The 72,089-nt window shown below is 44.9% G+C and overlaps 1 protein-coding gene across 2 annotated transcripts; it reads right to left on the bottom strand.

Annotated features, from left to right (window-relative positions):
• Window positions 1–22,046: 22,046 nt before the first annotated feature.
• LOC115082158 (inhibitor of nuclear factor kappa-B kinase-interacting protein-like) lies at window positions 22,047–63,030 on the bottom strand. Of its 2 annotated transcripts, none has more exons than XM_029586416.1 (2): window positions 62,851–63,030; window positions 22,047–23,144 (listed from the first exon to the last, which is right to left on the bottom strand). In XM_029586416.1, exons 1-2 carry the CDS (start codon window positions 62,989–62,991, stop codon window positions 22,395–22,397), a joined length of 891 nt encoding a protein of 296 aa, XP_029442276.1. In that variant the 5' UTR covers window positions 62,992–63,030; the 3' UTR covers window positions 22,047–22,394. The 2 variants fall into 2 exon arrangements, with proteins under 2 accessions (XP_029442276.1, XP_029442277.1); XM_029586417.1 differs by lacking the exon at window positions 22,047–23,144 and adding an exon at window positions 56,957–58,161.
• Window positions 63,031–72,089: the final 9,059 nt, after the last annotated feature.

Raw genomic sequence — 72,089 nt, 5'->3', positions numbered from 1 at the left:
TGTCCATTACTTTGGGGGTGAAAAGCGGTGGAGAAGTTCAACTGAACCCCGAACTGTTTGCAAAGGGCTCGCCAATAGCGAGCTGTAAACTGAGGTCCACGGTCAGAGACTATACTTTGTGGAAGACCATGGACTCGAAAGATGTGTTGTACGAACAGCTTTGCTAACTCAGGTGCAGAAGGCAGTTTGTTCAGTGGTACGAGATGTACCATTTTAGAAAAACGGTCCACAATAACCCAAATTACAGTCTTACCCTCTGAAGGAGGGAGATCTACCACAAAGTCTGTGGCAATGTGTGTCCATGGTTCTGTGGCAATGGGTAACGGTTGTAGCAGGCCCCAAGGTCGACCAGAAAGTGGCTTTTGCCTGGCACATACTGGGCAAGATGCCACGTATTCCTGAACGTCCTGACGTACCCGAGGCCACCAGTAGAATCGATTCAAAAGAGTGAGAGTTCTTACTCGGCCGGCATGACCTCCTGTAAGGGAGTCGTGAGCCCACTCCAGAACCTTCCTTCGGTCTCGTCGAGGTACTACTACTCGTCCTTGCTGAGATACACTAGTGCAGTCAAGAGAAATCCTGGCTGGGTCAATGATATACTGTGGAGAGTCACTCCTTTCCTCAAGGATGGTGTTACGGGACAGAGCATCGGCTCGGATGTTCTTAGCGGCGGGTCGGTACTTGAGGATAAAATCGAACCGACTAAAGAACAATGACCATCTCGCCTGCCTGGGATTGAGGCGTTGGGCTTGGGAAAGAAACTCCAGGTTCTTATGGTCAGTGTACACCGTGATTTGGTGCTGAGCTCCTTCTAGCCACTGCCTCCATGCCTCAAACGCCAACTTGATGGCGAGAAGTTCTTTATCGCCGATACCGTAATTATTTTCGGCAGGAGTGAATCTCTTCGAGAAATACGAGCATGGGAGTAGAGTTCCTGCACTAGAGTGCTGAGAAAGTACTGCACCTACCGCCACACTGGACGCATCTACCTCCACTATGAAGGGACGTGACGGATCGGGGTATCGTAGGCAAGTATCCAACAGAAACGCGTCCTTTAAATCTTGAAACGCTTTACAAGCCTCCGCAGACCAGTGGCGAACATCCGCTCCTTTCCTTGTTAAGGCTGTCAAAGGTGCCACCAGCCGGGAGTATCCTGGAATAAAGTGTCTGTAAAAGTTGGCGAAGCCCAGAAAGCGTTGCAACGCCTTTAATCCTGTAGGCTGAGGCCACTTCTTGATGGCCGAAACCTTCTCTGGGTCCATGCGAAATCCTGTGGCAGACACGATATACCCTAAGAAAGGCAAAGAGTCCTGCTCAAAGAGACATTTTTCCAGTTTGGCGTAAAGGTGCTGGTCTCGGAGAATCTGAAGAACTTGCCGGACCTGTCGGCGATGAGAATCCAAATCTTGCGAAAATATGAGAACATCATCCAGATAGACAATGACACAAGTGTTTAGCAGTTCCCTAAGAATCTCATTCATGAGATGCTGGAATACGGCAGGAGCATTGCACAAGCCGAATGGCATAACCAGATATTCGTAGTGCCCGTCCCGGGTGTTGAAAGCAGTCTTCCACTCATCCCCGGGACGGATGCGCACTAGATTGTAGGCTCCTCTTAGGTCCAGTTTGGTAAAAACTCGAGCCCCCTGGAGTCTGTCCAAAAGTTCTGGGATCAAGGGTAACGGGTAGCGGTTCTTTTTAGTAATCCTATTTAAACCACGGTAGTCGATGCAAGGACGTAAAGATCCGTCCTTTTTGGCTACAAAAAAGAATCCCGCCCCTGCAGAAGACTTAGACTGACGTATAAACCCCTTAGCGAGGTTCTCCTTAATATAATCGGACATGGCTTTAGTCTCTGGTTGGGATAAAGGATACACCCTACCCCGGGGTGGTGTAGTACCGGGAAGAAGCTCGATGGCACAGTCGAAGGGACGGTGTTGTGGCAGCAACTCCGCCTTTTCCTTAGAAAATACATCGGAAAACTCACTGTACACCGCCGGAAGAATTGGCCCCGCATGTGCCAGAGTAATGGGAGAACTCCCAGTAGTAGTAATGCAGGACTGGAAGCACTGTGGACTCCATTGAGCAATCTGTAAATTGTCCCAGTGAATTATAGGAGAGTGTTGCTGTAACCACGGTAGGCCAAGAACTATAGGATGTACCGACTTTTCCAAGACCAGGAAAGAGATCACCTCGCTGTGGAACAGGCCGGTCTGGAGAGAAATCGGAGCTGTAACCAAGGAGATACTCCCGGCCAATGGGGTCCCTTGAATGGAGGTGACTCGCAAGGAGGGCTCCCGAGGTTGAGTAGCTATTTGCAGGCGCTCAACCAGAGACAGAGCAATGAAGTTCCCTCCAGCCCCTGAGTCGATCAGAGCCCAAGTTTCAAAAGACTCCTCGGGAAATTTTAAAGTTACCGGTACCGTACATTGAGGAGCAGCGTTCAAACAGCCCAGGGGACACTCCTCCCTTACTCCTAGGCGTGAGCGTTTCCCGGCCGTTCTTTGCAATTAGACAGGAAATGTCCTTTCCCGCAGCAATACAAACACAGACCTTGTGTCCTGCGGCGGCGCTTCTCCTCCTCAGTCAGGGTAGTTCTTCCCAGCTGCATTGGCTCATCAGAAGATGGTGTTGCGGTAGCCCCCGTAGACCGGGGAACAGAGGCAAGAGGACTCGACGAGACCGGCGCTAGTGGCGACATGCGCCGTAGTGGGCGTACCTCTCTAGCCCGCTGTTGCAACCGCTGATCAATGCGTCCAGCAAGCTCTATGAGAGCATTGAGATCTTCAGGGAGCTCTCTGGCGGCAAGAATGTCCTTAATCCGGCCTGCTAGACCTTCAAGAAAAATTCCCCGAAGGGCATCATCTCGCCACCCCACCTCAAGCGCCAGGGTGCGGAACTCCAGAGCGTACTCCGCCAGTGTGCGTGGTCCTTGGCGAATTTGCAAGAGCTCCGAAGTCGCTGAAGTTTGGCGAGCAGGCTCATCGAACGCGGCCCTGAACTCAGCCACAAAGAGGTCCAGACTCGAGAGAGCGGCATCATTCTTCTCCCACATAGGAGATGCCCAATTCAGTGCCTTGTCATCCAGCAGGGAGAAAATGTACGCCACCTTGACTGCATCAGTAGGAAACTGATTGGGAAGTAAGGCGAACCACACATAGCACTGATTGAGAAATCCACGGCAAGCTTTGGCATCCCCAGCATAACGAGAAGGAGCAGGCAGCTGGGTCTGAGTCTGGAATGTGACTACTGGAGCCGGAACCGGAGGCGGAGCCTGTCCAGGAGGTTCATTGTCCATTCGAGTAGCCATGCGCTCAACCGTGGCTACTAACGAATCCAACACCTGTTGCTGCTGCACCAGGCGTTGTGCCAACCCAGGAATGGCCTGAAGCCCAGCGAGATCTGCCGGATCCATGGCCTTGCAAACTGTTATGATTGACCAATCCGGAAGTGGATCCTTGGGCCGACCGCCGGAGGGAGACGGACGGGAGGCAGACTAGATGAAACGATGAATCTTCACCTGGAAACCCGTGACCCCTCCAGAGGAGCTGTAGAGGCCCGGGTCGCTAGGGCTTAGGAGTCTTCGCCCTGGAAGCCCAAGATCCCCCCAGGAGGAGCCTGTAGGGACCCGGACCGCTGGGTCTTAGGTGATAACAGAAGAATCCAAGGAAGCGATACGAACCGGGGTACAAGCAGGCAGAGAGCGGAGTCAGGCAGGCAGAGATCAGGAACCAGGCAGGCAAACGATACCGGAGTCAGACAGGCAGAAGTCAGGAACCAGGCAGGCAGATAAACGATACCAGAGTCAGGCAGGCAGAAGTCAGGAACCAGGCAGGCAGATAAACGATACCAGAGTCAGGCAGGCAGAAGTCAGGAACCAGGCAGGCAGATAAACGATGGCAACTAGCACTCCGAAGAGAAACCTCGTTGCAAGGCGAATTGCAACTTCAAAAGTCCCGGCTTAAATCCCCTGCTCAATCAGCTGACGTCAAAAGAGGCGTGTCTGCACATCTGGGTGCAGACGCCTCAAAACACGGCTCCTCGCGCGCGCGCGTACCAGGGCTGGGGGGAGGAGTTCCTGACGGCATCTCCACGAGGAGACGCCGCTGCCATGCGGCCCTGGAGGCCAGAAACCCGGCGGTTCGCGGCGCCACGGAGGAAGGTAAGAGCCCGGTCACTAGGCTAGTGACCGGGATCGTAACAGTAGCCGTCATTCCCACAAGCCACCCTCTCTTCATTCACATCCTCTAGACTTTATGGATCCACAGTGTTTATCCCACGACCCTTTGAAGTCCTTCACAGTTCTGGTCTTCACCACCACCCTCTCCATGATGAAATACTTCCTGACATTGGTTCTGAGTCTTCCTCCCTGGAGCTTCAAATCGTGACCCCTGGTTCTGCTGATTTTTTTACAATGGAAAAGGTTTGTTGTTGTTTTTGGATCATTAAAACCTTTCAAGTATCTGAAAGTCTGTATCATATCACCCCTACTCCTCCTTTCCTCCAGGGTGTACATATTTAGATTTTTTAATCTCTCCTCATAAGTCATTCGATGAAGACCATCCACCTTTTTGGTTGCCCTTCTCTGTACAGCCTCCATCCTGTCTCTGTCCCTTCGGAGATACGGTCTCCAGAACTGAGCACAGTACTCCAGGTGAGGCCTCACCAAGGACCTGTTCAAGGGGATCATCACTTCCCTTTTCTTACTCGATATTCCTTTCTCTATGCAGCCCAGCATTCTTCTGGCTTTAGCTATCGCCTTGTCACATTGTTTCGCCGACTTCAGATCTTTAGACACTATCACCCCAAGGTCTCTCTCCTGCTCCGTGCACATCAGCCCTTCAACCCCCATCAAATACAGTTCTTTCGGATTTCTACACCTCATATGCATGACTCTGCACTTCTTGGCATTGAATCTCAGCTGCCATATCTTCGACCACTCTTCCAGTTTCCTTAAATCCCATCTCATTCTCTCCATTCTGTTGCAGATTTTAGTGTCATCCACAAAAAGACAAACCTTAACTTCTATCCCGTCCGCAATGTCACTCACAAAGATATTGAACAGGACCGGTCCCAAAACCGATCCTTGCAGCACTCCGCTTAACTCCACTCTCTTTTTAGAGTAAGTTCCATTTACCATCACACATTGTCTTCTGTCCGTCAACCAGTTTGCAATCCAGGCCACCACCTTGGCACTCACTCCCAAGCTTCTCATTTTATTCACCAGTCTCCTGTGCGGGACCGTATCAAAAGCTTTGCTGAAGTCCAAGTAGATTACATTGAGCGCTCTTCCTCGATCCAATTCCCTAGTCACCCAATCAAAAAAGTCAATCAGATTTGTCTGACAGGATCTTCCCCTGGTGAATCCAGGCTGCCTCTGGTCCAGCAATTCTCCCGACTGTAGATAGTTCACTATTCTCTCTTTCAGCAGCGACTCCATTACTTTTCCCACCATCGAGGTGAGGCTAACCAGCCTGTAGTTTCCAGCCTCCTCTCTGCTCCCACTCTTGTCAAGCGGGACCACCACCGCTCTTCTCCAATCACTTGGCACCACTCCGGTTTCCAAGTATCTATTAAACAAATCACACAGCGGAGCCCCCAGCTCATCTCTGAGCTCCCTCAGTATCCTGGGATGAACCTCATCAGGCCCCATGGCTTTGTCCACTTTCCAGGGATCTATTGAACAGGTCACACAGCGGAGCCCCCAGCACATCTCTGAGCTCCCTCAGTATCCTGGGATGAACCTCATCAGGCCCCATGGCTTTGTCCACTTTCAGTTTCCCCAGCTTTTCCCACACATTCTCACTGTAAATGGAGTTACATCTACTCCACTCCGCACCAGTTTCTTGTTAACTAGCGACGGTCCTTCTCCTGGGTCCTCTTTAGTGAGCACCGAACTGAAGTATTCGTTTAATATTTCTGCCATTTCTTTGTCTCTCTCTACACATTGATCCTTTTCACCTTTCAATTTCACTATACCACTTTGAACTTTTCTCCTTTCTTTGATGTATCTGAAAAATGTTTTGTCACCTTGCTTTACCACTAAATGCTCAGTAGAATCTATATGGGTAGAAATCCCATGCGTGTTGGGTAAGAGTATAGTGATAGGAGTATACTACCGTCCACCTGGACAAAATGGTCAGGCAGATGATGAAATGCTAAGAGAAATCAGGGAAGCAAACCAATTTGGCAGTGCAATAATAATGGGAGATTTCAATTACCACTCAAAAACAAGAAAGAGTCCAAAAGTTACCCAAAACAAGTGAGCAATCCAAACAAAACCAATAAGAACTACAAATGTATATCTTTTTTTTGTAACTGTTTTTTATTTGGATTTTCAGGTGAAACATGAAATAACATGGTAGGTGTACATTAAATCACTTATCAACAGTGAGTAGTTCCAATGTACACTCGAGAAATCTGCAGAGAGAAACTCAAATTACAAGATATAAGATATAAAATACAAAATACACCAATGTGGAGGTGGAGGAACCCACATCTTTAACTTTATAGACAGAAGTGCGTAGGTGGGATTCCTACATACCTTAAGCAAATATAACAGTTATAAACCCCGCATAGAAGGATGCGTATAAAACAGAGGAACAGTAAATTATACCCCGGAAGAGGAAAGAACAGACCCTCTTCCCTTCTACGTTGCAAACCTATGTTCAAAATCCAATTATTTTGAGTTTTGTAAGCCCCCATCCCCTCCCTCTCTCTAGGGTACTGGATTAGTCTCCTCAAGAATTTAAGAAGCAGAATGCATAGTGTCTCAGGGTTCGGGATCAGCAGTAAAGAGGTTTCTGGAAACAATGGTCCAAGTGCTGGAGAGTTAGTACAAAGAAAAAATGTGCGGTGAGCAATCTCCATCCGCACCTTGTATAGCAAAGCACAGCAAGGAAGGAGCGGGTCTTGGGCACCCAACCCAAAGAGCAGTGTCCTGAGTCAGACCGACTGGGGTTATGAGGGCCCAGGTTGGATATACGATAGGAAAGGAGCCCACACTTGGTCAATATCAACCTTCGTAGAGGGCTGGAGTTGATGTATATAAAGTTCATGTGTGCATAGACAAAGCATTTGTTTAAACCAATTGTTATGATATCGAGGTGTTTGGTGGATTATCAGGGGCAACAGTGATGGTATCTCCTACAGGGAGGAGCCTCGTAGGGAACTGTAGCACCGGGCTAGACTCAGATGCACAAACACAGAGAATATATCTTTTATTATACAGCTTGTCTGGTCCACCAGAGGTGACGGTAGAGAGTAGATAGATAGCAACAGTCTGTGATCTTCGGCGTGGGAGACCCGTCCCACAATGGTGGTGTAAGGCCCCAATGCAGATGTCCAGTAAGGCACTATAGGAGAGACAGAGTGGCAGATGTTATAACACACTCCCTTGTAGCTGAGTAGATAGAGTTCCAATGAGCAGTAGAGAGAGGACAGGTATTAACAGTCTGTAATCCTCGACAGAGGAGACCTGTTTTACAATGGTGGTGTAGGGCCCGATGCAGATGGACAGCGAGGAGTTGTAGATGGACAGGCTGGGAGAAGTAGTACTCACTCTCTGTAGCTGACAGGTAGTGTTCCAGCAGGTTGAAGAATTGGTAGCAGGCACCAGGATAGACACACAGGCCCTCAAGGAGCGAGTACCTGTATTTAGGATAGGCACCTGGAAATAAGCAAAGGGCCCCTGAGGAGCGGGTACCCAGGTTAGTAGAACCCCGGAGGGTGAAGGTGGCTTCTAGCAGAGTAGAAGCGGCAGAGCAGCTTCAGACCGGAACAAATCCAATCTGTTGCTAACTCTCATGCATACCACTCACACTCACGCTTGGATATAGGCTCTCACACATGCATACAAGCTCTCACTGTCACACACATACAAACACTTTCTGGGCCTTCTCATTCCATTGTGGCCTGAAGAAAAAAGAGACACAGTAGGGCCATGGTGGAGCCCATCCCACTGCGGCCTGAAAAAAGAGTCCTGGTGTGACTGCTTCAGGAGAGGGAGGCCCAGAGAGTGTGTGTGAGTTACATAGTGAGAGCCGTGTTTGTGATCCTGTATGCCTGTGTGTGAGAACCTGTAAGCATATGGCATATGTGTGAGAGACAGAGCCTGGTATGCATATATGAGAGAGCCAGTATGCATGTGTGGATTTGTGAGTGAGTCATATGTGTGTGGTGTGAGAGCCTGTATACATGTGTGAGTGTATGGGAAAACCTGTGTGTATGTGTGACATATGAGAGAGAGCCTGTGTGCATGTGTAAGCATGTGAGACTGTTTGCAAGTGTGAATATATGTAAGGGAGAGAGAGAGCCTGTGTAAGTGGGAATATGTATGTATGTATGTGTATGTGTGTATGAGAGAGACAGGATAAAGTTTGTGTAGCCACCCCTCCCGCAATCCATGACAATCTCAAGGTGACTGAAAATCAAATGATCTGAGGTATGAAGAGTGGAAAATTTTTCATTCTTATTAGATTTAACTGTTGGGTGTTATTTGATATGTCTGTTGTCTTGAAATATTTTATTGGTTTTCAAGAACTTTTTAAATTTTTTTATTTATAGAAACATAGAAACATAGAAATGACGGCAGAAGAAGACCAAATGGCCCATCCAGTCTGCCCAGCAAGCTTCCCTCATTTCTTTTCTCATACTTATCTGTTTCTCTTAGCTCTTGGTTCTAATTCCCTTCCACCCCCACCATTAATGTAGAGAGCGGTGATGGAGCTGCATCCAAGTGAAATATCTAGCTTGAGTAGTTAGAGGTAGTAGGGGTAGTAACCGCCGCAATAAGCAAGCTACACCCATGCTTATTTGTTTTTACCCAGATTATGTTATACAGCCCTTATTGGTTGTTTATCTTCTCCCCTGCCGTTGAAGCAGGGAGCTATGCTGGATATGCGTGAGGTATCAGTTTTTTTCTTCTCCCCTGCCGTTGAAGCAGAGAGCTATGCTGGATATGCATCGAAAGTGAAGTATCAGGCACATTTGGTTTGGGGTAGTAACCGCCGTAACAAGCCAGCTACTCCCCGCTTTGTGAGTGTGAATCCTTTTTTCTTCTCCCCTGCCGTTTAAGCAGAGAGCTCTGCTGGATGTGTGAAGTAACAGTTTTTCTTTTCCCCTGCTGTTGAAGCAGAGAACTATGCTGGATATGCATTGAAGTGAAGTATAAGAATGGAGTGATCAAGCTAGTTGAAAGGCATCAGGAATAGAGGAAGGTGGAGGTAGTAATTTGGATATTTGGTTTGGGGTAGTAACCGCCGTAACAAGCCAGCTACTCCCCTCTTTGTGAGTGTAAATCCATTTTTCCACATTTCCTCTTGCTGTTGAAGCTTGGAGTGATGTTGGAGTCACAGTAACCATGTGTATGTTTATTGAATAAGGGTATTGTCTCCAGGCAGTAGCCATCATTCTGGCGAGTCACCCACTCTTCATTGGCAGCCTCTTGACTTTATGGATCCACAGTGTTTATCCCACGCCCCTTTGAAGTCCTTCACAGTTCTGGTCTTCACCACTTCCTCCGGAAGGGCATTCCAGGCATCCACCACCCTCTCCGTGAAGAAATACTTCCTGACATTGGTTCTGAATCTTCCTCCCTGGAGCTTCAAATCGTGACCCCTGGTTCTGCTGATTTTTTTCTTATGGTAAAGGTTTGTCGTTGCCTTTGGATCATTAAAACCTTTCAAGTATCTGAAAGTCTGTATCATATCACCTCTGCTCCTCCTTTCCTCCAGGGTGTACATATTTAGATTCTTCAATCTCTCCTCGTACGTCATGCGATGAAGATCCTCCACCTTCCTGGTCGCCCTTCTCTGTACCGCTGTCCTGTTCGTCAGCTTTAAAACACTTATTCTATTAGTATTGTTTTACTATTATGATTAGTATTATATTTCTTGATTTTGTTTTATGAGGAAATTATTTATTTATAAGAATTTTTATCCTGCTTATAACACTCCAGGTAAGCTAAGCAGTAATACAATCCAATAAAAAAACAATATCATGGTGTTTCTGTTTTTCCATTGTTGCACTGCATACACAGTCTGTCTTTTTGTGGTTTCCAGTTCAATTTTTGTCTGTACATTTTTGTTTTACTTTATTCCGTATCTGGTGTGTAATGAAAAAAGTTTACCAAAGGACAACAGAGACAGCGTATTTCTCATAACCAAAAGCCTTTGGGGTAGATTTTCAAACCGCGCGATTTGGTGTACTTTTGCTGGCGCATCAGGCGCAAGCAAAAGTACGCGGGATTTTAGTAGATACGCGCGTAGCCGCGCGTATCCGCTAAAATCCTGGATCGGCGCGCGCAAGGCTATCGATTCCGTATAGCCGGCGCGCGCCGAGCCGTGCAGCCTACCCCCGTTCCCTCCGAGGCCGCTCCGAAATCGGAGCAGCCTCGGAGTGAATTTCCTTTTGCCCTCCCCTCACCTTCCCCTCCCTTCCCCTACCTAACCCACCCGCCCGGCCCTGTCTAAACCCCCCCTTACCTTTGTCGGGGGATTTACGCCTCCTGGAGGGAGACGTAAATCCCCGCGTGCCAGCGGGCCGCTTGTGCGCCGGGACGCGACCTGGGGGCGGGTACGGAGGGCGCGGCCACGCCCCCGGGCTCGCCCCCAAAATGCTGCCGACACGCCCCCAAAACGCCGCGCCGACCGGGCCCGCCCCCGACACGCCCCCGACACGCCCCCCGACACGCCCCCCCTCAGAAAACCCCGGGACTTACGCGAGTCCCGGGGCTCTGCGCGTGCCGGTGAGCCTATGTAACATAGGCTCACCAGCACGCAGGGCCCTGCTCGCCTAAATCCGCCCGGATTTAGGCGAGCAGGGCTCTGAAAATCTGCCCCTTTAGTTCTTATGCGCATAAAGAAGTCAGCTCCTAAGCCTGAGAGACTGACTTGATTAGATATTCAATTAGTTAGCCTTAAATACAGTTTTGCCCTAGTAATTAAAACAACACTCCTTTGATTTAAGGTCACAAGGTGAAAAAAAACATTTGCTTATATCTGACATTCCAAAGAGTCCTGGGAAACTAACTAACCTTGATTTTATAACTCTTCATTGTGTTGCCTAAAAATACAAAGAAATACATGTGTTTTTTCTGTTATCTAAGTGTGAGACAGTTTCAGAGACAGTTTCAAGACCGAGCAGTGCCTCCTGGAACCCTTCTGGTAAATTTCCACTAAACAGATGGCCCTAATACATTTTATTATCACAGTCCCTCCTTTAGGTCCAGGGGGCAATGCTTGCCTTAAATTCTTACTATATTTTCACTCATAGTGCATAACCTATTAAATTCCTCATCTGAGGATGTGTTCTGGGGCACTGCAAGTGTTGTTGAGACCATTATCTTAGGAATACTTTTTTCTTTTCATAACGTGACAATGCACTGAACGGATACACATAAAATAAGAAGGATTACTTTAATTGTTATAATAATCATCAACAATCTTTGGCCCCAAAGTCTTGCATCCTTCCTAAACCAAAGACCTCCCATGAGGGGTTTTCTGTGTCAGTATAATGAGAAAGGTGTGACGGTAAAGTATCCATGGCTTGCATGTGATTTCTAATACTACCATCATTATTAATACAGGAACAACAAGAAGAATTAATACATTGACAAACCCCTCCTTTGTCAGCAAGCACCATGTCTAGCGCCATACGATTATCTAAAACTACTTCTTTAAGAGACTTCATCTCTTGTTGCATGAGTCCCATAATCTTCATTGTCTCGTTCATTGTGACTTTCAGTGGCAGAAAGATTTTTTAAAGCACTTTCAAGTTCAAAAACTCTTAAACCAGGAAAAACAGTCCTCAAAATACAATGAAAGGATCACGGTCCATCTGGAAATCAAATAGTGACCTGTGCCTTCTCTTAGGGGCAAATCAGTTCTGACGATGTTTGTTGAAAGAAAACAATGATACAATGTATCCAAAAGAAAACTGAGCAGTAGTATTAAAGGAAATAGTCTTTACTGCTCCACACGGTGCAAAGAACCTCAGTCCTGAGGTATTATAAACTGATAGTCTGCTGTCATTCACTTTTACCTCAGAGGTGGTGAAGTAGATTTTTGATATGTTCCCTTCCAGTTACAACAGGAAGGCCCAGCACAGAGCAGCCTTGTGCCTCAATATAAGCCTTGGCAAGCAGAAACATGGGAGAAGGGGTGTACTCATCATGAATATAGTTCCCAGTACACCTGGGGTTGCGTCATAACCAGTAGAGCAGGTTCCCCAAATCCTTTTCTCAGCCTCCATAGGGCACAGCTGGCGAATCGCATGGACTGGCTGCTCTTGCTGCGGTCACAACGAGGTAGAGTCCTGTTAAAGCATGGGGGGGTATCTGGGGCATTTATGTTTATAGTCCCTGCAGTAAGAAGGATGTGCCCCGGGGAGAGCCACCACCTTGTTGTAGACCTTATACAGGTGAACAGTCATGTTTAGTTCATGGTCAAAACATTCATGCACAAAGTCCCATCGGGCAGACAGACGATATTTCACCACACAATAGTAACCCCTTTTGTAGGTGAAGGTCATCCTATCAGTGCAGTTTGCCCAGAAAAGTATTTATTTATTTATTTAGGCATTTTTATATACCAAAACATATTGTATACACTTCATGTCAGTCATGTCTGTTCCAGTAGCCTCGTGAGAGAGTTCTGTGTCCCGGAGCTTCCTGCTGTTGTAGTACTGTAAGCCTCTTTTTACAGTGAGAAAGGTGTACCCGGGTAGGGTGTCCTTCTAACTTTACTGCAGAATGTGAGGTTAAAAGTACCTGATAAAGTCCCCTCCACCTGGGGGTCAAGGAGTTCTTCTGTCGGAAAATCTTTAGAAAAACAAAATCACCTGGTTGCACACTCTCAGTGGATGCAGGGTACACTGGAGGAAAAGATGCTCTTACTTTCTGCCAGTGTGAAGTCAAAACTTTCTGCAGCATAAACAAATAATGGTTAAGATATACTTCTTGTGAAAATATGAGAGCAGTGGAGGGTTTTGGCATTAGACCAATAGCCTTTGGTCGTCCAGTGACTATTTCAAATGGGGTAAGCCCTGTCTTGGAATGGGGTGATGCCCGCAAATTCATTAGAGCTAAAGGGAGAGCTCGAAGCCAGGTTAAGTGTGCTGCAGCCATGATAATACCCAGCTTAGTTTTTAGCCTGCCATTGAAGTTCTTCTATAAGGGCAGAGGCTTGAGGTCTGTAAGGGGTGTGGAACCTGAGGGAGATGTCTAACGCCTTACTTAATGACTATGTCATTCACAAAGTGTGTCCCCTGATCACTATCACTTGATTCTGGGATTCCATATCTTGGAATAAATTCTTTCAATAAGATCTTAGCTTCAGAGATTGTGTCAGCCTTTATTACTGGAAAAGCATCTCCCCACCCTGAGAAGCTGCAAATCAGTGTTAGTGCGTACTTGTAATTTTGACGTAAAAGCAATTCGATAAAATCAACCTGGATTTGCCAAAAAAAAAAAAAGGACCCAGGGAGCGCTTTAGGTGTGCAGGAGTAATGACCAAACCCTTGGAGGCCTTGTACAAATTACATTGCATATACTGAGAATATATGGTAATAGCCAGAGCCCTGGCTGCTGAAACCAACCCCCACCAGTGGTGAAAGAACATAACCATTACGAGATGCCTGATGAAGAGAAAGTAAAATATGGGGCAATTTATGTCGGGGGCCACTACGTCGTCATTTGGGCCGAACCATATTTGATCTTGTTCCTGATTTTGGATAGTGGCCCCTCCTTTTGCCCACAACTTCCAATAATCCTTATCTTGCGCCTGCCACTGAATCAAATTTTTAATATTAAAGTCTTTGTTTTCTCTATGTGGTGTATGTGTTAGCAAAAGGCATCCTGTAACTCCTACTATACTGTTGGTCAGAGCTGCATGCTTGGCTGTTTTATCTTGCCAAGTTATTCTCGTTGGATACAGTTGAATCTTCCTTGCTATGCCCTGCGCATTTAACTACTGCCAGCTCAAGAGGCAACAAGATAGCTTCTAGCAAAACTTTTAACAAAGGACCCATTCTTAATCATTTCTCCATTTGTTGTGAAAAATCCTCTCATTTTCCATAATGCCCCATAAGTGAGACATAATCCCCTTCCTCTAAAACAAGCCCGAATGAGGGCTACCAATTCTGCTGTCTGTGCTGGTCGTGCATGAGTGAGAGATCCAGCTTCCAACACTTCCCACTGGGTACATGCAGCGTATCCAACCTCCAGGTAACCTGTATCACTATGGAGAGCAGAGCCATCTACAAAATAAACTGTGTCAGCATTAGAAAGAGGGATATCTTTTAAGTCTTCCCGGGGCTGTAATTCATACTCCATCAGTACTGCAAAATCATGGTCTGGAATCTCTAAATCAATTATTTCTGGTAACAAAGTAGCAGGGGTGAGAGCAGAACAGTGATGAAAGATAATATTCTCTGATTATAAAAGGAGTTCAAACTTTGTCATGCATTCCAATGTGATTACCTGAGTCTTTGCATTATTTAAAAATGTGAACAAAGCGTAATATTTTATTTATAATTGACACATAAGAACATAAGAAATTGCCATGCTGGGTCAGATCAAGGGTCCATCAAGCCCAGCATCCTGTTTCCAACAGAGGCCAAAACCAGGCCACAAGAACCTGGCAATTACCCAAACACTAAGAAGATCCCATGCTACTGATGCAATTAATAGCAGTGGCTATTCCCTAAGTAAAATTGATTAATAGCCATTAATGGACTTCTCCTTCAAGAACTTATCCAAACCTTTTTTGAACCCAGCTACACTAACTGCACTAACCACATCCTCTGGCAACAAATTCCAGAGCTTTATTGTGCGTTGAGTGAAAAAGAATTTTCTCCGATTAGTCTTAAATGTGCTACTTGCTAATTCATGGAATACCCCCTAGTCCTTCTATTATTTGAAAGTGAAAATAACCGAGTCACATCTACTCGTTCAAGACCTCTCATGATCTTAAAGACCTCTATCATATCCCCCCTCAGCCGTCTCTTCTCCAAGCTGAACAGCCCTAACCTCTTCAGCCTTTCCTCATAGGGGAGCTGTTCCATCCTCTTTATCATTTTGGTTGCCCTTCTCTGTACCTTCTCCATTGCAACTATATCTTTTTTGAGATGCGACGACCAGAATTGTACACAGTATTCAAGGTGTGGTCTCACCATGGAGCGATATAGAAGCATTATGACATTTTCTGTTCTATTAACCATTCCCTTCCTAATAATTCCTAACATTCTATTTGCTTTTTTGACTGCTGCAGCACACTGAGCTGACGATTTTAAAGTATTATCCACTATGATGCCTAGATCTTTTTCCTGGGTGGTAGCTCCTAATATGGAACCTAACATCGTGTAACTAGAGCAATGGTTATTTTTCCCTATATGCAACACCTTGCACTTGTCCACATTAAATTTCATCTGCCATTTGGATGCCCAATCTTCCAGTCTTGCAAGGTCCTCCTGCAATGTATCACAGTCTGCTTGTGATTTAACTACTCTGAATAATTTTGTATCATCTGCAAATTTGATAACCTCACTCGTTGTATTCCTTTCCAGATCATTTATACATATATTGAAAAGCACCGGTCCAAGTACAGATCCTTGAGGCACTCCACTGTTTACCCTTTTCCACTGAGAAAATTGACCATTTAATCCTACTCTCTGTTTCCTTCTTTTAACCAGTTTGTAATCCACGAAAGGACATCGCCTCCTATCCCATGACTTTTTAGTTTTCGTAGAAGCCTCTCATGAGGGACTTTGTCAAACACCTTCTGAAAATCCAAATACACTACATCTACCGGATTACCTTTATCCACATGTTTATTAACCCCTTCAAAAAAATGAAGCAGATTTGTTAGGCAAGACTTCCCTTGGGTAAATCCATGTTGACTATGTTCCATTAAATCATGTCTTTCTATATGCTTTACAATTTTGTTCTTGAGAATAGTTTCCACTATTTTTCCCGGCACTGAAGTCAGGCTCACTGGTCTATAGTTACCCGGATCGCCCCTGGAGCCTTTTTTAAATATTGGGGTGACATTGGCCACCCTCCAGTCTTCAGGTACAATGGATGATTTTAATGATAGGTTACAAATTTTAACTAATAGATCAGAAATTTCATTTTTGAGTTCCTTCAGAACCCTAGGATGCATACCATCTGGTCCAGGTGATTTGCTACTCTTTAGTTTGTCAATCTGGCCTACTACATCTTCCAGCTTCACAGTGATTTCATTCAGTTCGTCTGACTCATCACCCCTGAAAACCATCTCCGGAACTGGTATCTCCTAAACATCCTCATTAGTATACATGGAGGCAAAGAATTCATTTAGGGGCGGATTTTAAAAGACCTGCTCGCCGGCGTGCCTATTTTGCATAGGCTGTCGGCGCGCATAAAGCCCCAGGACGCGCGTAAGTCCTGGGGCTTTCGAAAAGGGGCGGGAGGGGGCGTGTCCGGGGGCGTTCCCGAAATAACATGGCATTTCGGGGGCGTGGCCGGGGGCGTGGCGCCGGCCCGGGGGCATGGTTGAGGCCTCCGGACAAGCCCCCGGGACTGGAGGATGGAGCGGGGCTGCCGGCAGGCGTAACTTTGCCGACAAAGGTAGGGGGGTTTAGATAGGGCCGGGGGGGTGGGTTAGGTAGGGGAAGGGAGGGGAAGGTGGGGGGAGGGCGAAGGAAAGTTTCCTCCGAGGCCGCTCCGATTTCGGAGCGGCCTCGGAGGGAACAGGCAGCGCGCGCTGGGCTTGGCGCACGCAGGTTGCACAAATGTGCACCCCCTTGCGTGCGCCGACCCCGGATTTTATAAGATATGCGCGGCTACGCGCATATCTTATAAAATCCAGCGTACTTTTGTTCACGCCTGGTGTGCGAAGAAAAGTACGCGATCGCGTATTTTTTAAAGATCTACCCCTATGTCTTTCTGCAATGGCCTTATCTTCAATGGCCTTATCTTCCCTAAGAGCCCCTTTAACCCCCTTTTAATAGTTTAAGACCTAATGAATGCAGGAAACACATCTCTACTTCAATATGGCCCAAGCAAAACTGGGTGAGTCAATACAAAAAGAACATTAACAAACTAAAGTGTCTTAAGTTTCTGGGATAACTGTCAGGTGAGGTAGAATGTATGGGACTATAAATGTTGTAAGTCATGGTTAATTTTGAATCCTTATTTTTGTGTGATTATCTCTAATTACAGACACTACATTACCACGCCATAGTTTATTCTTCTAATGCTAACTTAGTTGGGAGTTTATTAAATCTTCAGCTCCTTTACTCTTTTCTTTAGTATACAAATCACTATAATGACAAATATAGAGAAACATTTCTAACCATAGTTTATTTTCCAGCCCGGTCACAAAGAAAAAGGTGTCTGTAAGTTTGGAACCCACATGCTAGTACATGGGTTGTGCACTGTTGTGCATAGGCCAGTGAAACTCATGTAATATCAAATTTAAAACCTTTAAAGTATAACAGAGATTACCATTTGGGTATACCCAGCTTGCCTTCTTGCTAAAGGTACAGCCTGCAGCTTTCCAGTTTCCTATAAATTCATGCAGCTACTGCACTGTTTGTAATCTTGCTTTTCCTTTGTGCTCTAGTTTGTATACATTCCTTAGTTGCTAATTGACAAGCTTGTTTAGTAATCTCTTGTGCTGCAAAGTCTGCAAATGTAAGAGAGGCTCTCCAGTAGCTGAAACAAAGCCTTTACTATTCCATTTTCTTAAGTGTTTATTAATATATGAAAATATACATATATTTATCTAAGCACTTGGTCTGCAGAATTATACTGAACAGCAGCAGATCCTGGGTTTGATTTTGTACAGGACCCATCTGTAAACCAAAAATCTCCTTCTGCTAGGGGTTCATTAGATATAACAATCTTATCAGGTAGGGGCAGCCCAGTTATTCCATATGGGGAATTGGGTATGCTCCCTCTAGAAGGACCTGAAGAAATTAAATTTGGAATTAATTGTAATTGTCTAATGGGATACTATAGAAGTCAATAATATGGCCGAATATTTACCAAGTCTCGTAGTGGTAAAGGAGATGTGGGCATCCCCTAAAAGTATTCTAACTTCATGGGAAATATGTAAAACAATTAAAATCCCTGGTACATGTGCTTGTAATTTACAGATAGCTTCTGCACATGCCACAATCCCTAATTCACAATTTGAAAACCCAAACGTACCAGAGAAACACTTTATGGGGGTTATATTGTCATGCTGAGAAGCAGCCGCTGCCCATCCTTCAGACCCATAAATCAATCTCATAACTTAAATCAACAAGAACCAAACTAGGTGTTTTCAATACAAAATGCAATATATCTCCTATGTCTGCAGTAAAGTCTTGTAAGTTTATTGTTTACAAACTCAATAGCTTATTAACTTCTAACCAAATTCAATGTTAGCCAGCCAGAGAAAGCTGGCGAAACCAATCTTTCTGAAAGAATCTACTAAATTAAATCACTTACTGTAACCTTTCCCCACAACTTTAATTCCTCATCAGTCTGCTTATATCTTTCAAACAAAAGCAAGTCAAGTAAACCAGTTCTCCCCCACTGTGTCCTACTGTGCATATGAATTGCCTGGAGCTTTACCCTTCCACCTTCTCTGTACCTGCCAACCCAGTTAACTCTCCAGCTCCCAGTGCCTTTTCAAGTGCTGAAATTGCCATAACAATTGTAATGCATTACACTACAGCAGAAATCAGACATAAATAAAAAAAAAAAACAGATTGCAAGCTACACTTTCCCTTTTTTATGTTCCTCTAATAATCCCTCAGCCTCGCAAGCAGGGAAAGGGCTTTAAACCATAGGCTAACTGGCACTGTTGTTAAACCTCCTTGTATATCCAGTACACATTTATTAACAAGTTTGAGATATGGTGATCTCAACAACCCGACTCAATATATATAACCGTCACTAACCCAATGTTGTTAAATTAATAACAATTTTTGCATAAAATATTACAGAAATACTGTGATATTAAGTAATAAAAAGACATTCTCATGCAGCACTCACATTATTTACATACAATTCGGCACCGTTTGAAACTACATTACAAAACTACGCAACAATATTGCCTACATTAATTATCCTTTCATTACATTTTTTATAATGACAGAAGTTCTGTTCGTTGACAAATATCAACGTACTCCTGTTTTGGATACAAGAAGGATTCTACTTTGAGATAATACAAGTGACTGTATTACATTAATTCTAAAGGAAAATTTACTACAATTCTGAGTTAACCTATATAATGAAAGAAAATTTTTTTTTCTCAGGTTAGTCTTTTTAACTTTTTTTTATTATATCTTTTATTAATTTTATAGGATATATGGATTCCTTTAAGTAAAACACAATCAGGTATAGACACACATTTTACATTTTTATATTTTTTAACCTTAATTTTTATTGTACAATGATTTTTTTACTATTTCTATTGTTATTTTGAATAGATACTAGCTGAATAAAGACATTGAACCTTGTCTCTATATGTAGATAATATCTAAGGTAATGGTGAATACATCTTCTCTGTTTTATAACTTACCTGTTCTCCTTCATCTCTTTCAATTTTTTAAAAAGAATTTTGTCTATTGAAATTTTTGGGATGTTTTATTATTATTTATATTAGTATTTAATTAAATTTATATTACATTTCATTGTAGAGCCCCTGATGCAGCCATAAGGTGAAACTTTGGCCAGAGTCGGGCACTTTCATTATCTAAATAAAATCTTTCCAAGGCATTGGTCTAGCTTTTGTTGTCTTCACCTCGTGGCTTTTCTAGACCGGCTACCGTCTTGTTTCTTGAGCTACTAGAGTTCTGCAGTAAAGAAAGGTGTAACTTATGAGGTGTGACTGTCTCAACGTTAAGATACTAGAGCTCTGCAGTAAAGAAAGGTGTAACCTATGAGGTGTGACTGTCTCAATGGAAGTTAATAGAACTCTGCAGTAAAGAAGGGAGTAACCTATGAGGTGTGACTGTCTCAATGGAAGTTAATAGAGCTCTGCAGTAAAGAAGGGAGTAACCTATGAGGTGTGACTGTCTCAACGTACGTTACTAGAGCTCTGCATTATAGAAGGGAGTAACCTATGAGGTGTGACTGTCTCAACGTAAGTTACTAGAGCTCTACGTTATAGAAGGGAGTAACCTATGAGGTGTGACTGTCTCAACGTAAGTTACTAGAGCTCTGCGTTATAGAAGGGAGTAACCTATGAGGTGTGAGTGTCTCAACGTAAGTTACTAGAGCTCTGCGTTATAGAAGGGAGTAACCTATGAGGTGTGACTGTCTCAACGTAAGTTACTAGAGCTCTGTGGTAAAGAAGGGAGTAACCTATGAGGTGTGACTGTCTCAACGTAAGTTACTAGAGCTCTGCAGTAAAGAAGGGAGTAACCTATGAGGTGTGACTGTCTCAATGGAAGTTAATAGAGCTCTGCAGTAAAGAAGGGAGTAACCTATGAGGTGTGACTGTCTCAATGGAAGTTACTAGAGCTCTGCAGTAAAGAAGGGAGTAACCTATGAAGTGTGACTGTCTCAATGGAAGTTAATAGAGCTCTGCGTTATAGAAGGGAGTAACCTATAAGGTGTGACTGTCTCAACGTAACCCTCCCCTCCCCGGGCACCTTCTTGAGTCGACTCTCCCTGCTTTGTGAGCTCCCTATGGGCTCGTGCACAATTGTTTCTCCCTCTTATTATTAACTTTTGACTTATAATCACAATTTTCTCTCTCACTCCTACCCCCCCTCAACCTCCCTTAATTCACTATCCTGTAAATATCCTGTAATTACCCCCCTGCCCCGTAAACAGTGATTCTCTAATCTTTAACTTCCCTCAGCCCCTTCTATTACCACAATTCTCCTTAATTCCCTCCACCCCAGTTAATTAGTAAATTGTAACTCCTTTATGCAACAATAATGATCTTTGTCCTTATGCAACTTTTAATGATCCCTGTATTTGCTACGTTTTCCCTTAGCCCATATTAACTATTTTTGTTTTAATTGTTTAATACTGTTTTAAAACTGTTCTTTGTAAAGCTATGTTAGCTGCATTACCAGTTCTGTGGAAACCGATATGATGTTCCGAACGAATGTTGGTATATAAAAAAAATGTTAAATAAATAAATAAGTTATTAGAGCTCTGCATTATAGAAGAGCATAACCTATGAGGTGTGACTGTCTCAACGGAAGTTACTAGAGCTCTGCATTATAGAAGGGAGTAACCTATGAGGTGTGACTGACTGAACGTAAGTTCCTAGAGCTCTGCAATAAAGAAGGGAGTAACCTATGAGGTGTGACTGTCTCAACGGAAGTTACTAGAGCTCTGCGTTATAGAAGGGAGTAACTTATGAGGTGTGACTGTCTCAACGGAAGTTACTAGAGCTCTGCGTTATAGAAGGGAGTAACCTATGAGGGTTCACTGTCTCCATAGAAAAATGAGATGAGGGGAAAACCTGATCACCTGCAAGTGTTTTCAACAGATTTATCATGAGCTGTCCAAGATTCACAACTCTGGCACAAACAAGCAGCGAGAAACTGAGATGAGAAGAGCACTGATTTGCATTCATTCAGAGGAAAGCTTGTGTCGCATTGCGTGTTGGTAAATGTTTGAATCTGCTTCCAGCTGAGATTTATAAATTAAACCAATGAGGACGGAGGCCATTCAACTTCTTTTTGGGTCAAGAAGGAACTTTCTATGTGGGAGACAACTGGTTGAAATTCTGTAGGTTTTTTCCCTTAATTTGCTAAATGTGGTTTGTTAATGACAGCTAAAATTGATGGAATATCCTTTTTAATATAATTATCAGTTATGGAACAGATAACTTCAATGACTTAAATAAGTATTTTTAGTTAAGAACATAAGAAATTGCATACTGCTTCAGACCAAGGGTCCATCAAGCCTAGCATCCTGTTTCCAATCCAGGCCATAAGAACCTGGCAATTACCCAAACACCAAGAAGATCCCATGCTACTGATGCCAGTAATAGCAGAGGCTATTCCCTAAGTAAACTTGATTAATAACAGGTAATGGACTTCTCCTCCAAGAACTTATCCAAACCTTTTTTAAACCCAGCTACTCTAACTGCTCTAACCACATCCTCTGGCAACAAATTCCAGAGCTTAATTGTGCGTTGAGTGAAAAATAATTTTCTCCGATTAGTTCATAAAAATCTTCATGAAGCTGTCCAAACTCAAAAGTAAAATGGATCCTGGGAATGGCAGGAGTGGTTTGAAAACAACTCAAAATGTGTGTGAATGTGTTCATGAAACATATTACTGACTTTTGATACTATGAAAACAATCATTGTTTGCAATGAAAGAAAAATACAACCGTATCCAAGATAGAATTCAATCCTCAAAGCTAAAATACAGAATTCTTCATAAGACATGAATTAATCTGAAATGTTGCTCACTTCATGCTTCTCAACTTTTATGTCACTCACAACTGCAGTCAGATTGGCAATTTTTTTATTCAATGAAACTATTTCTTCCTCTCTCTGCAACAAGCCCACAGCCAGTTTCCCAATTCTCAATGCAAGATCATTTATCATGGGCTCCCCAAGAGAAAAGTCCCTTTTCAGATTGTATACTGTGGGCTTTAGGTCATTTGCAAAAGTCACAGTTTTTAGAAGCTTCATGCGATCACGTTCTAGATCCAAGAATTGTGTGGTGTGTTTGTTGAAATGGCTTTGTAGCTCTGCTAACTTTTCCTTCATCAGATCCAGTCTGTTCTCATTCCTTAGCACAGAGCTCTTGAGCTGCTTGACGTGCTCGATGCTACCTGCAAGCATGTCTCCAATACTCTGCACGGTCTTTTTCTCCATCGCCTCCAACCTCATCTCCAGATCCTGCACAGAATCTGCCACCACCTTTGCATCCACCTGCAGGCCAGAGATGCGTCGCACATCAGTTTTCACCGCTGTGACTTTCAAAGACGCCTCCTTGGTGCTGGATGTGATCCTCCGTTCAATGTCGGTAGCAGTTTGGGAAACGGCCTTCGTGTTTCTCTGCAGTCGCGTTCTTTCTGCTGCGATCCTGTCCGACCACTTCTCTATGTGGGAAACGCTCTGCTGCAGGCGATTTATCCGACTCATTATCTGAAGGTCCTGCAAATGCTCCGTCGTTTCCCGATACTTCCCACACTGCAGAGCAAGAGAGAAAACGTTAGCACACAAATGTGGTCAAAGATCTTGCTGCGTAACAGATCAGTCTGCCTAGTCAAGGCTGAAATGACCAGAAAATATTTTTAGCAAGGAACTTCTGTACAGGAAAGTAGGTATCACTTTATTTCTGAGTCACAATTCACAAATTGAATAGGAGGTTCCATCACTTGTGCAAAATCTTCTTGGATTTTCCTAAAATGGAACTCATTAAGGATTTTCTCCCATCTGTGTCTATTGGGAAAACCATGGAGGAGGAGAAATGCTGTCAGTTGAGGTCTTGGAGGAAGAGTTTGGTTTGACTGATAGAGATCACTACTCATATACACAAAGGGGTCGATTTTCAAAGGAGCGAGCACATGGTCGCGGCTGTTTTATAAGACGTGTTATAAAATATGATATCCACGCATGGCCTCCTCCGTGGGGGGGGGGGGGGGGGGGGATTTTCAAAACCCACGCACAGCGATGGGACCAGGGCTTTCCCAGTTCTCTCCCAGTCTGCTCCAATTAAGGAGGGGACGTCCCTATACCCCTACCTAACCTTTCTACCCTTTCCCCTCTCCTCCCTGACCCCTAACCCCTTCCTAACTACTTACTTTTTTGTTAGATGACTTAGCACTCCCCCTGAGCAGAAGTAATCTGCGCGCTGTCCCGCCCCTTTTCCAGGGCCCGGCCCGGGGTTACGCACGTGGCCAGGCCCATTCTAAAATGCACGCAGTGCGCACAAGGCCCGGCACACGCATAACCCCTGCTTTTTACGCGCATAGCCTTATGAAAATTGACCTAAAAGTGAACATTTTCTGAACCAGGGTAGTGTAAAACGTTTTTTTGAGGTATTTGCAACACAGTGGATAGGTCAAAAAGGGTTATTTCTAAGATTTACTCATTGTTTCATGAAAAATTACAGGAAAAACCACATACATAAAATATCTAATAACAGCTTAAAACAATACATACAAAATCAATATATATAAAAAAAATATTTTAAACACAAAAGCTTCATTAAACAAATTATAACGAAATGATAGGGAGGATCAACTTGGTGGGGGGGGGGGGGGGGGGGGGGGGGTGGCACTTTATGTCCGGGAGGGTATAGAGTCCAACAGGATAAAGATCATACAAGAGAGTAAATGCTCAGTAGAATCTATATGGGTAGAAATCCCATGTGTGTTGGGTAAGAGTATAGTGATAGGAGTATACTACCGTCCACCTGGACAAAATGGTCAGGCAGATGATGAAATGTTTAGAGAAATCAGGGAAGCAAACCAATTTGGCAGTGCAATAATAATGAGAGATTTCAATTACCCCAATATTGACTGGGTAAATGTAACATGAGGACTTGCTAGAGACATAAAGTTCCTGGATGTAATAAATGACTGCTTCATGGAGCAATTGGTTCAGGAACCAACAAGAAAGGGAGCTATTTTAGATTTAATTCTTAGTGGAACACAAGATTTGCTGAGAGAAGTAACTGTAGTGGGGCCACTTGGCAACAGTGATCATAACATGATCAAATTTAAACTAATAACTGGAAGGGGGACAATAAGTAAATCTGCAGCTCTAACACTAAATTTTAAAAAGGGAAACTTTGATAAAATGAGGAAAATAGAAAGGTTAAAAGTGTTCAACAGGCTTGGACATTGTTTAAAAATACAATCCTAGAGGCGCAGTCCATATGTATTCCGTGCATTAAGAAAGGTGGAAGGAAGGCAAATCGATTAATGGCATGGTTAAAAGGTGAGGTGAAAGAGGCTATTTTAGCCAAAAAAACATCCTTCAAAAATTGGAAGAAGGATCCATTTGAAGAAAATAGGATAAAACATAAGCATTGTCAAGTTAAGTATAAAACATTGATAAGACAGTCAAAGAGAGAATTTGAAATGAAGTTGGCCATAGAGGCAAAAACTTATAATAAAAACTTTAAAAAATATATCCAAAGCAAGAAACCTGTGAGGGAGTCGGTTGGACCATTAGATGACAGAGGGGTTAAAAGGGCTCTTAGGGAAGATAAGGCCATTGCAGAAAGACTAAATGAATTCTTTGCCTCCATGTTTACTAATGAGGATGTTGGGGAGATACCAGTTCCAGAGATGGTTTTCAGGGGTGATGAGTCAGACGAACTGAACGAAATCACTGTGAACCTGGAAGATGTAGTAGGCCAGATTGACAAACTAAAGAGTAGCAAATCACCTGGACTGGATGGTATGCATCCAAGGGTTCCGAAGGAACTAAAAAATGAAATTTCTGATCTATTAGTTAAAATTTGTAACCTATCATTTCCTAGCGTGTAGCAGATGGACTCAAAACAAGTGGGTATCGTGTGCTCGTGCTAGCAGTTGAAGATGGACCTGATGTCAGCACGGGTACATATACCCCCACAGGCCTCTATATACCCCCATATACCTCTAGGTGTAGCAATTCAGTAATCTCCGTCTCCAAAGCAGTTTGGAGCTACCTCACGCTCGCTGAGCGTGTTTCCAAATTCTAACAACTAAATTCCTAGAAGAAAGCTATTGAAGCAAGCCCCGCACTCCTGTGGTGATACCAGGAGGTCCCTCACACAGTTGAGTTTCCCGAGCTGACTTCCGTGGTCCCTCGGAAGCAAGAGCCTCGGTCCAGTGACCGGTTCACGGCAGGGACCTAGCCCCCGAGTGAGAAGGGCTCGGGCACGGCTTGGCCCCCGAGCGAGACGAGTTCGGGCATGGCCTAGAGGCAGCGGGCACATTTCCTTATGTGCGGCGGTTGAAGGTACTCTCCCCCTGCAGCCGGAGACCGCCCGGGTCGCAGCCGGGAAGCGCCGAAGACAAGGTAAGGCATATATCTTTACTTGGTCTCCGAGGAAGTGTGAATTTGCTGGGCCTGCCTAAGAGGCAGCACGCCAAGGAGGTCACCATTTTTGCCTGCCTACTCATCTTCGCCGTTGAAAGCATGTTGCTAAGCTGAGCACCCGCGATAGGCGCATGTTGTTCACGCACGCAATAGGCGCACGTGGTTAGCGCACGCAATAGGCGCACGTTCGCACATTGTAAGCCGCCCGTATACAGGCGCACATTTATAAGCAGCCCGTGTATAGGCACGCATTTATAAGCCGCCCGTGGATAGGCGCACATTTATAAGCCGCCCGTATATAGGCGCACATTTATAAGACGCCCGTGGATAGGCGCACATTTATAAGCCGCCCGTGGATAGGCGTACGTTTATAAGACTCCCGTGGATAGGTGCACGTTTATAAGCCGCCCGTGGATAGGCGTACGTTTATAAGACTCCCGTGGATAGGCGCACATTTATAAGCCGCCCGTGGATAGGCGCACATTTATAAGCCGCCCGTATATAGGCGTACATTTATAAGCCGCCCGTGGATAGGCGCACATTTATAAGCCGCCCGTATATAGGCGTACGTTTATAAGACTCCCATGGATAGGTGCACGTTTATAAGATGCCCGTGGATAGGCGCACGTGTAACGGCGCACATTTATAAGACTCCCGTGTATAGGCGCGCATTTATAAGACGCCCTTGTATAGGCGCGTGCTGTTAAAGTGCTCGTTAGGCGCACTTTATTGGGAGACATCGAATTTCAGGCGAATGGAGCATAAGAGAGCCCATGCGGCCGCACAGCCGCCACCTCCAGAATCTGGCATGAAAGCTCTAAGCCTCTGCTCGGCATGCAACCTCAGAGCCACACAGAGTGAGGAAACAGACTCACTATGTGCTCAATGTGAGGAGGCCATGGGAGTTCCAGGACAGGACCGGCCCCAGCCCAGCGGTTCCTCAGGGAGCACACCGGACTTAGCAGGCCGCGGCGAGCAACCAGGGAACCCGAGAGACCTGGTGCCCCTACGGCCAGATCCGGCTTCGCTTTCCTAGGTGGAATTATTCAAAGGGATTCACGCCTTTGTCCAGATGCAGTCTGCTCCTCGAATGGGTCTTTCCGTCCCGGTTGATCCGGTCCCTGGACCCTCGAGACCTAGGCGCAGCCACTCACCACCCGACAGCCCCGCTTATGGGGATTCGGATTGCTCCCAGGAAAGTGAGGAGCCCCCCGAGGAGGGTGAACTTCCCTCGGAGATAGAGCCATATTGGACCATGAGGCACTTCTTTCGGAAAGAGGATCTTGCAGGCCTGGTCTCGCAATGCCTATCGGAGCTGGCCATTCCGGGCCAGGATACCCCAGCGCCTGTGCCGGGGGATGGCGAGCAGGCGCACGCAAGTTACGCCTGTCTTGGGCAGGCGTAAATTCGGAAACAAAAGGTAGAGGGGGATTTAGTTAGGGCTGGGGGGTGGGCTAGATAGGGGAAGGGAAGGTTGGGAGGATCGCAAAAAAAGTTCCCTCCAAGGCCGCTCCGATTTCGGAGCGGCCTTGGAGGGAACTAGGAAAGCCATCGGGGCTCCCCTTGGGCTCGGCGTGCACAAGTGTGCGCCCCCTTGCACGCGCCAACCCCAGATTTTATAACATGCGCGCTGCTGCAGGCGTATGTTATAAAATCGGGCTTAGATTTGTTCACACTGGGTTGCGCAAACAAATCTACGCCCGCGCATATTTTTTAAGATCTGGCCCAAAATTTCATCTCATCAGTCACTAAGAAAGAGTACTCAATAGGTCCTTCGAATCAACTGTAAATAAAGAACAAAAGGCACCTCTTGCATTGATAACGTAGCTCGGAACTAATATATACTAAATATAGAAAAAGCATATAGCTTTTATAGGCACCGCATCAGCAAGCCTGTCAATGTGTTCAATCTGTTGGACATCATCTGCGGCTAAGCGGCTGTATGTAGTTAATGTAACAAGTGTTATAGTCCAATAGGCTTGCAAGACCTGTAAATTAATATGAAAATCAAATCCAATGTATAATCCGACTGGCTCGGCAGCGAATCGCCTGTAGCAAATCAACTTTGAGAAAGTTGCAAGGTCTTGCAAGCCTATTGGACTATAACACTTGTTACATTAACTACATACAGCTGTTAGCCGCAGATGATGTGTAGACCGAACGGTTCATATCTAACAGATTGAACACGTTGACAGGCTTGCTGATGCAGTGTCTATAAAAGCTATATGCTTTTTCTATATTTAGTATATATTAGTTCCGAGCTACGTTATCAATGCAAGAGGTGCCTTTTGTTCTTTATTTATCCAAAATTTCATCTGCCATTTGGATGCCCAATTTTCCAGTCTCACAAGGTCTTCCTGCAGTTTATCACAATCTGCTTGTGATTTAACTACTCTGAATAATTTTGTATCATCTGCAAATTTGATTACCTCACTCATCATATTTTTTTCCAGATCATTTATAAATATATTGAACAGTAAGGGTCCCAATACAGATCCCTGAGGCACTCCACTGTCCACTCCCTTCCACTGAGAAAATTGTCCATTTAATCCTACTCTCTGTTTCCTGTCTTTTAGCCAGTTTGCAATCCATGAAAGGACATCGCTACCTATCCCATGACTTTTTACTTTTCCTAGAAGCCTCTCATGAGGAACTTTGTCAAATGCCTTCTGAAAATCCAAATATACTACATCTACCGGTTCACCTTTATCCACATGTTTATTAACTCCTTCAAAAAAGTGAAGCAGATTTGTGAGGCAAGACTTGCCCTGGGTAAAGCCATGCTGACTTTGTTCCATTAAACCATGTCTTTCTATATGTTCTGTGATTTTGATGTTTAGAACACTTTCCACTATTTTTCCTGGCACTGACGTCAGGCTAACAGGTCTGTAGTTTCCCGGAACGCCCCTGGAGCTCTTTTTTTTTTTTTTTATTTATTCAGTATTCAATTTTACAATCAAGAAAATTATCACTTGATATAGAGTTTTGAAGTCTATGATCACATCAAGAAGAAACTATACAACTTTGTCTTAACAGAAAAGAAAAACAGATCAACAACTTCAAATTAAGTCCTAAAAAAAAAGGAAAAGCCAAATTAAATTATATAATATAGAATGGTATAGTAGTTAGGAACCAATTATTTACTATTAGCTAAGCCTTCTTTAATCTGGTGGAAAACATAACCTTGTAATGCAGACGTTTATATACCAGGCTCTAGATTTATTTATTTATTTATTTATTTATAATTTTTTATATACCGCCGCTCATCAAAGATATCACGTCGGTGTACAATGAACAGGAACTTACGCCGGAGCGTTATACATTTAACAGATTTAACAGATTTAACAGATTTAACTTACGCCGGAGCGTTATACATTTAACAGATTGTACATTTAACAGATTATATATTTAACAAGTTATATATTAAACGAAAGTATGTATATAAATATTTAAATATAATAAAAGTAGAATCTATTAAAAAACACAGAACTATACTTTGGGGGTATATTAGTTGAGGTAAGTTAAACAGAACTAGGGAGCAAAGGGATTCTAGTAAATTGGGGCTGAGGTAAGGGAAAAGGGTTAGGAGGAGATGTAGCAACGGGATTCTAGTAAATTGGGGCTGAGGTAAGGGAAAAGGGTTAAGAGGAGATGTAGTTCTACATTAGATGTAGTAAGAGGGGGGAGAAAGCATTTCAAAAGTAGTTAATAGCAATTGTAAAGAGAGGTATTTACAGTGGGAACAGAGGTAGGAGAATTAGAGATGGTGTCTAGACAGGGGGAGAAGGGTAGAGAAGGCAGTGAGAAAATGGGAGAGGATCAACATATATATTTCACGTATAGGCATGTGTGAATAACCATGTCTTGAGTTTTTGCTTGAATGTTTTGGGAGATGGCTCAAGGCGCAGTTCAGTGGGCATAGTATTCCATAACAAAGGGCCAGCAAAAGAGAACGCTCGTGCTTTGGTGGAAACATGGTTATATAATTTAGGTGAAGGGGTTTGTAATGTGGCGAGGTATTGATTTCTGGTGGGTTTAATAGAAGATTGAAGTTGTATTGATTTATTAAACCATTTCATTTCAGGATTGTGGAGGGCTTTATGGATAAGTGTTAGAGTCTTGTAGTGTATGCGGGATTGAATGGGGAGCCAGTGTAATTCCTTCAAAACTGGCGTAATATGTTCCTTTGAGTTTGTGTTAGTAAGGATACGGGCTGCAGTGTTTTGCAGGATTTGTAAGGGGCGGATGGCATTTTTAGGTAGGCCTAGGAGGAGTGAATTACAATAATCTGTTTTGGAAAACAGCATGGCTTGTAGAACTGTCCGGAAATCAGATGCATGAAGCAAAGGTTTCAATTTTTTGAGTGTATGTAATTTGAAAAAGCACTCTTTAAGGATTGTACTGATAAATTTTTTGAGGGTTATTTGGTCATCAATAATGACTCCTAGGTCTCGGACTTGGTGGGAGAAATGTATGTGCGTTGATGTTATAGGTGAGGTGGGAGAAGCATGTAATGGGGTGGGAGGAGAAATGATCATGAGTTCAGTTTTAGTGGAATTGAGGGCAAGTTGTAAGGAGGTTAAGAGATTATTGATAGAAGCAAGAGTAGTGTCCCAGATTTCAAGGGCTTTAGATATGGATTCCGTTACTGGAATAAGAATTTGTACATCATCAGCGTACAAAAAGTGTGGAAGCTTAAGGTTGGCGAGGAGATGGCAAAGCGGTAGAAGATAGATATTAAAAAGGGTAGATGAGAGTGAAGATCCTTGCGGGACTCCTTGCTTTAAAGGGATTTCTTTAGATAAGTGATTGCCAATTTTGACTTTATAGTTACGGTTGGACAAGTAGGAAGTAAACCAGTTATGAGCAGTACCAGTTATTCCAATCTCATGTAGGCGTTGGAGAAGAACTTGGTGGTTAACGGTATCAAAAGCCGCTGAGATATCTAGAATTACTAGCAGCTGAGGTTGATTTCTATCTAGGCTTTTGAGAAGGTAATCATTCAAGGATAGGAGAAGAGTTTCAGTGCTATGTAATTTGCGAAATCCATATTGTGAGGAAGAGAGGATATGGTGTTCTTCTAAATAGTCACTAAGTTGACGGTTGATAGTTTTTTCTAGGATTTTAGCAATAAATGGGAGGTTAGAAATGGGGCGGTAATTAGCAAGGTCTAATGGGTCTAGCTTAGGTTTTTTTAAAGTGGGTTTAAGGATGGCAAATTTAAGAGAGTTGGGCACTTGCCCAAGTTCGATGGATGCATTGATAATGTTAGAGATAGGGCTGGATATTAGATCAGGGACAGTGAGGAGGAGTTTTGTGGGGATGGTATCAGATGGATGAGATGAGGGTCTGGCTTTTTTGAGTAGGGATTCAATTTCAGTTGTTGCTGTATTTTCAAAGGTTGTCTTTTCCCCCTAAACTGTTCTTTTTCTTCTTTCTTTTTATTTAAAAATTGGGCAAGTTGAGAGGGTATGAAGCACAAGTATTTTGTACCAAACATCGACAGGGAAATTGTAATTGAAATGTTACCCCCCATTGTAAAGCTAAGGGCCTAAGGAGTAGAAATTGCTTTCTTTTCTTATGGGTAGTCTTTGAGACAGGGAAAATCCTTATTGGCATACTTAAGAAAGTCTGCATTCTATTTTTAAAGAATACATTTAGGACCCAATCCCTGTCGGGCTCTAATCTAAACGTAACTATCATGGTGGCTGGTTTGGCCAGCAGTGAATCCGTTGTCCCAAGCATTTCAGATATGTTTAATCTAGAAACTATTTCTGCTTGATCTCCCTTAACCTCTCCGCTCACTTCTCTTACAATATCATTTTTCTGATCTTTATAAGGTATAGAAAATACCCTAGTAACTGGTGGTATATTCTCTTCTGGTACTATCAAGATTTCTCTCAAATATCTTTTGTACATCTCTTTGGGGGAAATAAGCGGTAATTGTGGGAAATTTATGAAACGCAAGTTTCTCCCTTTTAAGATGTTTTCTATATTTTCTAATTTAACCTGTAAATTCAGATTATCTTTAACTAAAATATCTTGTACATTTTTACTAGATTCCACATAATTCTTATTTACCCATGATAACCTTCTCCATTATGGGTACCTCCCCAACATCCTCTTCAGTAGACACCGAAGCAAAGAAATCGCTTAATCTTTCCGCGATGGCCTTATCTTCTCTAAGTGCCCCTTTAACCCCTCAATCATCTAACGGTCCAACTGACTCCCTCAAAGGCTTTCTGCTTTGGATATATTTTTAAAAGTTTTTACTGTGAGTTTTTGCCTCTACGGCCAACTTCTTTTCAAATTCTCTCTTAGCCTGTCTTATCAATGTCTTACATTTAATTTGCCAAAGTTTTTGCATTATCCTATTTTCTTCTGTTGGATCCGTCTTCCAATTTTTGAATGAAGATCTTTTGGCTAAAATAGCTTCTTTCATGTGGTATTCATACACCCATAAAGAGAAAAAAAATTCTCTCAGCTCTGGAAAAAATGTCAGCGGCTATAGTTTTTTTGGTTTTTTTTACAAGAAACTCATTTGGATGACATTGAGCATAGGAAGCTTCATCGATGGAGGGTGGGAAAGGTGAAATTCTTCTTCGCTAATACTAGATCTGCAGGGGTGGCAATTCTTATTCATAAAAATTTACCATTAATAATAAAAAAAGAAATTAAAGATCCACAAGGACGGTATGTGATTTTATTAGGAGAATTGTACCAGAAACCGATAGTTTTATACAATGTGGGATAGATCTTAAAAAAATACGCGATCGCGTACTTTTGTTCGCGCATCAGGCGTGAACAAATGTACTCTGAATTTTATAAGATACGCGCGTAGCCGCGCATCTTATAAAATCTGGGGTCGGCGCGCGCAAGGGGGTGCACATTTGTGCAACCTGCGCGCGCCGAGCCCAGCGCGCGCTGCCTGTTCCCTCCGAGGCCGCTCCAATTTTGGAGCGGCCTCGGAGGGAACTTTCCTTCGCCCTCCCTCCACCTTCCCCTCCCTAACCCACCCCCCCGGCCCTATCTAAACCCCCCCTACCTTTGTCGGCAAAGTTACGGCTGCTGAAAGCAGGCGTAACTTTGCGCGCGTCGGCCGGCAGCCCCACTCCGTGTTCCGGTCCCGGGGGCTGGTCCGGGGGCCTCGACCACGCCCCCGGGCTGGCGCCACGCCCCCGGGCCCGCCCCTGAAACGCCACGGCACGCCCCCGAAACGCCTCGTCGTTTCGGGAACGCCCCTGACACGCCCCCTCCCCGCCCCTTTTCCAAAGCCCCGGGACTTACGCGCGTCCCGGGGCTTTACGCGCGCCGACGGCCTATGCAAAATAGGCGCGCCGGCGCGTGCAGGCCTTTTAAAATCCGCCCCTGTGTATGCCCCAAACCAGTATGACCACTCCTTTAAACAATTTTTTTTACAAATTTAGTGCATTTATTGGTTCCTAATTTGGAGGATTGTTTAATAATAATAGGAGGAGACTTAGTTTTGTGCAAGACCCCACTCTCGATAAGTCTCATCCGACATCAAATACCAGGGCTTCCAGAGGAAAGGGCATTTCATATTTAAACTCTGAATTACACCTTATTGACATCTGGAGAACCTTCCACCCGTTGGAGAAAGATTATACTCATCTATCTAGGGCACATGCCACATTCTTCAGAATAGATTATCTTCTAACTTCCAGAAGTATCCTATCTAGAGTGGAGCGTACTGAGATTGACGAGATAAAAATTTCAGACCATGCACCAATATGGATGAGCTTACGGGAAGTTGGAGAAAAGGCCCATGGTACATTTTGGAAATGTCCATACTATCTAGCCACTGATTCCCATTTCCAAGACTATTTAAAAGAAAAATGGGCAGAAAATGCGGAGTATAATGCTTCACATTCTGTTGATCCAGTGTTGTTTTGGCAGATGGCCAAAGCCGTTTTGAGAGGCGGCAACATTTCATTTATAATAAGAAAAGAGATATGGATAAGCTTATACTAGATTTAGAAATTATGTTACCACAAAAGAAAATTGATTGCTGAGAATACTAGGGCCCATAAAGAAGTTTATGTTTCAGTACAAGTATCGCTGAATACACTTTTGCATCAAAGAGCCAAAAAGAGTTTTCTTTGTTATAAATATAAACTATATCAGCATAGTAATAAGGCTGGTAAACTGCTAGTGAGGCTTGTTCAATCGGCTTCAGGCCCCCGTTTCATATCTGCTTGAAAAGATACAGTGGACGATATGGTTCTCTAATAAGGCAATATTAAATATTTTCAGAGATTTTTAAAAAAACCTGTATACATCAGAAGGCTTTGAATCGCTAAATGTAATCACTTTTTACAGACACTGAATCTTCAGACTTTTGGTGAGCAACAATTGGCTAAGCTAAATTGACCAATCAGTGTTGAGGAAATTTTAGTGGGAATTCAGACGGCAAAATTATTGAAATCTCCAGGCCCCGACGGATCTTGGCTGAGCAGGTGACGCCTGTTCTTCATAAGGCCTATGCCATCCTGATAGATAAAGGATGTTAGTAAAGCAGTGATTACAGTTATCCCAAAGCCAGGGAAAGACCCGGCCTTGACATCCTCATGCCTCCTAATTTCTTTGTTGAACTTTGATCAAAGATTGATCGTTAAGATGATGGCAGATAGGTTGCACTGATTTTACTAAATTTTATTAATCGGGGCAGGTGGGATCTGTGAGAAGGTTGTATGCTGTAACCAATATCCAGAGGATTCGCACTGCTATCGCTAATTGTCAAAATAGTAAAACTCCTTTTATGGAAGTCAGCTTTGATGCTGAGAGAGTTTGCCTCCTGGACGATCTGAAACTGGAGGGACTATTTCACAAAGTGGTTCATGTATTATATAATGGGCCTGTGGCAATGGTGAATATTCTTCTGTCTTCCCCATACAGAGCGGCACTAGACAAGGGGGCCCTTTCTCACCGCTGTTATTTCTTTTGACTTTAGAACCTTTACTGAATTCTATACAAAATGAACAAGAGTGGAAAGGGCTACATATTGGTTCAGGGGTTTTCAAATATGCCGCATGTGCGGATGATTATTTTAGTATTCCTATGTCAGCCGGAAACCTCACTCCCGCTTCTTTATGAAGAATTTGGAGAATTCTCGGGTCTTCGGCTGAGACAAATCTGAGGTATTGTCATATCCTGACTCGGTTCAAAGAAACTGGGTGGGGGAATTTCAACTAAAGTGGGCATCTGGCTCCTTTAAATACTTTGGAGTTGACTTGATCTTAGATTTGGGAAAAATCTATTCATTAAATATATCTCCTCTTTCAATAACTAGGGAACAATTATTAACATGGCAACAATTACCTCTTTCTTTAACTGGCCATGTCAATCTTTTCAAAATGATATTTCCAAAATGGTTGTTTACAGTTCAGACTTTACCCATTAGATTATTACCGAAGGCACTTAAAACAGTATGGGTTAGATTTATGCGCGGGCGTACATGTGCGCTCGCTACCCGGCGCACGCACATGTACGCCCAATTTTTTAACATGCGCGCGCAAGGTGCACAATTGTGCACCTTGCGCGCGCCAAGCCGCACTGCCTTCCCCCGTTTCCTGCCCCCTAGCCTGACCTTCCCCCCCTTCCCCCTAACCTTCCCCCCCAGCCCTACTCCAACTCCCCCTGACCTTTATTTTACCTTTTGTGCCTGCCAACCGATTGCCGGCACGGTGGCAAATATGGCCGCTCTGCCGGGAGCCTGACCCCGCCCCCAGACCGACCTGCCCAAGCCCCGCCCCTTTAGTAAAGCCCTGGGACTTACACGCGCCCTGGGGCTTTACGCGCGTCACTGGGCCTTTTGAATATAGGCCCGGCGCGCGTAACCTTATGAAAATCCGGCCCTATGTATCTTCCTTGCAGAGAGATCATCTTGATGAGACCAAGATCAGGCTTATTGGTGAGAGATAGTGGACGCCCTGCAAGGGGCTCTCTTCAAACAAATGGTAATGGATCCCACGAGGGCGGGAGCTATACTCGATTTAGTGCTCACTAATGGAGATAATGTCTCTGATGTCCAGGTGGGAGCCCACCTCAGCACCAGTCATCATCAAATGCTATGGTTTCATATCACAAATAGGATACAAAAAAGTCAAATGAAGACCTGAGTTTTGAACTTCAAAAATACGGACTTTGCTGAAATGGGGAAATTCCTGGAGATGGAACTTGCAGACTGGGAGAAAATGGGAGAGGTTGGAACAACAGTGGGCCAAACTAGAAGGAGCAATTACAAAGGAAACTAATCTTTCTTAGAAAAGTTAACAAAAGCAAGAGAAATAAGAAACTGATCTGTTTCTCAAAGGAGGTGGCTGAAAAAATAAAAATAAAAAGAACAGCATTTAAGAAATATAAAGGATCCCAAAAAAGAGGAACGCAGGGAAGAATATCTGGTGAAACAGAGATGAAGAAAGTAATCAGGAAAGCAAAACGTCTGGTGGAAGAAAGGATTGCCAAAGAGGTAAAGAGAGGTTACAAAACTTTTTTCAGATACTTCAGAGAAAGGAGAAAGGTCTAAGTGGTATAGTGAGACTGAAAGGTGAAAAGGATCAATGTGAGGAAAGATACAAGGAAAAGGCAGAAATATTAAACAAATACTTCAGTTCAGTGCTCACTCACTAATGAAGACCCTGGAGGAGGATCGTTGCTGATTAACAAAGTTGTGGATGGGGGTGGATTTGACAAAACCCCATTTATAGAAAAGAATGTATGGGAAAAGCTAGAAAAAATGAAAGTGGACAAAGCCATGGGGCCTGATGAGATTCATCCCAGGATACTAACGGCCCGATTTTTAATGGCCCGCGCTCGTAAAACACAGGGGATACGCATGCGGCCAGGCCTTGTGGGTGCCGCACGCATTTTAAAAGGGGCCCAGTCGCGTGCGTAACCCCTATTACGCACACAAGAGCCAGTCCGGGGGGCAGGGCTAGAGGCGCCCGGTACAATGGCCATTTGCCGCTGTGCCGGGATGCGCTACTTGCTACGGCTCCTTTGCAGGAGCAAAAAGTAAGTTTAAAAAAATGGGGGGGGGGGCCTAGGATAGGGATAGGGGGCGGGTAGGAAAGGGGAAGGGAGATTAGGGTAGGGAAGTTCCCTCCCAGTCTGCTCCTTAATTGGAACGGTCTGGGAGGGAACTGGGGAAGCCGGACGATGCTTCGCCACGCGATTATGGCCTATGTCTGACCCTCCCTTGCGCGAGCTGCCTGCGATTTTATAACATGCGCGCACTGGCGCATGCATATTATAAAATTGCGCGTCCTTTTTTAAAATCTACCCATAAGGAAGCTCAGAGATGTGGTTATGAGTCCGCTGAGTGACCTGTTCAATAGATCCCTAGAAACGGGAGTGGTGCCGAGTGATTGGAGAAGAGCGGTGGTGGTCCCGCTTCACAAGAGTGGGAACAGAGAAGAGGCAGGAATTTACAGGCCGGTTACCCTCACCTCGGTAATGGTAAAATTAATGGAGACTCTGCGGAAAGAAAGGATAGTGAACTACCTCCAATCTGGTGGGTTGCTCGATCTGAGACAGCTTGGATTCACCAGGGGAAGGTCCTGTCAGATGAATCTAATTGATTTCTTTGATTGGGTGACTAGAGAATTGGATCAGGGAAGAACGCTCAATGTGATTTACTTGGATTTTAGTAAAGCCTTTAATATGGGCCCGCATAGAAGTCTCAAGAACAAAATGAGAAGCTTGGGGATTGGAAAGTCATTAGTTTTTGGGTACTTGCCAGGTTCTTATGGCCTGGATTGGCCATTGTTGGAAACAGGATGCTGGGCTTGATGGACCCTTGGTCTGACCCAGTATGGCAATTTCTTATGTTCTTATGATCTTAGTTTGGAAGTGAGCGCCAAGGTGGTGGCATGGATTACAAACTGGTTGACGGAAAGAAGACAGTATGTGATGGTAAATGGAACCTACTCTGAAGAGAGAATGGTGTTAAGTAGAGTGCTGCCAGGATCAATGTTGGGACCGGTTCTGTTCAACGTTTTTCTGAGCAACACTGCGGAAGGGATAGAAAGTAAAGTTTGTATATTTGCGGATTATACTAAGATCTGCAACAGAGTGGACACACCAGATGGAGTGTAGAGAATGAGAAGGGATTTAAGGAAGCTTGAAGAGTGGTCAAAGATATGGCAATTTGGATTTAATGCCAAGAAGTGCAGAGTCATGCATCTGGGATGTGGTAACCTGAAAGAACTGAATGCGATGGGGGGATGAAGCGCTGCTTTGCACAGAACAGGATAGAGACCTTGGGGTGATGGTGTCTAGCGATCTAAAGATGGCGAAGCAATGTGACAAGGTGATAGCTAAAGCCAGAAGAATGCTGGGCTGCATAGAGAGGAATTTCTAATAAGAAAAAGGAGGTGGTGATCCCCTTGTACAGGGCCTTGGTAAGGCCTCACCTGGAGAACTGTGTTCAGTTCTGGAGACCGTATCTCAAGAGGGACAGGGACAGGATGGAGGTGATCCAGAGAAGGGCGACCAAAATGATAGGAGGTCTCCATCAAATGACTGATAAGGAGAGGTTGAAGGACTTAAATATGTATATCCTGGAGGAGAGGAGGAGCAGAGGGGATATGATACAGACCTTCAGATATTTGAAAGGTTTTAATGATGCACAATCAACAACAAACCTCTTCCATTGGAAAGAAACCAATAGAACTAGGGGGTCACAAAATAAAACTCCAGGGAGAACGACTCAGAAACAATGTCAGGAAATTTTTCTGGGTGGTGGACGCCTGGAATGCCCTTCCGGAGGAGGTGGTAAAGAGAAAAACAGTGAAAGATTTCAAAAGGGCATGGGATAAACACTGTAAATCCCTAAAGGCAAGGGGGAGGGGAATGAAGTAAGAGGCATGGGGGTAACTTGCTGGTGTGGCAGATACTACCCTTAACAAATAATGTCTTCATACTGTTGATGCAACTCCATCATTGCTTGCTGCTTCAACGGCAGGGGGAAAAGAGGAATTTGATTCAGACAACAACTAACAAGGACATTGAACTGTACAGTCTAGGAAAACAAATAAGCTTGGGGGTAACTTGCTTGATGCAGCGGTTACTACCCTTAACCAAAATGCCTGATGCTACACTTCTGAAACAACTCCAACTTTGCTCTCTGCTTTAGCGGCAGGGGGTGAAAGGAAATTGGACTCAAACTGTAACCAACAAGAGCCCCTATCTTGGCAGTCTGAGTAACTGATAAGTATGGGAAACTGATAACCATGGGAGCTTGCTGGGCAGACTGGATGGGCCATTAGGTCCTTTTCTGACGTCACTTCTATGTTACCTTTCTCCACTGAGAAAAATGACCATTTAAGCCATGTCTATTTTATGCTCAGTAAGTCTGTTGAGAATAACAGTTCCTGTCATTTTGCCCAACATCAATGTGAGGTTCACTGGTCGGTAGTTTTCTGAGTCACCTCTGGAGCTATTTTTTAAAATTTGCATTATTTTCGTCTAGCTTGCATATGGGTTTGGCTGGGTATAGACCCTCCAGAGGCCTGGCTTTCTCTGGAACGGGGGTGGGGGGGGAGGGGCTTAAGGCTGCAGTTTAAGTTCTCTTTTGCATATGCCACATCTAATACATATAGACAATGTATGCAGGGACATCCCATCACTGCTCATACTTTGTGAGTGTGGAGATCTCTCAAATCCAAAATTCCGGCATTAGCCACACAGTGGTCATATACGACTCCCCTGTCTCAAAATCCGGATTTATCTAAGCACACCTTTTCCCCAGATATAGAGCAATGGGAAAGGCAAGGCCTTCAATTCTTGGGGCAGTTAATTGAAGAGGGCCACCTTAACGCTTTTACGGATTTGGCAAAGGAATTTCAAATTCCAGATTCTACCAGGGGCCTCTATTTTTATTTACGAAGAGACATCGTAAATCACTCACTGGATTATGAAGTGGTGAGTGATTGTGAGGAGGTGGAAGGTGTGCTTAGCTGTAGAGCCCAGACCCGACGTCTCATCTCAGTTCTGTATATATCCATTCGCTCTGATCTTGAAAAGGCTACTACAGCTAACCGGATCCTACGACAGTGGAATGCTGATTTGGGGCTCCAATTGGAAGTCGGGGATTGGAAAGCTATTTGGAAAGCTGCTAGGAACATATCTATTTGTAATAAAGGATATGAAGTGTTGTATAAATTAATACATCGTTTTCATCGTACCCAGACATTTCATTTAAGCTTTAGCCCCACCAGTCCTATGTGTTGGAAAGGTTGCGGGAGGGAGGTGGAAATGTGCTGAGGTGCAAAACTTCTGGGCTACGGTGTCTGTATCTCCACTATTTGTAAGATGCCATTGAAAAACGATGCCTCTTTATTTCTCATGGGAAGGTGGGCTAACAGATGGGAAATGAGAGGACCCCAGGAATTGGTTGGCCATTTGTTGCATGCAGCTCGCTTAACGATTACCCACCAATGGAAAACAACTCCTTCTCGAAGTTGCTGGGAGATTAAACTAACTGAGATCGCTGTATTAGAACAATTAAGCTATACGCTCCAGAACAGAGTGGACAACTATAATCAGATCTGGGACCCATATTGGAATTGGAGAGAATTACCTTTGCATGTCTAAATGTATGAGGTTGCAATAATGACGAGACCCATATATACTCTGGACTAAATATGATTTCTTGTTTGTGAGCCAAATCTTCTCACTTGCTTGTTTGTGATTCTCGTACTGTGCATTGTTTGTTCTTGTTATTATGTTTATACAAAACTTAATAAATAGTAAAAAACCAATTGCATTATAAATATTTTACCCTCCAGTTCTCAGGTACAATGGCAGATTTAGTAATATAGTAAATGATGGCAGATAAAGACACAAATGGTTCATCCTGTCTGGTTAGGGTAGTAACTGCTGTTCCTTGCAGGTTAACCCCTTACCTTCTGTTAATGGTAGGATCAGTTTCTGCAAGGGAGAATCCTCCATGAAGCAACATTACACCTACAGTTAATAGCGTTACCCTATTTCTTGTCCTCGAGAGCCACAAACAGGCCAGGTTTTCAGAAAATTGACAATAAAGATGCATGAGATAGATTTGCATGCATTGCCTCCATGGTATGGAAATCTATCTCATGTATATTGTGAGGAAATGCCATGGTGCTCATCACAGCTGGCCCCCAAAAAGCAGAAGGGTAAACCATGAAGGTGCTTTAAGGAGGACGAACCCTTTAAGGATTTTTCTAAGGGGACAGAACTACTAGTGGAGAATACATTTCCCAGGTGGCCTTGGGAGGTGGCCCTAGAGCACCTGAACGACAGGCAGGGGGAGGGAGGTAAGCACTAAGCACTGCCATCAGGTGTTTGTTTTTTTATTCTTTGATTATTGAATTTAAATATATTCAGATACAAGAACAGATGCCAAAAAGTGGAATTTAATAATCAGATAAATAAAATAAAACAAATAAAATAAACAAACTGGATAGGAATGGTACCATAACAAAATAATATTCAAACATCAAGGTATTAAACTCCACAATATGGGGCCCCACTGCAGTCAAAATTATAGGAATTAAATTAATACACAAAAGAAAAGAGGAACATTCCTCTAAAGCCAACAAGAATTACATATTAGAGGTCTAAGCTTCATTGGGCAGAGAATCGGTTGGGGTAGAGCTTGAGTATTCAAAAAGAAATTAAACTGAGATGGCTCAAACAAAACATATTTAGCATTACGATATTTAAGCAAATATCTTTCAGGATATTTAAGGAAAAACATCAGCAATAAAAACTGCCTCCGCCTTCTTGGAGTAGCTATGGAAACATCTGGGTAAATCCTTATATGTAATAAAAAAAACCAGTTCTCTATGTCTGAAGAAAAGCTTCATAATTAATTCTCTACCAGGTTCCAATACTAATTGCACTACCACTGCTGTCTTTTGTACTGTTTCCCAGAGGATTCCAAAAAATTAGTCAAATTCTAATTTTCAGGTATAGCTTGCTCCACTCCACCAGATTGTTCACGATCTCCTCCTGATTTAGGACAAGATGGATAGAAAGCTTTACATATAGGAAAAAGCTTTTCCAGAAGACTGGGCATCCAAATGGCAGATGAAATTTAATGTGGATAAGTGCAAGGTGATGCATATAGGGAAAAATAACCCTTGCTGTAGTTACACAATGTTAGGTTCCATATTAGGAGCTACCACCCAGGAAAAAGATCTAGGCATCATAGTGGGTAATACTTTAAAATCGTCGGCTCAGTGTGTGCAGCAGTCAGAAAAGCAAACAGAATGTTAGGAATTATTAGGAAGGGAATGGTTAATAAAACGGAAAATGTCATAATGCCTCTGTATCGCTCCATGGTGAGACTGCACCTTGAATACTGTGAACAATTCTGGTTGCCGCATCTCAAAAAAGATATAATTGCGAAGAAGAAGGTACAGAGAAGGGCAACCAAAATAATAAAGGGGATGGAACAGCTCCCCTATGAGGAAAGACTAAAGAGGTTAGGGCTGTTCAGCTTGGAGAAGAGACGGCTGAGGGGGGATATGATAGAGGTCTTTGAGATCATGAGAGGTCTTGAACGAGTAGATGTGAATCGGTTATTTACACTTTTGGATAATAGAAGGACTAGGGGGCATTCCATGAAGTTAGCAAGTAACACATTTAAGACTAATCGGAGGAAATTCTTTCACTCAATGCACAATTAAGCTCTGGAATTTGTTGCCAGAGGATGTGGTTAGTGTAGCTGGGTTCAAAAAGGTTTGGATAAGTTCTTGGAGGAGAAGTCCATTAATGGCTATTGATCAAGTTTACTTAGGGAATAGCCACTGCTATTAATTGCATCAGTAGCATGGGATCTTCTTGGTGTTTGAGTAATTGCCAGGTTCCTTTGGCCTGGTTTGGCCTCTGTTGGAAACAGGATGCTGGGCTTGATGGACCCGTGGTCTGACCCAGCAAGGCAATTTCTTTTGTTCTTAAGAATTTGTAATATTTCCAACATATATTTTTGAAGATCTCCTTTGGAGACATCAGATCAATTTCTGGAAAATTTATCAACCTTAAATACTTAGATTTAAGAAGATTTTCAATGTTTTCACTTTTCCACTGTATTATAGTGTTATTTTTAATCAGCGCAACAACATTAGCCTGTAATTGGGATACCTTCTGTTCCATGACCACCATTTTCTCAGTAGCTTCTACCTTTTCACTAGTATTAAATGACCAGTAGAGTTATTAATCACAGAAATTAATCACAGAAAATCACATTTGAGCAGAAATCTCTCTTCCCAGTTATTGGGATACCTTCTGTTCCATGACCACCATTTTCTCAGTAGCTTCTACCTTTTCACTAGTATTAAATGACCAGTAGAGTTATTAATCACAGAAATTAATCACAGTTATTAATCACAGAAAATCACATTTGAGCAGAAATCTCTCTTCCCAGGTCCTCTAGAGCGAACAATATTTTTTCCAGGGAAAAGACCAAAGCTCGTTCAAGAGAAAAAGAAGTCTGACCTACCAAATCCAAAGACTGAAAAGCCGGGACTGCTCCCTGACGAATCCATCAAGGCCGCATCTCTCACTTCAGGAGTCTCTGAGTGTACTGCCAGTGTGGTCGACGTGGTGACATTACTAGAGATGGACCTTTCCCATCCAGGGTCAGTTCTCTACTCCTCTGGGCTTAAAGATGCTTCACAGGCCTAGGAGGCCATAAGAGAACCTTCCCCAAATGAGCGTCCCAATGGCTCAGCACTGGAGACTTTTTCTTGTCGTGAGTTTACACTTTGTACAAAGTGGTCAATGGGTGCTGAAGGAGTGCTGTGGCAGGTAGGCTTGGGAAGACCCACATCTTACCTTTGAAATTGCCCATAATGTATTAAAGAAGCTACTTCTCAGACCACTGCAAACAAGAGGAAATCCACCATCTTCCTCCACTTCCATTCATGTTTGTCTTAACTACACTATCGTGAGGAAAAAAACAAAGAAATGGATGCCACAAGATAATCCTTTTCAACGTTTAATCAAGGAGACGTAAAATTCTTATAAACTGCCCATGTTTATAAGAATTTTACGTCTCCTTGATTAAACGTTGAAAAGGGGGGGCGCTGTTGCGCATCGGATGGAAGCGGTCGCCTAGGGTCAGTGCTCCGCTCCCTGCAAGCATTTCTAACCCAGTACCGGCTGCGATTGCAATTTTTTTTTCGCCCGTAAACGCTTATCGCCGTGGCAGTAGCACCCCAGGTACCTTTGGTGATGGCTGCGAAACGTAAGACCGCCGATTTGCGGCAGTTTTCCTACGACAAGGCGGCGCTTGACTCGGGCCTGGAAGATGGCGGCCGCGTGGTGCCCGCGCCGGTCCCCGACTCCGCGGCGCCAACTCCGGAGGATTTTTCGGCGGATCGGGAGGACTCTGTCCTAGCCCCAGCACCCCTATCAAGGGATGAGATCCGTGAATGGTTTATCACGCTCCGGGCCGACATGAAGCGGGACAAGGCAGACATCATGGCAGCCGTTGCAGATGTTAAAGAGGACATTGCAGCGCTGGGCTCCCGGGTGGATGACATTGACATAAGGGTGGAGGGCCACGGAGAGGCCATCAATACTTTGAATTCCCGGCAAGTGAATGTCAACTTGGAACTCGGGGCCCTCCAAGAGAAAATTGAGGACCTTGAGAATCGCAGTCGCAGATGTAATCTGCGTATTTGGGGGGTCCCTGACAATGGTGAATATGAGGACGCTTTCACCACTGCACAGCAGATTTGTTCCCATATCATAACTCTACTACCTCCGGATGCAGGAATCTCAGCCCTACAGCCTTCGGAGATTCGTCTGGAAAGAGCGCACCGGGCGCTGGGCCCCCGGAGAGATCAGCGGCCAAGGGACCTGGTTCTCTGTTTCCATAGCTTCGCTCAGAAGTCCCAGGTTGCTGAGGCGGCGCGAAAATTAAAGGAAATTCGTTGGAATAATCATGTTATTTTTATATATCAAGACCTAGCTCCTGCAACTCTCAAACGACGCTATGATCTGCGCGAGGTGACTGCAAGTCTTCGATCTACGTCGATCCGCTACAGGTGGACATTTCCTTTTGGTCTGCAGTTTCAAGTACAGGGCACCACGTACCGGATTAAAAGTGTTGCTGAGGCGGTGGAGGCCTTCAAGCAAGCTCAACTATCAGTCTCCTTTCAAGCACCACAGCAGGCGCCACCTCCAGCTAAATTGGACTCAGCACCCCGATGGCAGCGCGCAGCTAAGGGTGGCAGGAGATTGCAACGACAACAGGGTGATAAATCCTCGGCCTCTTCTGAATTGGGCTGAGGAGTGACTGCGAGTACGGCTCTAGCCTATTGTCTTTCTCTCTGCCTATACGTCACTGGCGCAGTCTTGGTACCAAAGTTTGGCGTGTTCGGGTGTTACCTGCATATATCTCTGTTGGCTGTATTTCCATATATATTGTTATATGTCATGAAGTTTTGAATTGCTTTACTGGGTTTGCTTGTGATTTCTATCTTTATTGCTATGCTCATTTTGTGCTTGCGGGGAGGGGCGGGAAGCAGGTGATTGCTGGAGATCTGATGGTTGCTCCCCGAGGGAGTGTGGTTCCCCATTGGGTTTGGGGGACACACAATTGGACTAATGGGGTAGACAACTGGTTTTTGTGTTCTCTCTCTGAGGGTGTTTCTGGTAACAATATATTCTACAGGTGCTGGTGGGTGCCTCTTTCTTCTGGGTCTAGCTGGCTGTGGTGGGCACTTCTGGGGGTGCTCTTCAGTCCCTCATGCTATGGCGTGTAAAATTGTTTCCCTTAATGTAAAGGGCATCAATACCCCGCGCAAACGTTTACTGTTGAAGAAGGAGATGCAGAGTCTGGGGGCAGCTATTGTATATGTCCAGGAAACGCATGTACGTAAGCACCACGAACGACTGTTGGTTTTCCCATCCTACTCACAGTCCTATTGGGCTGCCAGTACCAAGTCTTCACGTTATGCCGGTGTGGGAATTCTCATCGCTAATTCCTTCACACATGAGGTGTTAGATTCCCATTTTGATTCTTGTAGCAGATATCTCTTCCTCAAATTACGGATGGGGTCCTGCATATTTACATTTTTGAATGTCTATTTCCCTAATACGTCACAAGTTGCTTTTCTTCATGAACTAGATCAATTGCTTCTGGCCTATGGGGAGGGCGAATTAGTGGTGGGTGGTGACTTTAATTCGGTATATGACCCCACTCTAGACAGCTCTTCACGGGCTGTAGCTACACCAGGGATGCGAATGGAATGGCGCTCATTTCTAGATCGCTGGAGTTTGGTGGATATGTGGAGGCAACGAAATCCGCACTCTAGATCCTATACTTTCTTTTCCCCTCCACATGGTACATACTCCCGCATTGACTACCTATTCGTTTCCTCCCATTTGCAAAACAGTGTTTCCATGGCTGACATAGAACCCATTACATGGTCCGACCATGGCCCGATCTGGATACATCTCCGCCTTGGAATCCAAGATCAGGGGTTTACACCGTGGCGGCTTAATGATAGTCTGTTAAAGGACAAGGATTTTCTGATTACTACTACTAACCACCTCCAAGAGTACTTCCGTAATAATACCCAGGATGAGAGTAGTCCTGTAGTGGTGTGGGATTGCTCCAAGGCCGTAATTAGAGGATGGTTTATTGCGCGAGCGGCGCATTGCAATCGGGAAAGGGAAAAGGATCGTACCTTTCTTAAGTCGGAGGTCGCTACCCTCACCCAAAAACATGTAGCTGATGGCTCTGCCCATACTTATAATAAACTCCTTAAGGCAAGGGATGCTTTGCGATCTCTTGAGGATACCGCCATTAGTCACCATCTCCTTATGTTGAAGCAACAATTTTTTGAGGGCGGGAATAAAGCCGGGAGATACTTGACTCAGAAGCTTAAGGCTGCCAGGGCTCAAACTTTAGTGGCAAAGATTTGTAATGCGCGAGGTTCTCTGGTTACAACCTCTGAGGACATACGTGACTCTTTCTCTGATTTTTATGCTCTACTCTATAAAGGAAGTAAGGGTATTGGGGAGGAGGACATATCTTTGTATCTGGCGGACACACCATTGCCCACACTCACTCCCGACCAACAGGCATTTTTGGATAAACCTATTGAAATTTCAGAAGTTCTAGAGGCAATTAAGGGACTGAAGCCAGGTAAGGCTCCGGGCCTGGATGGGCTCACTGGCTCTTATTATCGTCATTTTGCCCCAGTACTTGCTGCACCACTTACTGCTATGTTTAACTACCTATGTCAGGGGGGACATATTGCACAAGATAGCAACACTGCAGGGATATCAGTAATAGCTAAGCCCGGTCGTGACCATACACAATGCGGGTCTTACCGCCCCATCTCCCTGATAAATATCGATTTAAAATTATTGGCCAGGGTGTTGGCGGCCCGCCTTAATGGAGTTCTACCTACGCTCGTTCATTCTGACCAAGTGGGCTTTGTTCCTGGCAGACTTGCTGCTGATAATGTCAGGCGAATAGTTGACATAGTCGATTATGTGCATCACTCACAGGTTCCCGCTATACTCCTCTCATTAGACGCCGAGAAGGCCTTTGATCTTGTTCACTGGCCCTTTTTGCTGCGTACTCTCTCCTGTATGGGTTTTGGTGACACCTTTATCACTTGGATTAGGAAGCTTTATGACCACCCACAGGCGCGAGTTAAGGTCAATGGGAAGTATGGGAAACCTTTTGACATCGGCCGCGGCACTAGACAGGGGTGTCCCCTTTCCCCTTTACGCTCTTTTTGGAACCCTTTACGACCAGAGTCCGGCTTGCTCCCTCTGTTAAGGGCATTCGTGCGGGTGGTCACCACTTTAAAATTTCTTTATTTGCGGACGACGTGATGCTCACTCTCACGGAGCCGTTCACCTCCCTCTCCGGTATCATGTTGGAGCTCGACCGATTTTCTGCGGTCTCCGGGCTTAAGGTGAATTATGATAAATCAGAGATCCTTAACCTTACCTTGCCTGGGGAGGATGTGAATCGTCTCCGGAGTCTTTTTCCCTTTAAGTGGGCCAAGGGAGCTTTAAAATATTTGGGGGTACGTATTGGACCTAGATCTGACTTATTATATCAACTAAATTACATCCCGCTTGTACAGCAGGTGAAACGGGATTTGGAGCAGTGGAGCCGCCACGCACATTCGTGGATGGGTCGAATTGCGTTAATAAAAATGAATGTTTTGCCCCGTTTTCTATATTTTTTCACTACCATCCCTATTTTTATAAAGTCTGACGTTCTTCATCATTGGCAGCAAGTTATATTTGGGTTTATCTGGCGCAAGCGTCCACCAAGAGTGGCGCGTTCTACGTTATATCTGCCTAAGTCTAGAGGAGGGCTGAGTGTCCCCAACCTCAACTGGTACTATAGTGCAGCTCAGCTACGGGCCTTAGTAGTTCTGCATAGAACACAGGAGATCCCCCAGTGGGTTTTTCTGGAGCATGCTATGGTAGGGGGTATGCCCTTGTCGGCCCTTCCCTGGCAGCCCCGTGACACTTGGGTCCCATTCTTGTACTTCCCTACAGCCCTGCGGACTACGGTCCAGGTGTGGCTCCAATGGAAACCAGTTTTAGTTGGCAGGGAGGCATATATGCTTCTTACCCATCTTTTCACTAACTCCCTCCTGCCCCATGTGGCCCTCTCCAAAGAGGTGCATGTGTGGCATAAGGCAGGCATTGTGATTATAGACCATGTACAAGTACAGGGGGCTTTACTGTCTAGGACGGATATGGGGCGTCGTTATGCTAATTTTCCCAATGACTTTCTTCTTTACGCTAAGGTTTATCATTCTCTCCATCGTGCGCTACGCAGGGGCACTCTTAAATTGACCAGTTCTCTTTTTGAATCGTATTGCATGAATGCTCAGAATATGAAGGGAGTGATATCCAAGATCTATGCGCTATTAAATGGGAGGGGGACTAGTCCTTTTCCGCAGCAGAAGGCATGGGTCTCTGACTTTCAGCGGGACTTAGCTGATATAGAATGGGATGACATTTTTACTAACGCCCACAAGTGCTCAATATCAGCGGGCATACAGGAAAATTGCTATAAGATGCTGTATCGTTGGCATTATTCCCCTGTCCGTTTGCATAGATTCCGCTCGGCCTTTTCTGAGCTGTGCTGGCGTGGCTGCGGAGACGTTGGCACTTATTACCATGTTTGGTGGAGTTGCCCATGCATAGCTCAGTGTTGGCGGACTGTGATCTTCTGGGTATCGACTGTGTTGGGAGTATCTATTGTGGCTCACCCATGGCACACTCTTCTCCCTCTGTATATAGCGGACTTAAATAAGGACCACCAACGAATTGTGCAATTGGTTTTTATTGCAACACGTACGGAAATTGCGTTGCACTGGAAGCAAAGCGCTACCCCTAGCCTCGCCAGAGTGCGGGCTCGGTTACATAATTATTATCAGTTGAGTAGGCTTACAGCTGTCCATCATTCTCGTTTAGCTGCTTTCAATCGAATGTGGGAACCTTATCAAAGATGGTTGGCTTCCTGCCAATGAATGGACGGTTCCTTTCCATCACTGGAGGTTGTGAGTCTTTACGAGATGTGTGGCCTTTAGTGGGCTGCTTACCCAACTTGCTGAGACTGCTTTTCTGCAACCAGGTGTATGTTGGCTCTTTGGGACTCGTCTCGTGGTCTAGATGGCCTCTATGTTTCCTGCTTTCTTTTCCTGGGGGGAAGGAGTGCACCAAGTTATTCTTGTTTAGTTGTATTGTTACTTCTATTTTCCGGATCTACTGGATTCTGTATTGAAACACCATCATTGATTTTCCATTATTATATTGTATTATACTATGCTATACCAGTTGTGGGGGGGGGGGGGGGAGGGGGGATGATTGGAAATCTTAACTTTGAAAAATGGATTTTGAGGATGGTTTCTGTATTCTGTTTTATGGTTCGCATACATGTACAACATTTGTCTTTGGATATATATTTTGCCTTTTCTGGAATTGTATGGGTTGCTCCTCATTCCAATAAAAATCTTTTGAAATAAAAAAACGTTGAAAAGGACTATCTTGTGGCATCCATTTCTTTGTTTTTTTCCTCACGGCTGTACTGGATTAACTACACTATCGCCATCAGGTGGTTTTAATCAGGTTAGGGAGAGAGGAGAGCTGGCCTTGGGAGGAGGAAGGAGATGAGACATTTTCAGGACTGAAAGATGGGCAAACGTGAAACAGAGCACGGATATTCAATTACCTGACAATCCTTTAGAGGTTTGTGTGGGGGAGATGGAGTATTTTGAGGAGCCAGCAGCCCTACAAGTTTAGAAATGTAATGATCAAGCTTTGTGTTCCTACCTCCTGTAGCTAGAGGCTAAAATAGCTTTATTGTTTTTCCTACTAATAGCTGCAGGTGGATGGTAGTCAACCAGTCTGAGACTACCAAGGGTGGAGGTACTCCAGTGAGTGCCTAATGTAAAAGCTGTTTGGAGAGCTACAAATGTCATTTCCGTTACTCTCCTGAGACGAAGGAGGGTGAAAACTGCTACTGGCTGCAGCCCAGAGCAGTAAAAAGACTATAGAATTAAATTAGAGTGATAACCCCTTTGCCACGCTGGAATCTGAAGGTATTTCAGAAGACTGCTGTAGTGTGAGCTATATTAATTAAACTTCTGGATACTGCATAATTGACTTACCCCCAGAAGTTCAATGATTATTAGCCTATGGAGAAAAGAATTCCTGAGGATGACACCCTGAGGAGAGCAGCTTCTTGGAAACAGGATGCTGGGCTTGATGGACTCTTGGTCTGACCCAGTATGGCATGTTCTTATGTTCTTATGATGTTTATGGCTCTCGAGGACCAGAGTTGGCCACTCCTGCTTCTAGCCACTAGGGAGCCTTTGTGTTTGTCCCATACCCTTCTGAATTTCATTACCATTCTTGTCCTCACCATCTGCCCCACAAGGGAATTCCATGCATTCACTATCATTTATGTGAAAAATGTTTCCTGATGCTGCTCCTGAACGAGTTCTAGACCAAGAGGTCACACTAGGAGGTTGGAAAGAGGTTGAAACAGAGGTAATATAAGGAAGCACGTCTTCATAAGCAAGGTGGCAGATATATACAGCAACCTCACAATGGACTTCGTTTCTGGGGAAATAATATAAACAGAACAGCGTCTTGGTGGAGGGGAATGAAGGCTGCGCCAGGTCAAACAGAATCTGCAGTGTTGCAGTAGGTACCAAAAATGTAGCGAAGTAAAAATAAGTATTTCAAATCACACACACATCAGGGAAATGAGTACAAGTATACCTGCCCTCAGAAAAAAGTTACAATCCGACGGCATTCCACGAACCTTCACACAACATCAGCCTGGATCTTTCATAGAGCACAAAGACGATAGTTAATCGTTCTCTCTCTAAAGTATACGGCTTGCTCCAGAGATGGTGTGGTCAAACTTGGTTTATGGACTATAACTGTATTCTGAATGTAATCACTTCTAGCTCTACTTAGTTATCCACTAATTAAGCCAAATATTATCCGTGACTAGCACCTTTAATACCCAATGGTTGCAGATTATCAAAGAAGCATCAGTCGCTTCCTAGGCATTCTCATATCTCTCAATGCCAACAAGACATGTGACGGATTATTGTGGGGCCTCCTTTTTCAGTTCTGCATAAGTTAGGTTTCCTCAGTATTTTTTCCCCTTGGATAAAAGGCTTTTATATAGATAAAACTCAGATTACAGCTAATGGGCACCAAAGAGGAACTAGGCAGAGTTAAGCTCCATCCCCAAATCCAATTAATTTAGTCATGAAGTCCTTATGCATTTGATTAGAGAATCTAATGGAGTGGAAGTGTAGGCTAGTGAGCTGCAAAACCAGGGTTCAAATCCCGCTGCCACGCCTTCAGACCTTGGGCAGGTCCCTTCACTCTCATTGCCTCGGGTACAAATGGGGATAGAGGAAATACTTCCAGTCCCTGAAATGCATAAGAAAGTGCAATACAAATAAAATAAGTAAGCAAATCAATCTTCATTCATAACAGAGCTCCAGAAATAAAACGTAACTCCATGTCAATGTTACCAGTACCCGGAACTCTGTGCCCACTTTTACCAAATTATTAAGGTGGCAATACTCAAACTTCCTGTTCTGATGCTAAATCTGCAGATACTTTCTACGTCTGCCCAAATCAGCCTTCTTTATGAAGTTGTCCTCCTCAGTGATGCCCACTGTCCCAAACCTAAAGAACCACCAATCCGCAGCAGCCATGATAATACCTCAGAAACCCCAGTCATTTGCCTAACACAACAGCCAGGAAAATATGCTAAAAGCCATTCTCTGAAAAAGATTGAAATGTTACATTAAACTTTATAAGGCACGTCAGCACAATAAACCTAGAAAAATAGGGTCCTGAGCATATCAAATCCATTAAGAGCAAAGATGGCATGCAAAACAGCAAATCTGAAAACTCACCCACAAGGGTCATTCAATCCTGATATAAACAGCGAGTCTGCCATTCAGTATCTGACTATCATCTATTCAACTCACTTAGCAGAAACACTTGGATTATGGATGAATCTCACAAATAAATATTCAATTTATGGACAGGGCTCATGAACAAATATCTGCAGAAATAAATATCGGTGTTGTCCAGTCTAAATCACAGAGTTTTAAACTCTGAAATACTACAATAAAGGATGCTTATGGTGAAGAATGTCTCTTGTATTTTTATCTGTTCATTCCAAATTATAAATTCATGCAGGGTAAGGAATGAGTGAACATAAGGCAAGGTTCAGGAGACAGCAAGCAAGGGACACATTCATGCAGGGCAAGGAGTGAGGGATGAACAAGCTCGGGATACACATATGCAGGGCAAGGAGTGAGCAGGCACAGGATCTATTGTGAGCTTCTCATCAACACCATGACGGCCATCGGATTCAATCAAATCATCAGTTCCTCCACACAGAAGGCAGGCCACACTCTGGACCTAATCTTTATCAATCAACACATCTCAAACAAAAACCTTCCCTCAACCATAGCCATCCCCTGGTCCGATCACAAGCTCATCCAGTCCGAGCTATTTCTGAAAAAACCCCCAACAGTTGCCAACCTCCCCAAGAAATACATACATTTCATCAAGCCATGCACGACTGCAGATCTTATCGAATCACTACCAGAGGCACTAAACTCTCTAAATATGAACAATGCAAACACCGCAGTCGATTCATTGATCTCAATCAATGCTGAAACAGCAAAGATCATATGCCCTACCATAAAAAAAGAAATCAATACCCCCAGCAAACCCAAGTCCCCATGGTATACACCGGAGCTGAAAAACTCTAAACGTACTCTTAGACAAACAGAAAAATCATGGAGAAGAAATCAATCTACCGAACTAAAAAACAAATACAAAACCCTTCTTCACACCTATAATGCTGACATCTACAATACCAAACGCCTCTTCTACGCAAAAAGGATCCACAACTTTCAATACAATCCCAAAACACTATTTGCCTATGTATCCGACCTAACCAGCCCCACCCACAACCCCCCCCCCCCCAAATGACAACCCGGTCAAAATCTGTGAAGATTTAGCACAATTCTTCAGCAACAAAACCACCAGCCTGATTGCAAACATCCCTAACACCTACGCAAAATCACCCGAACTACCCAACATATCCTTTCCCTCCTGGGCACATTTCGATCACATTGCCTCCACCGAAGTGGAACCAATCATACGAAGAACAAACCCCGCCACACACCACCTAGACCTCATTCCAATAAAACTCCTTAAACAAGTCTCAAACATCATCGCCAAGCCGATAGCCAACATCATTAACCTCTCCCTTTAAGAGGGCATCTTCCCAGACAGACTCAAATCTGCAATCAAATCTATCCCCAAAAAACCGAATCTAGACATCTCAGACCCTATCAACTACAGACCAATCTCCAACCTGCCCTTCATTGCCAAGATCCTGAAAAAAACTGTCAAACAGCTCTCCGAACATCTAGAACACCACAACATTCTAAACCCGGCTCAACACGGTTTCAGAAAACTCCTCAGCACAGAGACACTCCTATCCCTCACAGACTCCATTCTCAGAGGCCTGGACAAGAACACATCATACCTCCTGATACTCCTTGACATTTCCGCTGCATTTGATACTATCAACCACAACATCCTTCTAACCAGACTAAAAGAAATTGGTCTAAGTGACACCACACTTAAATGGTTTGACTCATATCTCTCCGGCAGATCCTACTCAGTAAGAATAGAATGTTGGGTTCCATATTAGGTGCTACAACCCAAGAAAGAGATCTAGGTGTCATAGTGGATAACACATTGAAATCGTCGGTTCAGTGTGCTGCGGCAGTCAAAAAAGCAAACAGAATGTTGGGAATTATTAGAAAAGGAATGATGAATAAAACGGAAAATGTCATAATGCCTCTGTATCGCTCCATGGTGAGACCGCACCTTGAATACTGTGTACAATTCTGGTCGCCGCATCTCAAAAAAGATATAATTGCGATGGAGAAGGTACAGAGAAGGGCTACCAAAATGATAAGGGGAATGGAACAACTCCCCTATGAGGAAAGACTAAAGAGGTTAGGACTTTTCAGCTTGGAGAAGAGACGACTGAGGGGGGATATGATAGAGGTGTTTAAAATCATGAGAGGTCTAGAACGGGTAGATGTGAATCGGTTATTTACTCTTTCGGATAGTAGAAGGACTAGGGGACACTCCATGAAGTTAGCATGGGGCACATTTAAAACTAATCGGAGAAAGTTCTTTTTTACTCAACGCACAATTAAACTCTGGAATTTGTTGCCAGAGAATGTGGTTCGTGCAGTTAGTATAGCTGTGTTTAAAAAAGGATTGGATAAGTTCTTGGAGGAGAAGTCCATTACCTGCTATTAAGTTCACTTAGAGAATAGCCACTGCCATTAGCAATGGTTACATGGAATAGACTTAGTTTTTGGGTACTTGCCAGGTTCTTATGGCCTGGATTGGCCACTGTTGGAAACAGGATGCTGGGCTTGATGGACCCTTGGTCTGACCCAGTATGGCATTTTCTTATGTTCTTATGTTCTTAATCATCTCTATCCAAACAAATCCCCCTACCACACGGCGTACCCCAAGGACCATCCCTCTCATACACCCTGTTTAACATCTACATGCTCCCCCTCTGCAACCTTCTTTCCAAAAAAGGCCTTATCTATTACATATATGTAGATGACGTACAGATTCTGTTCCCCCTCAAATCATCCCTCAAACACTCTAAAAACCTGGGACACCCATCTATCGGATATAACTCAACTCCTTGCTCAGCTGTCTCTCTCCCTCAACCACAAAAAAACTGAAATCCTACATATCACCAACAACGCCACCCGCAATTTCAAATATCAAAGGACAACAACCCTCCCGAACCAACAACTAACCCTTTCAGCAAAAAACCTTGGAGTCACTCTGGATACGGAAATCAACCTCAAAAAGCACAATACCACCATCAAAGACGGATTCTTCAAACTCCAGACCCTCAAAAGACTCAAACCGCTCCTCTTCCCACATGACTACAGAACCGTCCTCCAGACTTTACTCTTCTCAAAGCTTGACTACTGCAACTCCCTTCTGCTCGGCCTCCCTGCTGCCACAATCAGACTGCTGCTGTTACTACAAAAAGCAGCAGCCAGATCCCTCACTAACAGAAAGAAATCGGACCACATCACTCCCATCCTCAAGGACCTCCACTGGCTACCCATCATCTTCCAAATACAACACAAAGTCCTAACTCATCCATAAGTCACTCCACAACGACAAATTCAATTGGCTAAGCACGCCCTATGATACCACACACCGCCAAGAAACCTCTGATCCTCTAACACTGGTCTTCTCCACATCCCCACCCCAAAAGAAGCACATCTAACCATAACAAGAGAACGCACACTGTCCATAGCCAGACTCTCACTTTGGAACAACCTTCCAGCACAACTAAGATCTGAACCCTCAACACAGCTCTTCAAAAGACACCTAAAAACCTGGCTCTTCCGACAGGCCTTCCCCCAATGATCCTATCCCCCCCACCACCTCTCTTTGTAGCACCATATTCCCTTCCGACCCTTGTTACACATACTTTTCTGCTTCCATGTTACCCATATCGCATGTTGATTATGTTTATTACATTTTCGTTGTAGGAATTCAAGTCTCATTAAGTTGCATTAGGAGAGTTTCATATGAATTTATATTTTTAATTAAGTTGCTTTGTAAGAAATAAGCAAGAATTTAAGTTTCATTTTGTTGCATTGTTAGAAATAAGTACCCCCCCCCCCCCGCTTATTTCCTTTCCATTATCTGTAAACCTATGTGACATCACTGATCTAATGTCGGCATATAAAAATGTATAAATAAATAAATAAATAAATATATTCATGCAGGTCAGGGTTAGTGAGCATGGGATATGCCTGCAGAGAGCAGGACAAAGTGTGAGTGAGCATGGGATACCTCCATGCAGGGAAAAGTGAGTGAGCACGGGATATGCCTGCAGAGAGCAGGACAAAGTGTGAGTGAGCACGGGATACCTCCGTGCGGGGAAGGGTGAGTGAGCATGGGATATGCCTGCAGAGACCAGGACAAAGTGTGAGTGAGCATGGGATACCTCCATGCAGGGAAAAGTGAGTGAGCATGGGATACCTCTGTGCAGGGAAGGGTGAGTGAGCACGGGATATGCCTGCAGAGAGCAGGACAAAGTGTGAGTGAGCACGGGATACCTCCGTGCAGGGAAGGGTGAGTGAGCACGGGATACCTCCGTGCAGGGAAGGGTGAGTGAGCATGGGATATGCCTGCAGAGAGCAGGACAAAGTGTGAGTGAGCACGGGATACCTCCGTGCAGGGAAGGGTGAGTGAGCATGGGATATGCCTGCAGAGAGCAGGACAAAGTGTGAGTGAGCACGGGATACCTCTGTGCAGGGAAGGGTGAGTGAGCACGGGATACCTCCGTGCAGGGAAGGGTGAGTGAGCACGGGATACCTCTGTGCAGGGAAGGGTGAGTGAGCACGGGATACCTCTGTGCAGGGAAGGGTGAGTGAGCACGGGATCTGCCTGTGCATAGCAAGGGGTGAGGAGAGAATGAGCACAGGATTCGTGCGTGCACGGCAAGGGAAGTGAAAACAAGATATTTCTGTGAAGGGTGAGGGGCCAGAGGAGAGAGTATAAGGAATATTACTGTACAAAGAAGTATCTAACATTTCATTTTAGGATTCTCTCAAAGCCCTGAAAACTAGAGAAAGAAAGAAAGAAAAGCAGAATTCTTTGAAAGGCGTGGCTGGCAGTTTTCTAGTTTTGTAAGAACTTCTAGACAAAGGTTAACTGAGTCTTCATATCTGAGAAGGAGCTCTTCATTTAATTCTGGTATTTACGTTGTTTTCATACGGGAAAGGACCCCGAAGCCCATGAGGTCCCTTCTTTCCCTGCAGCTGGTTCTTCTTTCGCCATGCTCGGGTAATTATAGTCTTTGCAGGGCTCGCTGCATGTCCAAGATGTCAGACACAACCTTCACCATTTTGTTTTCCATATTGAACATCTGGAGGGCCATCTCCTCCGTCTTCTTCTTCCTGCTCATGAGCTGGTTAGACACTCGTAGCACAGCAACCACAGCACCTTCAACGGCTGGAAAATGATCCCTAAACTCAGAGACTTTGGGCTCATAGTCCGATAGTTTCTGCTTCAGATCTGTCGTTTTAGCAAACAAAGTATTCTGTTCTGTTTCCAGCGTCTCAGCTGCTTGACTGCCGTGCTGCAGTTGCTTCTCCACGTGAAACAGCTCATCCTCTTCCTGCCTTTTTACTGTCTGAATGTTTCTCCTTGTTCCGTCTTCCAGCTCTTTCACTCTTTCGGTCAGCGACTTCACGCCTTGCTCGGCGCTATTGATTTTGAAGGTGAGCTGGCTGTGGATGCTTTTCACTTCAGATTTTAAGGTGACAAGCGACAAGTCCACTTCGTGTTGGTACAGCCTGCCAGCGTCTTTCTCACTCTGCAGCTTCTCCCGCAGGCTCTGCAGGTCCCGTGACGTCTCCTCTTGTGCATCCTGGATGTGGTGCATGGTGTTACGGACCCGGGATACCTGCTCTTCCAGACGAGGGACTAGGGTGGCTGACGCCATGACTTCCTGCAGGTGCTCCTCAGAAGTCCCCAGCTGCAGTTATAACACAAAACAATAATGTTTGTGGGCAGGAAGTGGAAGGATGAGTCTTAAAAAGAACTTCTATCTGTTACAGCATCAACAACATGGAACACACCAAAAACCATTCCAACTGTTTCTGAGCTTTGACTGCAGAATTAAATGTGTGATTGCACCAACTTACCTACCTAAACCATCAAGTAAGGAGTGTAAGTTACGCACCTTGGCCTTTCAATGCTATCCATCAACTGTGACTGTAAATGACCTTCGACCAATGAACTGTAACGGTTACTTAAATTGTGGTTTGTAATCTGCCTTGAGGCCATTTACGGAAAAAGGTGGAATATCAAATGTCTATAAATAAGTGTGCTGTGAATGACTCTGAGGACAGAGTAGCCAGCACAGTTCTTCAGACATGCAGAGCCCACTATCAGAAGGATTTAGCTGCTAACAAAAATTCCTTTAATAACAGTTTCATGGAGCAGCTGGTTCTGGAGATGGAGTTAATTCTCTGTGGAATGTAGAACTTGGCAATAATGCTCATAGAGATCATAGAGAAGATATTAACTAAAACTACTGTAGTAATTAAATTTAAAAAGGGAAATTATGATAAAATGAGGAAAATACTCATTTTAGAGGGACACTAAAAAGAGCAGTTGTGAGGGTTGAAAGTCTGCATAGAGCAAGGAGTCTGTTTAAAAATGCCATCTTGGAAGCCCAGATAAAATGTATTACAGAAATTTAAAAAGTTTGAAAGACCTTCAAATATTTGCCTACAAAGCTAAATGGTGCTGTGAGAGATGCTATTAAAGCCAAAAAGGCATCCTTTCAAAATGAAAAGCAGGTTCTAATGAAGAATAAAGGAAAGAACATAAGCACTGGAACATTTGATGTAAAACCCATATAAGACAGGCCAAGAAAGAATCTGAGAAAAGACTTGCCAAAAAGGCAAAAACGAATAATATTTTTTTTCAAATACATCAAAACCAAGAAATATGCATGGGAAAACGAAATGAAAGTCTTTGCTTTGGTCTTCACTGCAGAGAATTCAGATACCCAAGCTGGAGCCATTCTTTGTAGAGATTATATTTTATGAATGTTAACTGTAATCCTCTTTGAACCATTATTGGGAATGTGTGGAATATAAAAAATGTACCCAGAAAACAAATCAGAAACCGATCCAAATTGCTGATGAGCGAAGAAACACGAAGTGATCGGTGTAAAGCTTTACACCGATCACTTCATGTTTCTTTGCTCATATAAAAAGTGTATAAATAAATGAAATAAACGGAGGGGGTTAGATGATTCAGAAAAACTGAAACAAATCAGTATGAATCTGGAAGAAGTGCTAGAGGAACCTGACAAACTAAATAGCAGTGAAACACCAGGACCTGATGGTATTCACCCAGAGTTTTAAAGGATCTCAAATATGAAACTGGAGACCTACTACTGGTAATGTGTATTATTCAAAAGTGCTATTGTACCTGAGAACTGGAGGATAGCTAAGGTCCTTTATTTTCAGTTTAAACCAATTTTTACCCATAAATTTCTAGATTTTTCCAAAAGTGACAATTTATTTAAACTTATTTTCACCTTAATTTTAGGATAATTAAAGAACAAATCCACATGCAGCATCTTAAGGCCTCCAGCAACTGCTGGAAGCCAGGGTGGGCCAAAGTACCTGCAGTATTTCAAGTCCCCCCACCACCCCACCAGCGAAAGCACTCGCGCCTCTATCGCCACTGATCTGGTGTTTCACGTCCCATCGCCCCCTGAACTCAAGCAGCCAATGAATCTGCTGTTTGGTTCCGCCAATGCAGCATCTAAAGCAAGGCGCACCTAGCAGAAGCACTTCCTGGCAGACTCCCTGGCCCCCCACAAAGCTGCAGAGCATGGGAACCTCAGCAAGCGAGAGAGGAGAGTCCTGGAGCTGTTGCACTGGAAGGAAAAGAAGCAGATTCTTGTTGGGGATAGAGATGCTCCAGAGTGAGTGAGTGAGAATCTACTTAATGTTGTTTTATTGTTCTGGCTTCTGTCCGCCAAAATAAACTATTTTCCTAGAAAAACGAATCACATTTTTCATCAATTTTCTCTTGTTTTTGTTCTTGTTATAATAAACCTTGATAAATTCCCAGGAAAAATTAAAAAAATAAAAACTGAAAATGAAGGTCCTTAAAGATAGCCAATGTAACTCCAATTCCACAGTAATCCAGAAAATGACACAGACCAGTGAACTTAACAAGTAAAATGAAGGAAGCTTTTATTAAGAACAAAATTACTCATTTGCACAAATACTGCATAATGGGAAAAAGCCCCAATAAATTTAGCAAAGGAAGTTATGCATTATTAATTTATTTGAATTATCTAAAGCTGGAAATAAATATGGTAAGGATGAGTCAGTCCATATATAGGGGCAGATTTTATAAATCTGCGCACAAGAGTACTTTTGTTCTTGCACCAGGCGCGAACAAGAGTACGCGGGATTTCAATAGATACGCGCGTAGCCATTAAAATCCAGGGTCGGCGCGCGCAAGGCTGCCCAAAATCGGCAGCCTGTGCGCGCTGAGCCGCGCAGCCTGCCTCCGTTCCCTCCGAGGCCGCTCCGAAATCGGAGCGGCCTCGGAGGGAACTTTCCTTCCACCCCCCTCCACCTTCCCCTACCTAACCCGCTCCCCCGGCCCTATCTAAACCTCCCCCCTACCTCTATCACGAAAGATACGCCAGCTTGAAGCAGGCGTAACTTTGCGTGCGCCGGGCCGGCTGCCGCGCTCCATGTTCTGGTCCAGGGGCTGCTGTCACGCCCCCGGGCCGGAACCACTCCCTCGGACACGCCCCCGAAACGCTGCGTCACTCCCGGCACGCCCCTCCATGCAAGCCCCGGGACTTACGCGCATCCCGGGGTTTGCATGGAGGCTCGGCGCGCACAGGGGGGTTTGGGGTAGGTTTTCGGGGGGTACACACGTACCCCCCGAAAACCTACCCCATAGTGTATCTGGATTTTCAAAAGGCATTTGGCAGTCCCTCATGAAATTAAAAAAAGTCTTGGGATATGAAGCAATGTCTTAATTATTTATTTGCTTTATTTCAAATGGCTCAAAGACAGGAAACTAAATGGTCAGTTTTCTCAAACAGTAGAATGCCCCAAGGATCTGCAATAGAGCCAGTGTTGTTTACCTTATTCATTAATGATCTGGAAAAGGGAATAATGCGATCAAATCTACAGATGACACAAAGATGTCAACATTCAAACCTAAACGTCTATATAAATTGGCCGGATAACACATATCTGGCTAATTTACATGGGATATTCAGAAGCACGGTTATGCTCCTTAATATCCCTGTCAAAATCAACCATTTAGCCAGCGACGTTATATCTTGCTAAGTTAGACCTGCTCTATGGCAGATGATCCGGAACATGGACTTCATGCCCGTATTATTCTGTTGAGGGTTGAGAACATCAGGGCCTAGTTTTTCCCTAGTTCTTTCTTTTTTTACTATCTGTCAAGCATTTAAGCAGGTGTTGCGTCCGTCAGTCTCAGACGGCTTCGACCTCTGTGCCTCACCTTTCTTCCTTCTCTCTCCTCAAGCCTTGGGAGGATGGCTGCTGCCACGTCATCATGCCGCTCTCCCCGGCGTACCTGGAACAGTGACGGCTTCGCCATGTTTCTCCTATTTATTTATTTATTATTTTTATATACCGACATTCGATCACGATATCACATTGGTTTACATTCAGGTACTGTAGGTATTTTTCTATCCCCAGAGGGCTTACAATCTAAGTTTGTACCTGAGGCAATGGAGGGTAAAGTGACTTGCCCAAGGTCACAAGGAGTGACAGCAGGACTCGAACCCTGGTCTCCTGGTTCTTAGTCCACTGCTCTAACCACTAGGCTATTCCTCCTCCCTAAGGGCCTCCCTAGGGCGCGCGCATGCCACCCACGTCTTTATCCACGTCATGGTGGTAATCTCGGCATGCTTCACTGTTGCACGTTTTCAGAAGGGGTGTCCTCCAATTTCCTATTGGAAACCACAAGTTAGGGACATTGCTGATACTGAAATGACCATGCAAAATCCGGGGCCCCTATCATGAATATCTACAAGCTGTGTAAGTTCGTACGTATGTTACTGTCTCACCAGATGCCTGAACTCTATGACTTTGTACTTTATTATTTCTTTATGGAAAGATAATTTGTTTGTATTTTGTGGAGGTGCTCCTCCTTTGTTGCCTGTATTTGTAAGCCATGACAAAAGTTTAAAATAAAGAGCTATATTAAAAAAAAAACCCCAAAAAAAAACCCCGTGAGTATCAAGCAACCTCCTGCAGGCAGTCAAGCATGTACAGCTGATAGCTGGGTCATCTTTAGTGCAGAGTAAAGAAGGCTGAGGACTAGAGCTAGAGCAGTGTAAGCAGGGCAAGTGGACAGACTGGGTGAACTAAATAGTCCTGACATGCTGACATATACTGGAACTGTGTTGGCACCCCTTTTCCTGCCTTTCCAGGAGCTATCCCCACATTATTACCTAAACTGAGCCAACAGAGAGGGTAAGAGCCAAGACTCACGCACAGAAAATGCCCACAAGACGTTATTCCCTCCCTTTGGTGTCAAAAGTAAATGCTATCACTTGACGCAGCTTAAATGTCCCAGTGAAACCCCACATTCCCCCAGGAGTACCCATGAGATGGCAGCTGCAATGCTGCATTACCTTTTCAGAGACGTCATGAAGTCTCTCTTGCACAGTACGCAATTCTGAATCTCTCATTTGAAGAACATGGAAACGTTCCACTACATCCGCACAACTGGCTGACTGCTGAAACACCAGCCTGAAATAGAAAGACGAAAACATGAAGCATGGGCGCAAACAGCAGGACAGAACCCAGGTCTAAAAGCATTCATAAAATCCACCCTAAAAGAACGCTACTTCAAACTCTAAAGAAACTAAGACGTCTCCTACATTGCAATGACTTCAGAACTGTTCTTCAGACATTAATCTTCTCCACAATCGACTACTGCAACTCCCTCCTCCTAGGCCTCCCCGCTTCTACCATTAAACCTCTACAATTACTACAGAAATGCTACAGCCAGAATACTCCCCAATACACCCAAGAAAGATCACATTACCCCCATCCTAAAGAGTCTCCACTGGCTCCCTATTTCCTCAAGAATTTGCTACAAAAGCCTCTCACTAATACACAACAAGACCCTTTACACTGAAAACATACATTGGCTACACGAATCTCCAATTCCATACGTCCAACAGAGCCACTCGAGCCGCCTATCAAGGAACCCTCCACATACCATCCCCTGAACTGACCCTCCTCGCCTCCACAGGGACACCAGCGCTTTCCATAGCGAGTCCCTTATTATGGAACCTCCGCATAGAATAAAGAAACTGAAAACATGGCTTTTCAAGCAGGCCTTCCACTAAATCCCCGTCCCTCTCGCTCGTCTTTCCTTGTGCTTAAACCTCCTTTGCAAGCTCTGCCATTTTTGTTCTTCCTCCCAACAATTGCCTCTCCCCAGACTTACCTCTCATTTTACCCACCTTCTCTTTCATGTCTTAGATGCCCTCGCCCTTAAACTTGTATAATGATACATGGATAGTGCTATCCATATTTGGACCAATTCGGTCCACTCTTCAAGGAACGCTCCACCCCCCTTCAATCAAATCCACCAGACTCCCTTCCACAAGAAGAAGAGCTCTCTCTTTTGCAGGCCCCACACTATGGAACTCCAAGCCGCCTGAACTACGAACAGAAACTTCTACCCCTAAATTTAAAAAAGAAACTGAAAACCTGGCTGTTTTTACAAGCCTTTCCTGCAAGTTCCTCCCACTGAATTGTAAATACCATGATATTACTATGTTCATCATCATGTAAATATCTACTTTATCGATCTGCTTTTGCCTCTATTATTTATCCAGCTAATCAATTTCTCATCTTTATTTTTCTCTATCTTGCCTTTTGCAAAATCTCCATAATAACGTTAAACCTTGTTTGTTCCTCAATTCCACTCCCGATCTTCTGTTACTCCTCAATGTTAACTGTAAATAACGAAATAACCTCTCCTTATACAATTAATTTTGTATCATGTTCCTTATATAAGCTTATTTAACCAATTTCTTCTTCCATGTTCCTTGTAAAGGCCTCACCTTTTCATGGTGACGCTCTCTTAGTTCCATGTAAACCGATACGATGTGCAAACGGTTATCGGTATATAAATATTACTAAATAAATAAATTTGGCAACCCCACATGCCCCCCCAACCACCCTATGTAAATTTTCAAACTCCCTATCTATGCTGCCGCCTTGCTATTCATACTTAGACAAATGTTCTCTTTCTTCTGCAAATGTGCACTATGGAAATATGTTATGTAAAGTGCAGCAGTTATGCTACTCTCTACCAATTTCTGCTATGTAAATGGTTTAATTGTATTAGCTGTACTATACCTTATAATCACAATGTTCCTTGTAAACCGAACCGATGTGCAAACGGTTATCGGTATATAAAAACCAATAAATAAATAAATAAGGTCTCTGACTCAGCAAAGCAGAACTCCAATCCCTGTGTCCCCAGGGCCTGGCCTGCACCTGTGCTGTGAAAATCAGTTTTTCAGAATGCCCAAAGAAATAGAAAGGATACCCCCTCTCAACCTTTTCCCTATTCATCAGTCCAGAAAGACAAAATCTGCCACCCTCGCTTTCACTGCACGCTTTCAGCATGCACATGACAACCTAGGGAAGTGTACACAAAAGTAGCTTTCATGTACTTCAATCTTTGCTTCCATCTCCCAAAGCTCAAACAGTGAAATTTTGGTGCAGGAGGGGCAAGCATTCTGACATCGGCAGGGTGAATGCTCTAACGGTGCAGTACATAGTATAGGAGAGTACCTGGATGAGTGGGAGGGGCTAGCATTCTGACATAGGCAGGGTGAATGCTCTAACGGTGCAGGACATAGTATAGGAGAGTACCTGGATGAGTGGGAGGGGCTAGCATTCTGACATCAGCAGGGTGAAAGCTCTAACGGTGCAGTACATGATATAGGAGAGTATCTGGATGAGTGGGAGGGGCTAGCATTCTGACATCGGCAGGGTGAAAGCTCTAACGGTGCAGTACATAGTATAGGAGAGTACCTGGATGAGTGGGAGGGGCAAGCATTCTGACATCGGCAGGGTGAATGCCCTAACGGTGCAGTACATAGTATAGGAGAGTACCTGGATGAGTGGGAGGGGCTAGCATTCTGACATCGGCAGGGTGAAAGCTCTAACGGTGCAGTACATAGTATAGGAGAGTACCTGGATGAGTAGGAGGGGCTAGCATTCTGAGCTCTGACAGTGCAGGACATAGTATAGGAGAGTACCTGGATGAATGGGAGGGGCAAGCATTCTGACATCGGCAGGGTGAAAGCTCTAACGGTGCAGGACATAGTATAGGAGAGTACCTGGATGAATGGGAGGGGCTAGCATTCTGACATCGGCAGGGTGAAAGCTCTAATGGTGCAGGACATGGTATAGGAGAGTACCTGGATGAGTAGGAGGGGCTAGCATTCTGAGCTCTGACAGTGCAGGACATAGTATAGGAGAGTACCTGGATGAATGGGAGGGGCAAGCATTCTGACATCGGCAGGGTGAAAGCTCTAACGGTGCAGGACATAGTATAGGAGAGTACCTGGATGAGTGGGAGGGGCTAGCATTCTGACAACGGCAGGGTGAAAGCTCTAACGGTGCAGGACATAGTATAGGAGAGTACCTGGATGAGTGGGAGGGGCTAGCATTCTGACATCGGCAGGGTGAAAGCTCTAACGGTGCAGGATATGGTATAGGAGAGTACCTGGATGAGTGGGAGGGGCTAGCATTCTGACATCGGCAGGGTGAAAGCTCTAACGGTGTAGGACATAGTATAGGAGAGTACCTGGATGAGTGGGAGGGGCTAGCATTCTGACATCGGCAGGGTGAAAGCTCTAACGGTGCAGGACATAGTATAGGAGAGTACCTGGATGAGTGGGAGGGGCTAGCATTCTGACATCGGCAGGGTGAAAGCTCTAACGGTGCAGGACATAGTATAGGAGAGTACCTGGATGAGTGGGAGGGGAAAGCATTCTGACATAGGCAGGGTGAATGCTCTAACGGTGCAGGACATTGTATAGGAGAGTACCTGGATGAGTGGGAGGGGCTAGCATTCTGACATCGGCAGGGTGAAAGCTCTAACGGTGCAGTACATAGTATAGGAGAGTACCTGGATGAGTGGGAGGGGCTAGCATTCTGACATAGGCAGGGTGAATGCTCTAACGGTGCAGGACATAGTATAGGAGAGTACCTGGATGAGTGGGAGGGGCTAGCATTCTGACATCAGCAGGTTGAAAGCTCTAACGGTGCAGTACATGATATAGGAGAGTATCTGGATGAGTGGGAGGGGCTAGCATTCTAACATCGGCAGGGTGAAAGCTCTAACGGTGCAGTACATGATATAGGAGAGTACCTGGATGAGTGGGAGGGGCTAGCATTCTGACATCAGCAGGGTGAAAGCTCTAACGGTGCAGTACATAGTATAGGAGAGTACCTGGATGAGTGGGAGGGGCTAGCATTCTGACATCGGCAGGGTGAATGCTCTAACGGTGCAGTACATAGTATAGGAGAGTACCTGGATGAGTGGGAGGGGCTAGCATTCTGACATCGGCAGGGTGAAAGCTCTAACGGTGCAGTACATAGTATAGGAGAGTACCTGGATGAGTAGGAGGGGCTAGCATTCTGAGCTCTGACAGTGCAGGACATAGTATAGGAGAGTACCTGGATGAATGGGAGGGGCAAGCATTCTGACATCGGCAGGGTGAAAGCTCTAACGGTGCAGGACATAGTATAGGAGAGTACCTGGATGAATGGGAGGGGCAAGCATTCTGACATCGGCAGGGTGAAAGCTCTAACGGTGCAGGACATAGTATAGGAGAGTACCTGGATGAATGGGAGGGGCTAGCATTCTGACATCGGCAGGGTGAAAGCTCTAATGGTGCAGGACATGGTATAGGAGAGTACCTGGATGAGTAGGAGGGGCTAGCATTCTGAGCTCTGACAGTGCAGGACATAGTATAGGAGAGTACCTGGATGAATGGGAGGGGCAAGCATTCTGACATCGGCAGGGTGAAAGCTCTAACGGTGCAGGACATAGTATAGGAGAGTACCTGGATGAGTGGGAGGGGCTAGCATTCTGACATCGGCAGGGTGAAAGCTCTAACGGTGCAGGACATGGTATAGGAGAGTACCTGGATGAGTGGGAGGGGCTAGCATTCTGACATCGGCAGGGTGAATGCTCTAACGGTGCAGTACATAGTATAGGAGAGTACCTGGATGAGTGGGAGGGGCTAGCATTCTGACATCGGCAGGGTGAAAGCTCTAACGGTGCAGGACATAGTATAGGAGAGTACCTGGATGAGTAGGAGGGGCTAGCATTCTGAGCTCTGACAGTGCAGGACATAGTATAGGAGAGTACCTGGATGAATGGGAGGGGCAAGCATTCTGACATCGGCAGGGTGAAAGCTCTAACGGTGCAGGACATAGTATAGGAGAGTACCTGGATGAATGGGAGGGGCTAGCATTCTGACATCGGCAGGGTGAAAGCTCTAATGGTGCAGGACATGGTATAGGAGAGTACCTGGATGAGTAGGAGGGGCTAGCATTCTGAGCTCTGACAGTGCAGGACATAGTATAGGAGAGTACCTGGATGAATGGGAGGGGCAAGCATTCTGACATCGGCAGGGTGAAAGCTCTAACGGTGCAGGACATAGTATAGGAGAGTACCTGGATGAGTGAGAGGGGCTAGCATTCTGACAACGGCAGGGTGAAAGCTCTAACGGTGCAGGACATAGTATAGGAGAGTACCTGGATGAGTGGGAGGGGCTAGCATTCTGACATCGGCAGGGTGAAAGCTCTAACGGGGCAGGACATGGTATAGGAGAGTACCTGGATGAGTGGGAGGGGCTAGCATTCTGACATCGGCAGGGTGAAAGCTCTAACGGTGCAGTACATAGTATAGGAGAGTACCTGGATGAGTGGGAGGGGCTAGCATTCTGACATCGGCAGGGTGAAAGCTCTAACGGTGCAGGACATAGTGTAGGAGAGTACCTGGATGAGTGGGAGGGGCTAGCATTCTGACATCGGCAGGGTGAAAGCTCTAACGATGCAGTACATAGTATAGGAGAGTACCTGGATGAGTGGGAGGGGCTAGCATTCTGACATCGGCAGGGTGAAAGCTCTAACGGTGCCGTACATAGTATAGGAGAGTACCTGGATGAGTGGGAGGAGCTAGCATTCTGACATCGGCAGGGTGAAAGCTCTAACGGTGCCGTACATAGTATAGGAGAGCACCTGGATGAGTGGGAGGGGCTAGCATTCTGACATCGGCAGGGTGAAAGCTCTAACGGTGCAGGACATGGTATAGGAGAGTACCTGGATGACTGGGAGGAGCTAGCATTCTGACACTGGCAGGGTGAAAGCTCTAACGGTGCAGGACATGGTATAGGAGAGTACCTGGATGAGTGGGAGGGGCTAGCATTCTGACATCGGCAGGGTGAATGCTCTAACGGTGCAGTACATAGTATAGGAGAGTACCTGGATGAGTGGGAGGGGCTAGCATTCTGACATCGGCAGGGTGAAAGCTCTAACGGTGCAGGGCATGGTATAGGAGAGTACCTGGATGAGTGGGAGGAGCTAGCATTCTGACATAGGCAGGGTGAAAGCTCTAACGGTGCAGTACATAGTATAGGAGAGTACCTGGATGAGTGGGAGGGGCTAGCATTCTGACATAGGCAGGGTGAAAGCTCTAACGGTGCAGGACATGGTATAGGAGAGTACCTGGATGAGTGGGAGGAGCTAGCATTCTAACATAGGCAGGGTGAAAGCTCTAACGGTGCAGGACATAGTATAGGAGAGTACCTGGATGAATGGGAGGGGCTAGCATTCTGACATCGGCAGGGTGAATGCTCTAACGGTGCAGGACATAGTATAGGAGAGTACCTGGATGAGTGGGAGGGGCTAGCATTCTGACATCGGCAGGGTGAAAGCTCTAACGGTGCAGGACATAGTATAGGAGAGTACCTGGATGAGTGGGAGGGGCTAGCATTCTGACATAGGCAGGGTGAAAGCTCTAACGGTGCAGGACATAGTATAGGAGAGTACCTGGATGAGTGGGAGGGGCTTGCATTCTGACATCGGCAGGGTGAAAGCTCTAACGGTGCAGTACATAGTATTCGAGAGTACCTGGATGAGTGGCAGGGGCTAGCATTCTGACATAGGCAGGGTGAAAGCTCTAACGGTGCAGGACATAGTATAGGAGAGTACCTGGATGAGTGGGAGGGGCTAGCATTCTGACACCGGCAGAGTGAAAGCTCTAACGGTGCAGGACATAGTATAGGAGAGTACCTGGATGAGTGGGAGGAGCTAGCATTCTGACATAGGCAGGGTGAATGCTCTAACGGTGCAGGACATAGTATAGGAGAGTACCTGGATGAGTGGGAGGGGCTAGCATTCTGACATCGGCAGGGTGAAAGCTCTAACGGTGCAGTACATAGTATAGGAGAGTACCTGGATGAGTGGGAGGGGCTAGCATTCTGACATCGGCAGGGTGAATGCTCTAACGGTGCAGGACATAGTATAGGAGAGTACCTGGATGAGTGGGAGGGGCTAGCATTCTGAAATCGGCAGGGTGAATGCTCTAACGGTGCAGGACATAGTATAGGAGAGTACCTGGATGAGTGGGAGGGGCTAGCATTCTGACATCGGCAGGGTGAATGCTCTAACGGTGCAGGACATTGTATAGGAGAGTACCTGGATGAGTGGGAGGGGCTAGCATTCTGACATCGGCAGGGTTAATGCTCTAACGGTGCAGGACATAGTATAGGAGAGTACCTGGATGAGTGGGAGGGGCTAGCATTCTGACATCGGCAGGGTGAATGCTCTAACGGTGCAGGACATAGTATAGGAGAGTACCTGGATGAGTGGGAGGGGCTAGCATTCTGACATCGGCAGGGTGAATGCTCTAACGGTGCAGGACATAGTATAGGAGAGTACCTGGATGAGTGGGAGGAGCTAGCATTCTGACATCGGCAGGGTGAATGCTCTAACGGTGCAGGACATTGTATAGGAGAGTAACTGGATGAGTGGGAGGGGCTAGCATTCTGACATCGGCAGGGTGAATGCTCTAACGGTGCAGGACATAGTATAGGAGAGTACCTGGATGAGTGGGAGGGGCAAGCATTCTGACATCAGCAGGGTGAATGCTCTAACGGTGCAGGACATAGTATAGGAGAGTACCTGGATGAGTGGGAGGGGCTAGCATTCTGACATCGGCAGGGTGAATGCTCTAACTGTGCAGGACATAGTATAGGAGAGTACCTGGATGACTGGGAGGGGCTAGCATTCTGACATCAGCAGGGTGAATGCTCTAACGGTGCAGGACATAGTATAGGAGAGTACCTGGATGAGTGGGAGGGGCTAGCATTCTGACATCAGCAGGGTGAGAGCTCTAACGGTGCAGGACATAGTATAGGAGAGTACCTGGATGAGTGGGAGGGGCTAGCATTCTGACATCGGCAGGGTGAAAGCTCTAACGGTGCAGGACATGGTATAGGAGAGTACCTGGATGAGTGGGAGGGGCTAGCATTCTGACATCGGCAGGGTTAATGCTCTAACGGTGCAGGACATAGTATAGGAGAGTACCTGGATGAGTGGGAGGGGCTAGCATTCTGACATCGGCAGGGTGAATGCTCTAACTGTGCAGGACATAGTATAGGAGAGTACCTGGATGACTGGGAGGGGCTAGCATTCTGACATCAGCAGGGTGAATGCTCTAACGGTGCAGGACATAGTATAGGAGAGTACCTGGATGAGTGGGAGGGGCTAGCATTCTGACATCAGCAGGGTGAGAGCTCTAACGGTGCAGGACATAGTATAGGAGAGTACCTGGATGAGTGGGAGGGGCTAGCATTCTGACATCGGCAGGGTGAATGCTCTAACGGTGCAGGACATAGTATAGGAGAGTACCTGGATGAGTGGGAGGGGCTAGCATTCTGACATCGGCAGGGTTAATGCTCTAACGGTGCAGGACATAGTATAGGAGAGTACCTGGATGAGTGGGAGGGGCTAGCATTCTGACATTGGCAGGGTGAAAGCTCTAACGGTGCAGGACATGGTATAGGAGAGTACCTGGATGAGTGGGAGGAGTTAGCGTGGATACTCGGTAAACCTCAGTTACTCTCTCTGTTACTGTCCTGCTAGCTGCACATGTGTTACTGCAGCTCTTAATACACAAAGGCATCAGCCCTTCACTCAATGCCCTGCGAGGGCTCCCAACGTGTCAGGGCAGGACACTGAGCCAAGAGAGCACCTGAGGAGGGTAGAGATCCCCGAGAGTTAATGCCGAGTCTCTCTTTCACTTCCTGTGTTATCTGAGCACAACTCGATGCAGAGACAAACTGAAGGGCTCTCCTATTTCACTGCATAGTAAACCTTAAGAAAAGGAGCAGAGCCAGCCTGATTCTAGTGCAGAATAAAGGAAAATTAGTTCTTACCTGATAATTTTCGTTCCTGTAGTACCACGGATCAGTCCAGACACCTGGGTTGTGACTCCGCACCAGCAGATGGAGACAGAGCAAAACTTGACGGGCTCCCTACATATAGTAAGGTGCCACCCACAGCCCCTCAGTCGAACGAACTGTCAAAGCAAACCAGTGCCCGACTAACTAACTAGAACAATTTTAAACCAATTCAAACACCCCCTGGCTGAAAACCGAAAACATCAGACCAGAGGCAAGCGGCTTTATGCCAAGAACTGGAACAATTGCAGTACAAATAACCAAACGAGCGGACTCTCTCTCTCTTCATCGTACCGAACAGACGGGCGGGAGCCTGGACTGATCCGTGGTACTACAGGAACGAAAATTATCAGGTAAGAACT

Source organism: Rhinatrema bivittatum, unplaced genomic scaffold (genome assembly GCF_901001135.1).
Source record: "Rhinatrema bivittatum unplaced genomic scaffold, aRhiBiv1.1, whole genome shotgun sequence".
Lineage (NCBI taxonomy): Eukaryota > Metazoa > Chordata > Amphibia > Gymnophiona > Rhinatrematidae > Rhinatrema > Rhinatrema bivittatum.
The sequence above is the reverse complement of the archived record's forward strand: the minus strand, read 5'-3'. Positions and strand labels throughout refer to the sequence as shown.

Bases quoted from the DNA above. Each gene is read 5' to 3' on its own strand.
- LOC115082158 (XM_029586416.1), bottom strand. From the start codon at position 62,991: ATGTTTTCGTCTTTCTATTTCAGGCTGGTGTTTCAGCAGTCAGCCAGT. The intron at 23,145-62,850 runs GTAATGCAGCAT...CTTGCTCTGCAG, and splicing joins TTCATGACGTCTCTGAAAAG to TGTGGGAAGTATCGGGAAAC.